Source organism: Halichoerus grypus, chromosome 1 (genome assembly GCF_964656455.1).
Source record: "Halichoerus grypus chromosome 1, mHalGry1.hap1.1, whole genome shotgun sequence".
Classification (NCBI taxonomy): Eukaryota; Metazoa; Chordata; class Mammalia; order Carnivora; family Phocidae; genus Halichoerus; species Halichoerus grypus.
The window spans coordinates 63,738,747-63,795,430 of NC_135712.1; the positions used below are offsets into that span (position 1 = coordinate 63,738,747).

Sequence of the window (56,684 nt, forward strand, 5' to 3'; positions counted from 1 at the left end):
AATCTTTCCTTTTTAACTGAACCATTTAGGACAAGGGTAGGCAAACTATGGACCACCTGGTTTTAAATGGCCCACAAGGTTAGAAAGAATTTACCCTTTTAAAGTGGTTGAAGAGGAAGGAGGAGGAGGAGAAGGAAGGAGAAGAGAAATAAGTGCAAGGGGGAGGGGGACTCATCAACAGCAACAGATAGTTTGTGTCCTGCAAGGCCTAAAATGTGTACTATCCAGCTCTTTTCAGAAAAAGTTTGCCAACCCCTGGTTTAGACGATTAACATTTAACCTAATTATCAATATGGTTGAATTTAGAGCTCTCATTTTATTATTTTTCTTTTTGTCTCTTTCATTCTTCTGTTCGTCTTTTATCGCCTTCTGTTGGATTATTTGAATAATTTCAGTATTCTACTTTAATTTGTGTATTGGCTTTTAGCTGTACCTCTTATTATTTTTTAGTGATTGCTCTAGGGATTGCAATATATATTCCTAGCTTTCCACAGTATAAAATTAATACTTGTATCACTGCACATGAAAAGGAAACTTTATAATCATATAGGGTCCTTTACTCCCATCTGTTCTTTTCTGTTAAACTTGTCGTATCTATCACTTTCTACATAAGTGAAAACCCCCACAAGACAATAATTTTGGCTTTAAATAATCATATGTATTTTAAGGAACTTACAAGAAAAAAGTCGTCTTTTACATTTATCCAGATAGTTTCTGTTTCTAATGTTCTTCCTTCCTTAGTGAATTTTCATGTTTCTCTCTGAAGTTATTTCCTTTCAACCTGAAAAACTTTCTCCAGCATTTTTTGTATTGCAGCACTGCTGGCAAAGAAGACTCTTGGTTTTCTTTTACCTGAAAATCTCTGACACATTCCTTCTCATAGAACATTTTTGCTGGCTAGAGAATTCTGAATTGACTTGTCCAGCTCTTAAAAATGTAGTTTCACTCATTCCTGGCCTTCATAGTTTTGGATGAGAAATCCGTAGCCTTCCAAATTGTTGTTCCCCTGTACGTACTGGGCCATTTGTCTCTGACTGCCTTCATCATCTTCTCATTTTCTTTAGTTTCCAGAGGTTTTACCATGATGTTCATTGGAATTTATGATTTTGGGGGTTAGCTGAGCTGCTTAAATCTTATAAATTTTTACCTTTCACCAAATTTTGGAAGTTGTCTGCCAGTTTCTTCAGATATTTTCCTGCCTCATTCTTTCTCTCTCCCTCTTTTCTTTTTGATACTCAAATTAACCTTATATTAGACCTTTTAGTATTATCCCACAGATGCCCTAAAGTTCTCTTCATTTCTTTCAAGTTTTCTTGCTCTCCAGGTCAAATAACTCCTTGGCTCTATTTTCAAGCTCACTGATTCTTTCTTCTGTCATCTATATTCTCTATTAAGCCCATCCAGTGATTTTTTTTTTTTTTCAGTTCTGAAATTTCTGTTTGGTCCTTTTCTTTATTTCTATTTATCTTCTGGGATATTTTATATTTTCTTTGATTTCCAGTATATTTTCCTTTACTTCATTGAGCATAGGTACAATAACTACATTAAAATGCTTATCTGATAATCTCAACATTGGATCATCTTGGAGTTGGCTTCTGTTGATTGTCTTTTCCATTTATTTTTAAAATTTTATTATGGTAAGAGCATTTTACATGAGATCTACCCTCTTAACAAATTATTAAGTGTATCTTACATTATTACTGACTATGGGTACAATGTCATATAGTAGATCTCTAGAGCTTATTCATCTTGCTTACCTAAGACTTTGTCCATTAATTAGTAACTCTCCATTTCCCCCTCTCCCTAACCATTGGCAACCATCCTTCCATTCTTTGATTCTGTGAATTTGCACTTTAGATACCCCATGTAAGTGAGATGCAGTATTTGTCTTTCTGTGACTGGGCTATTTTACTTAGCATAATGTCCTTATTCATCCATATTGTCACATATTGCGGACCTTTGTTCTTTTTTGAGACTGAATAGTATTTTATTATGTGTGTATAACACATTGTCTTTTTCCATTTATCTGTTGACTGACATTTAGATTGTTTCCACATCTTGGCTACTCCGAATTGTGCTGCAATGAACATATCTCTTCAAGATCCTGATTTCAATTATTTTGGATAAATACAGCAATCCCAGAAGTGGAATTGTTGGATCATATGTAGTTCTATTTTTAATTTTTTGAGGATTCTCCATACTGTTTTCCATAGTGGCTACACTATTTTTGCATTCCCACCAATAGTGGGCAAAGGTTCCAATTTCTCCACATCCTTGCCTACATGTATTGTCTTTGTTGTTTTATAATAGTTATCCCAACTGGTGTGAGATAATGTCTGGTGGTGGGTTTTGATTTGCATTTCCATCATGATTAGTGACACTGAACATTTTTTCATATACCTGTTGGTTATTTGTATGTCTTCTTTGAAGAAATGTCTATTCGAATCCTCAGCCCATTTTTAAATTAAGTTATTAGTTTTTTTACTATTGAGTTGTAGGTATTACAATATATATTTTGGAGATTAACCCTTTATCAAATATATGGCCTGCAAATATTTTCTCCCATTCTGTGGGTGACCTGTTCACTCTGTTGATTGTTTCTGTTGCTATGTGGAAGATTTTTAGTTTGGTGTAGTCCCACTTATTTATTTTTGTTGCATGTGCTTTGGGTGTCATATCCGTGAAATAATTGCCAAGACAGTGCCGTGAAGCTTTCCCTCTACATTATTTTCTAGGAATTTTACAGTTTCAGGCCTTATGTTTAAGTATTTAATCCGTTTTGATTATTTTTATTAAGGGTCCAATTTCATTCTTTTGTGCGTGAACAGCACCATTTGTTGAAAAGAGTTTCCTTTCCCTCTGTGTATCTTTGGGACCCTGTTGAAGATCTGTTGACTGTGTATGTATGGATTTATTTCTGGGCTCTCTATTCTGTTCTATTGGTCTGTATATCTGTCATTATACTGGTACCATATTGTTTTTATTACTGTAGCCTTGTAATATATTTTAGAATAAAGAAGTGTGATGCCTCCATCTTTGTTCTTCTTTCTCCAGCTTAATTTGGCTATTCAAGGTCTTTTGTGGTTCTATAAGAATTTTAGAATTTTTTTTTCTATTTCAACATTCACTGGAGGAATATGACAGAACTCAGTCTACATAACATACTACTCACAATATTCATACTATGATCTAAAATTATGCTACTTACAAAAAAACCTAGGAGATGCAATCCATTTTAAGTGGAAAAGATGATTTTACATCTTCCTTTTTGGTTTGGATACCTTTTATTTCTTTTCCTTGCCTAATTGCTCTGGCTAGAACTTCTAGTACTATGTTCAAGTGGCAAGAGTGGGTATTTTTGTCTTGTTCCTGAACTTAGAGAAAGAGCTTTCAGGTTTTCACCACTGAGTATGATGACAGCTGTAGGCTTTTCATAGATGGCCTTTATTATGTTGAGGTAACTTCCTTCTATTCCTTCTTTTTTGAGAGATCTTATCATGAGAGGGTGGTAAATTTTGTCAAATTTTTTTTGATCTATTAAGACAATCGTGTGATTTTTATTCTTCATTTTACAAATGTGGTGTATCACATCAAATGATTTTTGTTCATAGTATACAGGTGTTATTTGCAGGCTTCATTTTGTAAGTGCTTATTCTTGCGTATAGGAAGCAGCTCTTACTTTTTTGTATAAAACATATGCATTTAAGGTTTTATCACATAAGTCTAACTATGTGGTATTTTCACTTATTTAGTTCAAAATCGTTTCTAATTTTCATTATGTTTCTTTTACAACTCATGGGTTTAGGGACATTATTTATATAAATTACCAAATACTGGATTTTATAATTGCCCTTTGGTTAATGATTTTTAAGTCAACTGCACTTTATTTATAAAACAAGATTTCAAATATTTGAAATGTGTTGACTTGCTTTATGATGCAACATATGGTTAACTGTGAATGAACTAATTGGGGTTGAAAAAGTGTAACTGCAATTATTAGAATATATCCATTAGATCAAGTGTTCTAAATATATCCATTAGATCAAGTTTGCAAATTATATTGTTCAAGTCTTCCAATATGATTGTGAATTTGCCTGTCTCCTTTAGTTCTGTTAATTTATGCTGTGTGTATGTAGTTAAGATTATGTTATTAGGCACGTATGAATTAGAATTCTTATCTTTTTCTGGTGACTTGAACTTTTTTATCATTTAGAGGTATATCATGAATCCTAATGACTCTATTCAGTATTGTTATAGCTACATCGGATTTATTGTAGTCAATGTTTAAATGATATAATATCCTTATTACTTTTAACTTTAAGTTTTAAATGCCTTTCTTATAAATAGCATATAATTTTTATCATTATTCAAATCTGACAAGTTTTTAATTTTAACCCATTTATATTTGATGTTATTAAAGATTATTTGGGTTTACATCTAAAGTCCAACTATATGCTATTTTTTCTACCTGTTCTGTTTCTTTTTCTACTTTTTACCTCCTTTTATCACTCCATTTTTCTATTAGTTTAGAAGTTATGCACTCTGAATTTTTTTTGTTGGTTTCCCATTAGGGTAATTTCAAAAAATTGATAGGCTTTCTATTTTTAGAGTAGTCTTTAGGTTTACAGAAGAACTAAGCAGAAAGTACAGTGAGTTCTCATGTACTCCCTTCTCCTTTCCCCATTTTCTACCCCTAGTTTCCCCTGTTATTGACACCTTGAATTGGTGTGGCACATTTCTTACAGTGATAAGCCAATATTGATATATTATTATTAACTGAAGTCCATGGTTTACGTTAGGATTCTGTCTGTGTTGTGAATTCTATAGGTTTTGGCAAATGTATATGATATGTATCTGTAATTACAGTATCACACAGAATAGAGTCACTGCTCTAATAATTACTTTTAATATTTTTAATGGGGGTGCCTGGTGGCACAGTTGGTTAAGCATATGACTCTTGGTTTTAGCTCAGGTCATGACCTCAGGATTGCCCAAGATTGAGCCTTGGGTGGGGCTCCACACTCAGCACAGAGTCTGCTTGACACTCTCTCTCCCTCTGCCCTTCCCCCCGGCTCTCTCTGTCTCTGTCTCTCTCTCAAATAAGTAAACATATCTTTAAAATATATATATTTTTTAATGGTTCCCCTGCAATTACAACAGGTATTCTTGACTTATCAAAGTCTGAATTATTTGTACTAGGTCAGTACAAGGACTTTTGTATTTTAAATTTCTATATATTTTAACCCCTCAAGTTATGGTAATTCCAAGTTGACCAAAATTGCAAGTGGAAAAAAATTCTTTTTCATTCTCTTCAGGTACAGGAAATGATAGAAAGCAGAGACAAAAGTGAAACCTACAAAGAATGAATTTCTCCTCAACATTGCTTACAACCCTCAGTATCAACACTATGTTCTGTCTCTCACTCCGAAAAATGATTTTTGAATGGTCATTGGTAGTGACTCTGCCTAAATATGTTCTTAATTTTTAAGTAAAACTCTATAGGGTATCTACTTCAAGAATTCACATGATAGTTACAGATATCTCTGACTAATCATACAAAATATATACATGTTTTACTTATCCATGCATTGGTATTTCAGTACTCATTCCTCCAAAGCACTGCACAATAGTCAGTTTACAAATCTCAAGGAGGATCAAGAAAAGAATATGAACAATTTATACACAGGTCTCATAAAGCATACAAATCTATCATATCTCCAAGCTGTTTATAAAATTTTCAATCAGAAAATATGTGGAAAATAATTTTTAACAGCCCTTTTTTCCCCTCTCTTAATGGAAGGTGATTGTCGTAATCTCTTTTTTCTTGTCTTTTAATACCTCCAACGTATTTTTACTATTTTCCTCTTTGATCCTGCCTGTTATATTCTGCTATTAGTAGAGGGGATTTAATCTAATCCTAGGGATAGCAATCTTCTGATTTTTAACCTACAGCAAAATTCAAACACATTATACTGCTGTGTACACACCTGTGGGAGAGGCAGAATCACACTTCCTCATTACCTTTATCCCCTGAGGAGTATCGACATTGTATGGACTCTGTAACCAGTGGAACTGGTATTTAAAAGCAAAAAGCCTTAACATGGTCTGTCTGGTATGAGAGTATCTGCCCAGCAATCATAACTGAGATGATCAGCTAATACTATTTTTGGAAGCTGAACCTGTTGTTTAATTTCTATTTGAACATTAAAGCAGACTTGATTTTTTATACTGGTGACTTGGTGTGATTATGTGCCTGCATCACAATGAATTAAGTTTCTATTTGAACGGTCAAGCACAAATCCTACTTTTTTTATACCTGAACTTCATTTCTAATAATTATACCAAAAAATCTCCTGCTGACAACTTCAGAGTTTATTTAGTTCCTTCAGTTGTCCACAAAATGTGCATGTGCTCAGACTCAATAAATGTTCTCTGCTCGGGTAGGCAGCTTGTCTGTTGATTGTGGGCTAGCAAAACCAAGTGAAAGCTGGATAACTTATGGGAAAAGTTTGAGTGACATGACTAAGGTTATAGTCAGTTGGTTGAACAAAATAACCCAAAGATTATTAGTGTTTGAAAACTTGGATGTTATTAGTAACATCTGAAATTAAGTATTAAATTTAGTTCACTGATTTTCAGCCCTAACGCCAGACAGCTTTAATATACTTCTCAAAGCAGAACACTTCAGACCAGACCTCCCCAGTCATTTCAGCCCTTCTCATTGGCGTTCTGTGATACATTTCACAACTGTCATTTTGACCTTTTGCCAATGAGGCAGTGGACCAGAGGGGATGAGCTTAATGTGGCCCCATAACCCTATATGAACACATGTGACTGAAAGGAGAAGGAAGATGGGAGATCAAGGCTCACTTTCAGTGACTCAGGCTGTCTACTAAAAGAGCTGTCTAGAAGTAGAAGATCAATCAGCTAAAAGTATATTCAGTTCTTAGTCCCTAAGTGGTAAGAAGTAATCCCAGGCCCAGAGTAAACACTAAAGGTGAGAATCTAGGCGGAACGAGCTGTCGGCTAACAGGGGAAGTGGAGTCTCAGAGAAGGCCTTTTGCAAGTAGAGCTGACAGAGGACACAGATGGCCATGTGGAAGAAAATGTCATGGGGAGTAAAAGTTACAGTGTCAGAACAACCAGAGATCAAAAGATGTGATCCACCTTGAGGGAATTCAAGGATTCTTCTGAAGAAGGAGTTACTCCTACAGCTATGAGGTGTGAGTGTTCCAAGTGTTAAATGAGATAACATGTAAAAGCACTTAGAACACTGCCTGGCACTGTTAGCTCTTATTATTTTAGTGCTATTCTTATCCACAATATTAACATTCCATTTTACTTGAGCAATCGCAATGACCTTCCCTCACTGCATTCCCCACCAGCCCAATCCCACTGAAACAGAAAGGAAAGCTCCTAGACCAGTTTTCCTGGACCTCTCCCCTCCCCTCTTCCATTTAAAGAATAAATGTGAGACATCATTTATCATTAGGGAAATGGAAGTCAAAACCAAGATGAGCTACCACTTCACACCCACTAAGATGGCTGTAATCAAAAAGACTAACCATAACAAGTGTTGACAAGGATGTGGAAAAATTAGAATACTATACCCTGTCAGTGGGAACGTAAAATGATACAGCCACTTTGGGAAACAGTCTGGCAATCCTTCAAAAAGTTAAATGTCATATTATCATATGACTTAGCAATTCCACACCTAGGTATATACCCAAGACAACTGAAAATATATGGCCTTACAAACCTTGTACACGCATGTTCCCAACAGCATGTGTAATAACCAAAAAGTGGAAACAATGCAGGTGTCCAGCAAGTGATGAATGGATTTTAAAAATGTGATAATCGCCAGATGAATGGAGAAACAAAATATCATAAATACATACGAAGGAATAGTATTCAGCCTTATAAAGGAAGGAAATTCTGTCACAGGCTACAATATGGGTGAACCTTGAGGGAATTATGCTAAGTGAAATAAACCAGCCACAAAATGACAAACAGTGTATGATTCCACTTATGTAAGGTATCTAAAGTAGGTCAGATTCATAGAAACAAAGTAGGCTATCAGGGACTGGGGGGAGGGAAAATAGGGAATTGTTTAGCAGGCATAGAGTTTCAGTTTTGCGAGATGGAAAAGTTCAGGAGGTTTGCTGCACAGCAGTGTGAATGTACTTAATACCACTGAGCTGTATATTTAAAAATGGTTATGATAGTCAATATCATGTGATATGTTTTTATCACAATTTTAAGAAACGAAAAATGAAAAAAATGTGATATATGTATACAGAATATTACTTAGTTATAAAAAGGAATGAAGTACTGATACACAACTATGACTTGGATGAACCTTGAAAACATTCTGCTAAGTGAAAGAAGCCAGACACAAAGGCCACACATTATATGATCCCATGTATGTGACATGTCAAGCATAGGCAGATCCATAGAGATAGAAAGTAGATTCGTGGATGTCAGAGGCAAAGGAGGGAGGGTAATGGGGAATGAACGCAACAAGGATGAGGTTTCTTTTGGGGGTGATGATAATGTGCTGGAATCAGATAGTGCTCTAAAAACCTTGAATTATGCACATCAAAAGGGTGGATTTTATGGTATATGAATTATATATCAATAAAGCTGTTATTTAAAAAAGAATAAGTGTGGACGTTAATATTTTTAAGTCCACTTTATGACAGAGGAGAGTGAAGGAGAAACTCAGAATCAGAAACAGGAATATCTGAGCCTTCCAGGAGAATTATCCTATATCCTCCATTCTTTACAAATTCCCTTCTTTTACTCTTTGGTCTCTTGCATATGCTTTATTTTTTTGAATTAGCCTCCTATTACTTCATACACATGCACCTGTGTGTCCAGCTTTCTTGAGATCTAATGGACATATAACATTGTGTGAGGTGTACAATGTAATGATTATAAATACATGTATATAGTGTGAAATGATTTCCACAATAAATCCTATTATTTCTTGACTAACTTACTCTGTTTTACTCACCCAGTCTCCTCCACTTACCTTCTTTTTTTTCTTATGTAATCAATGTGAATATATATATAAGTATATTAGTGCAATTATGTCTGTTTTTGTGCTCGTGTGTCTAGATATATTTTTGTTGACAGAGGTGTGACCAAGTGTGTTTCCAGGGATCTGTGTATCTATGCTGGAATCTTCGTGTCAGTTGTTTGGGAATAATGTAAGACTAAAACTCAGAATTGTGGTTTTTTATGTGTGGCAAACAATACTAGTGCGCCAGTGCCTTATTAGGCTCTCAAAAGGCTATTTTTTTTCTTGTAGCATTGGCAGAATTTGCAGTACACTAACATCAGAGAGAGAGTGGTAGTTTGGCCTGTTGTTATGAATGGAGGGGATTCGCATAGACAGAGTTAAGTTGTCTGCCTAATTCTGTGTTGTAATTTTGTTTAAAAAAGAAAAAGCAGTTATTCTCAAACTCCATTAAAATTACAGTAAAGATTTACAAAAAGAAGGAAATCCATCTTGATACTCAAAGCAGGAGAGACAGAAACCAGATATTTTTGTGATTTCTGAAAACAGAAAGCAGATGGGACAGATAGAGCAGGGCCGAAGTTCCACCTCAAAACCCACAAAGGAGGGAGATGTTTTTCCAGGCAGAGCTTCAGAGGCCCCAAATGCAGTGTGGGCAGACGTGGGGGAAAGGAGTGAGCTGTGAGTAACAAAGGACTCCTCCTTTCTCGTGACCTTCACACTCAGTTTTAGTCACCTACCCCCAGAGCCACATCGTGTGATCACCAAAACTGCTCCAAAGTGAAATCACTCATAGAGTCAAATGACACATCCAGAAAGGACACAGAACCTGGAGAATTTATAGGGAAGATCTGTGTCAAATTTTTATATTGAGAAAAAAGTGGGGATAATTTTCCAACCTCAAAAATGTCCAACCCCAGATTGATCAAATAAATTATGACACATCTATGTAATGAGATTCTATGCACCCAATTAATGTTGCTGGACTAACTGTTTAATTATGTAGACGAGTATAGTTGGATCTACTCCATACCACATAGCATACATACGCATACATAACTGTATACATATACACCTAAAGAGTTAAGTAGAGAAAGACAGACTGAAAGAAATAAAAGAATTGGGAAATACAAAATCTTGAGTTGGAAAGCCCTTTTTAAGCATAATGCCAAAGGTAAAAATCATTAAGGGAAATATTTATAAAATTGACATGAAAAATTAAAATATGAAAGAAAGTTAGCAAAAATGCAAATGATTAATCAAGAGTAATAGTTGTGGTGAACGTGGCAGGTCAATATCCTAAAGATATGACAAGTTTCCACAAATCAATTTTTAAAACCGTAAATGCTCCCAGTCAAAAAAGAAGGCCAAGAACATGAATGGAACATTTATTGAAGGAAACATGTAAATAGCCAAAGAAATATAAATTTAAAAAAAATTAGATATCAATTAAATATTATTTTAGAAAAAAAAGTTTTTTTAAGATTTTATTTAGTTATTTGACAGAGAGAGACACAGTGAGAGAGGGAACAGAGGCAGGGGGAATGGGAGAGGGAGAAGCAGGCTTCCCGTGGAGCAGGGAGCCCGATGCAGGGCTCCATCCCAGGTCCCTGAGATCATGACCTGAGCCGAAGGCAGACGCTTAGCCAACTGAGCCACCCAGGCCCCCCGACAAAAAATTTTTTAAAGATGGCACCTAACCTGGCTAAAAGTGCAGATAAATGGGCCTTTTCTTACACTGTTGTGGAGTATATACATTTTATAACCTTTCTGGAATTCAGTTGGATCACATAATTCCAAACATCCTCTTTAGTCAGAAGTTCTAATTCTAGGAATTTATACTAAGGAAATAACAAAATGTGTTTAAAATTTTATGTATAAGAATATTCACAACATTATTTTATAATACTGAAAAATTGCAAATCTAAATTTTCAACCTTTGGGATTCAGTTAAATACATAATAGCATATTCATATGGCAGGATATAATGTGTCCATTAAAATTATGTTGTAGAATAATCCCAGAGGGAAATGTCTGCACCATATTATAAGTGAAAATAACTGGTTTAGAAGACTTTAAATAAGTTATGATCCCAATTACGTGGGGGAAATGCAAAGAAGAAAGATCAGAAGTGCCATAAGGGCAGGGATTGCGTCTGTTTAATGCCTGCTAGAACTGTGCCTGACACATAATAGTACCTCAAATAGTTCCTGAATGAATGATTCTGCACCAAAATATGTATTGTATTTATCACTGGATAAGGAAGTATAGTGATTTTTATTTTCTGCATAGCACATGCATTCATTTTGTTATCAGAATAGAATAATGAATATTTTAAAAGCAGAGAATAATTTAGAGCAATACATAAAGAAATGCAGATCCCTTCATAAAACTGGCACTTTGGTCACGCACTTTTGGCTCTTCTCAAGCATTATTTAATGCAATGGATTTTTTTTTTTTTTCCACCAGGACAAATTCACCCTAAACCTTCCAAATCAGAAACTCATTCATTCATTTTAAACTATTCTAGTTTCAGTGAGGCAGCGAAGGCAGAGGAAGAAAAACAACAAATAAATAAACAAGGTAATGCCAGCCTGATTATTTTTACGAAGGAAATAAACCATGTTTATATGAGCGAGAGTAACTGGAGTGGAGAGGGCAGGCCACTCTAGGAAGGGCCATCAGGAAAGGCTTGTCAGAGGAAGTGAGGGTAGAGTGGCACCTGAAGGAGGACAAGGAGGCAGCCCAGAAGCGCCAGGGAAACGGATTACCACTCACGGGAATGGCAAGTGTGAAAGCCATGTGTTTGGAGCACACATAGGATGAAAGTCGTGCCCAGTGAAGTTGGTGAATACATGAGCCACTTATAAGCCACAGTGAGGAGCTTGGATCCTACTCTTGAGCACAAAAAGAAGACACTGAACCGTTTTCAGGAGGGGAACCACAAAGTCTGATTTACATTCTTAAACGTTCTCAGGACACTTCTGATTAAGAGTATAGCTTTACACCGCATCACAGAATTTTCTGCCCCCAATATCTAATAAAATAAACAAAAACTTTACAAAATCAGAGGCATATATTCTTACTAAATATCAAATTAAGAGAGGCCACAGACTAATTCACTATTCTTCAAGAGCTGGTGGCCAAGGAGAGAAAAAGAAGGTTCCAGGAGAAAAGCAGAGAAACACACCTGTACTTGTAAGAAGACAAAGATCTGGAATTCTTATTATTGTCCTTAAATCTAGACAGTGTTGCTTTATCCTGTTGAACCCTCTAACCAGGAAGTAGTGGGAATGAGTGAAAGGTGAGGAGGGAGGGGCTGAGTCCTAATGGCGGTACAGTTTCAGAGCCAGATTCAGAATTGAGAGCTGGACCCAGTTCTGGAGTTTTCTAACGCAACTGGTCAGGCCCAAGAGGAGACAGCAAAGGGGACTGGGAGGGAGCAAGCAGAGAACTTGGTGAAGCATGAAAGAATATGGTATCATGGAAGCCAGAAGAAGAGAGTAGTATGAGAAGAATGGAGTCATCAGCTATACGAGTTGCTTCTGAGTGACCAAGTAAAATGAAGACAAAGAAGTGTCTCCTGGCATTGGCAAAATAGAGATTATTTGTAACTTGACAAGCAGTTTCAATGGAAGAATGATAAGAATGGAGGCGAGATTGAATTTGATTGAAGATTTGTAGTGTTCAGTAGTTAAAAATAGTTTAAAAATAGTTAAAAAAAAGAAACTAGTTGATTAGGAAAAATATAATCATCCCAAATGCTGAGACCAAAGGGAATATTTAGAACCTCTTAGACCCAACATGGGTGATTGTGTACAACATCCTCAACAATATCTCTGCAGTAAACACAACAAGTTTCATAGACTTGCCCCTTAATACTGGCTATCAGAGATGTTACAGAGGCATTTCTTCATTGGGTGAAAAATTGGGCTAACTGGTTATTTTACTGGAAAATAGTTATTCCCTATAATCATTCCATATAATAACCATAAGTGGTTATTGAAATGGGCTAATGTCCTGTCCAATTATAAGAGTCTATTAATAATGGCACATCCCTTTCCTGGGAGAGGGCTAGGTTTGCTTTAAGAAGTCATCTTGTGGTGGCCATAATCTAAAATATGAAAAAAATAAAAAATAAAAATAAAATAAAATATGAACTAAGTTAAGCATTTATCATCTACAGGAACTGAAGAGAATATGAGAATGTCAATTAATGTTGAGCAAGAGGAGGGCTGAGTCAGAGAGAGGACCCATTAAAGGTCAAAAAGCCTGAATGTACATATTTCAGTAAAGTTTGCAAAGAGAGTCAAGACCTATTGGAGAAAAAGCAGTCTTCAGAGGCGCTAGAGAATTGGCAGATCTGGGCACTTCGGGCACATAGTCTGCAAGTTTGGTTCAGTTATTTCTAATACAGAAGCTGAGCTCTGATTGGTGACCTTCACTCCCCAAGGAGTGGAAGGGCTTTGGTGCACTTACTTGTGAGCCAGTTTTATAGACCATGGCTTCTCACATATCCCAGGAACAACATTCTACTCTCTATTCACCTTATTAACTAGTTAATAGAAAAAAATCACATTAACAATTTAAGATTTTAATGTCATTTTCAAAGTTACACCAACTGTCTAACTCTACTCACATATTATAGCCTAGTAGTTAAGAGTGCAGTCTATGAGGACAGACTGAGGGGGGTCTTCATCCCTCAATGGCTCTGGAACCCTGGGCAAGTTAACCTCCTCGATCCCCGCTTCCCTCGTCTATAAAATGGAGAGTCGTAATAGTATATACTTCACAGGGCCACTGGGAAGGGTAAATCTTACAGTGCCTGGGAGTTTTAGAAGAACTGAAAATATGGCAGACAAAATCATGGTTTGAGACTTTTCCCCTGAAACTGGGGACAAGAGCAAAGGCTGTTAGGTAACTTGCATTCCTAACTCAGAACTTCCAGGTGGGGCCAGTTGCTTTCCCATCCAGTTGACACTGCAACTCCCTCCCTCTCCCATAACAAAGTGGATTTGAAGGGAGAGCAGTGATTGTGAAGAGAACTATTCCAGCGGGTCCCTGTCCCAATGATGAAAGAGAGAAGCCCCATGAGGGTTGGAAAGTTTGAGGGAGTGTAGAGGACCAACGTCCTATAGCTCAGGAGACATGGCATTAGTCACCAGGTTTGTTAACTTACCTTGGAACTACCACAGAAAAGGAAAAGGCATTGGAGGGTGATAGTGCAATGGGATGGCCGGGCGGAGAGGGGTGTGCATACTCCTCTTTACTTCCAGATGCCGGATGAGTGGCGATTATTGTCTGGAAAGTCATCTTCCTTTTCCTAGCTGGTCTTTTGTTTCTTGTTATGGGCTTTTGTGTTCACATTATCTATTTTGAAAAGATTCCTGTTTGTTCTCTCCCCACATAATCCTAGTAATAGAACATAAAATGCCTAGGATATGAATGGGAACATATGTGCTTGTTTGCTTCCTTGCTGCTTTATCACAAAGATTTCCAAAAGAGCACACTTTTAATAATTTACATGTTTCTCTCTCTATAATTGTAATAGAGATCCTTTGTACGCATAGAAACTATGAAAAAAAAAGAAAGGGGCGCCTGGGTGGCTCAGTCGTTAAGTGTCTGCCTTCCGCTCAGGTCATGATCCCAGGGTTCTGGGATCGAGTCCCATATCAGGCTCCTTGTTCAGCGGGGAGCCTGCTTCCCCCCTCACACTCCCCTTGCTTGTGTTCCCTCTCTCGCTGTCTCTCTCTCTGTCAAATAAATAAATAAATAAAATCTTTAAAAAAAAAAAAATGGGCGCCTGGGTGGCTCAGTCGTTAAGCGTCTGCCTTCAGCTCAGGTCATGATCCCAGGGTCCTGGGATCCAGCCCCGCATCGGGCTCCCTGCTCAGCGGGAAGCCTGCTTCTCCCTCTCCCACTCCCCCTGCTTGTGTTCCCTCTCTCGCTGTGTCTCTCTCTGTCAAATAAATAAATAAAATCTTTAAAAATAAATAAATAAATAAATAAAAGCCATCCATATCACATCATCCAGATATAACCCTGTTGATATTTATTTTGTTCCTAACTTTTTAATTCATATATATGAATATGTGTATATATATATGTGTGCATATCCACATATGCACACATATACATGTCAAATTGTACAAACTATTTATAACCTGCTCTTTTTATTGTTAGCACTTAGAAGAGTGCCTGGCACATCGTTAGTTCTCAATAATTATTTGTTGAATAAATGAGTGAACATCTTTCCACATCATTAAAATTTTTTCTATGGCATCATTTTTCACAGCTGCATAGAATTGCATTGTGTGAATTATCATGCCTTATCTAACCAGGCCCTGGAGAGCTGAGGCGGGATAAGGCGTGTGATGGACGCACAGATGCCCCGTGCAGGCCCCCTCGACAAGGGGGAGTGCGCTGCCCAGTTGCTGGGAGTAGTGGCAAGCCCAGCCTCCACTGTTAGCCCCGCTCAGGGATAGCTTCAGCTACTGCAAGCCACCTTCCCAGGGCGACCTATACCTAAGGACTGATCACAGAGGGGCCCAATGCAGAACAACTGGGGCAGGCCATTTTCTTCTGGTGCTTCCTGGCTGGAGGGAGGGGGGGTGCCTGCGGCTTCCCACCTGCTTGACAGCTTGTCTTCTCTGTCTGCCCAATCCTATTTCTTCCCTCTCCTTCCAAGGGCGTTAATCGCAAGGGCTTTCCCTAATAAATATATTGCACACTAAACTTCGTCTCAGAGTCTGCTTCCTGAAGAACCTAACCTGTTAGAGGGATGATCCAGACCCAGGAGAACTCCTGAGTCTATTGATGAAAGCATTCAACAAATTCTAACATTACTGCCATCACCCATTCCTAACTGCAGGCTAAATAAACTACCGTATGCCTAGACCATGACCTGTTACGCAGACATTAACAGAAATGTTGTTGGTGCTGGGTATGACACACAGTGGCTCCAGGGGAAGGGTAGGGAAGGGAAGAGAAGGGGAGGGGAGGGGAGGGGGAGAAGGGGGAGGGAGAGGGAGGAGGGGGAGGGGAGGAAGGGGAGAGAAGGGGCAACATTAGTCTTACAGTGTTTGGCCCACCTACGGTATGAGTGTTGATTGGGCGATCACTCTCCCCCTAAATGTAGCATATGCAAGTTATAAAAACTGAAACTAGACATGACCTTGGACAGACAGACATGCACCAGCATGACTATGAGCAGTCAGGACAATAGATAGGCCTTTAAAGGCACAAAAGCAGAAATAAGGATCAAATAGTTTAAAAAAAAAAATCAAATCAAAACAGGAAAGCCCAGACCTAGGAGAAATCCAGAGGAGTGATGAGCTAAGCCCTGTCAAGGTGCTCCCTTCTGTCAGAATCACACATTCCAAAGTGGCAGAAATCTACTGTCCAAAAACGTCCGGTTACTTCCGGCCTCAGCGAGGCAAGCTCAGGCAGCACCAGGCTCAGCCCATGTGAGATGCCTCCTCCCAATCACAGGCCACTGTTCCCTGGTCCAGGAGCTTCAAAGAATTGGTGCTGGGCAGAAAAGCACCTCAGGCCAGAGCAGCTTGCAGAGTGGGCCGGCACAGCACGAGAAGGAGGAGAGGGCAAGGTGAGTAGACTGATCTCCCTCTGCAAGGAAGACAACTGCATTCTCAATGGCTAGGCTGCTTTCCTGGGAGGCCAGCTGGGGTCTGAAAGGGCAAAGGGGAGAAGATCATTTCCTTGGGAATAGATCCGTCGTTTTCTGTAACTTAGAATATTATAACAATTTTGTTCTCTTTTACTTTAAATGGTACAAATTGCTTTCTTAAACCATTTGATATTGCCCAATTCTCAGAACCGAGGTTACAATTCTGGGAGTATTATTCACCCACCCTGATTCCAACCTCCAGTTTCCTGACAGAAAGACCAAGAAAAATCCAAGTACCTTGGGAAAACCTTTATCTCCTGATTAAAATTTCAGACAGACCCTGTGGACCCCAATTTCCTGGTGAAGTCAGAGAAGCAAAAAGAAAATTTAAGGAAACGGGCCATGTTCTTTCTTAATAATGTAGTAGGGAGCAAGTTCCCTGGTTGTCTTGTCAGAAATCATTTGATCCTGCCTACTCGTAATGGGATTTGTGAGGCAATTTACTCATGTTTCTTCTCTGCAAACAGTTCTGTTTAATAAATGTGTCAGTCGAAATTAAGTCAACAAATTAGCTTTATCTATGCAATGTTATTTTTACATAATTTATTTTTACTCTTCACCAATTAGTTGATCTACAGGATCCCCAGGTCCTAAATATATTTTTCATTCTAACAACATTTCTACACATAATATGAATTAAGTTTCAAATAATGCTAGTATTATTCTGTGTAAGTTTAAAACCCCACTTATAACTAATTTCAAAGATTTTGAACACATTTTGAATTTCATTAATTTCAATGTCTTTTTTAAATTAAAGACAATGTTGGTTGACCGTTTCTCGATATATATACATATTTTTACATACTTAAATAGTTTTCAAATCTTGTAAAGAAATGGTTTTCCTTTTGATTAGCTCTTCTCAACGAGGAGAAAATTTTCTTATTTTGCTTTCTGCTGCAACAGACTTTTTTTCTTTTCTGCTACAATAGGCTTAAAAATCAACTCACCTACTTTTTTTTATTATTATTACCTGGAAAGAATATAGACTTGTAAATCCAAAGGGGAATTTACACACCATTTAGTCAAGAAAAACAAATGAAATCTCAGAATTTCTTTTTGACCTCTCCTGCTTACATTCTTACCAAGAGCAAACATTGATCAGCCCATGCAGGCTGCCCACACCCCTGATGTTCCCTAACTGGGGCAAAGACCAAATTCATGAAGAGGTGCCCTAATCTTACCTCTCCCAAGGAGTCTCCGTAGCATTCGTGCCTCGGCGCCAGGCTTCCTGCCGGCATTACCCACACCTGAGGTGCTCACTTGGCTGAGAAAGCCCGAGCCATTGCTTCTATCTTCGTCCTGACTTCAGGTGGGTGACTGACTCTGAGGTCAGCATGGCAAGCATCAGGAGTCTAGAACTCTCTGTGATGATGGAAATGTTCTATACAGTAGCCACTAACTACCTATCTGTGGCTATTGAGCACTTAAAATAGGGTTAGTGTTACTAAAGAACTGAATTTTAAATTTTATGTAATTGAACTAGTTGGAATGAAAATACCTACATGCAGCTACTAGTTACCATATTAGAGAGAGCAGGTTTAAAGCTTTAAAGCAAGAAAAACCAATGGAGGCTGTGAGCCCTGGGCGTCATGACCATTGGAACAAGCACCATTTTTCATCATTCCCAGGGACTCATCCTACCCTAAACTTAAGCAGACAGCAATTGTTCTGATCCAAAAATCCTCACACCCATCTTTCTTCTCGCCTCTAAGTCATACAACTGTCTACTCTTGTTCTGGGTTTCAAGGTCAGGGCTAAGGCAACAGCATGGTGTGTTTCTTTTTCTTCCTCTTATTTCTCTATTTTTTTTTTCTTTTGTTAATCCAAATTTCTCTAGCGTGAGCTAGAGTTTGAGGTGTGGTTTGCATGTTCTCTGGTCCAACAAATTTGAGTGAGGAAAAGAGGTAATGAATTTGAAAATATGATCTCATGCTTGGTGGGAGAGTCTCACTTCTTTTTCTTCTGCATTGAAAGTGGTTTCTTTAGTGAGCAATGGTTTTTAGACCTATTCAATGTGTCTGGAAACATCAACACTGTGGATATGAGTAATTTTGATAAGAAAACAAACTGAATGAGGGCACAAGAAAAAAAAAAGAAATGAAACTCTAGCTTTTTGAAATGTTTCATTCCTCAGAGCAAAGGAGCTCCTGGGATGTTGAGCAATTTGAGTATATCATCATGGTGCCAGGCCACTGGGCAGTTTTCCACAGGGTGGGGCTCACAGAGGCTATTCTTGAATGTGGAAAACATTTTGAGGCAAGCTGCATACTTTCAGTCAGGGGTGATAACATTTCTGCAGTGGACAGCCACTACTCGGCTCTCTGCCCTCTACCAATCCCACCTTTTAAAATTCACCTCACCCCATTTGCTTCTTTGCTATCCCTGCCAAGTTTAAGAAGAAATCTAATACCTATGAGGGTAGTGCTACTTTGGAATAACACAGGAAAGTTTCCACAGACCCCATATTTGAAATAGCTGATACATACTGGAGGCTACAAGGGAAGGTAGGAGGGGAAGACACATCATATTGTCAGGACTCAGTCTCTATCCACGGAATACAGACCCAAGACTCCAGATCATGCATTAGGTTAGTCCACTGAGGCTCTACACTCCTTGGGTCTCTTTCTCGCTCATGCGTCTTTCCTTTCCCTTTGGAAATACAAGGAAGGGATTTGATAAAAATCATTCACAATGAGGCATTGACATTGATGACTCATAAGACTCACTGTGCCTCTTTTATATGGTTGTGCATTCTGATCAGGAGCAAAAGAGTAATTCTCTTGTGGGATTTCAGAAATTAGGGTAAAGAGGGAGGAAGACTGAATGGAGGGCAAAGACAGAAGGTTCTCTCTTTGCCAGCTTTGTTTATGTGACTCCCTTCATGGCTTAACCTGTAAGAGAAAAGAGCAGGGCAGGGCATGGGACTTTCTCTCAACTTTAAAGAAACATAAAGGGAGGTGATTAGTGACAAACTCAATAAAAGGCCGTGAAGAGTCAGGAGAGCTGGACTTGAATCTTGACTCTGCAAACAACACATCCGTCATCTTGAACAAGTCACTTTGCCTCTGGGAGCCTCAGTTTCCTCATTTGCACAATGAAAGGACTGACTACAAAGCCTCTACCTCTTCAGCCAAATAAAGAGAAATTAGTTTTACAGAAGTGGTTCCCGTGGCTGTAGGGGCTCACAAGCCCGAAATCTGGAGGGCAGCTGCAAATTCAGGAAAGAAGTTGATGCTGCAATCTTGAGTCTGAAATCTGCAGATGAGCTTTCTGTTTTGCAGTTTGGGGGCAGAATGGCTTCTTCCTTGGGAAATCTGTCTTTGCTCTTAAGGCCCTCAACTGATTGGAAGAGGCCCATCCATGTTGTGGAGAGTAATCTGCTTTCTTCCAAGTCTATTGATTTAAATGTCAATCACATCTGTAAAAATGTCTTCCAGCCATAGCTAGACTGGTATTTGACCAAACAACTGGGCACCGTATCCTAGTCAAGGCCCTAGAGAACACCACAGTTTATAGTCTGTATGGAGAGTGGTACCATCTGTCCTTACCTTTTGTTCTTTCTCCAGGCCTGTCCTCTCCGGTAAGGGCAGTACATTCATAATGTCTTTTTTTTTTTAACAGCCATCAGTGTGAAAATTTGTCAAAGTTTTTCTTGTTTTAACTTAAATTAGTCTGTCCTGGTGCACAGGCATTCAGAGCCTTCAGAGAACTCTGAAAGATGAGCCAGGCCTGATGGTTTCCTTTCATGGAACTCATGTTGCCATCGCTCCAAGTTTGGCAAGAACCCCTTCCCGGACGCTCCTCCAGCTGTCTATTACGGAAGTCACCTGTTTTCCAGGGAACTTTCCTAGAAGTGTTCCACTCAACACAGGTCTCTTTGACACAGAGACTATGTAATATCAACGTTCACATTTTGACCAGGGTTTTCCAACTTCGCTCTTGAGTGTCTCCTAACTCCCTGGGAACTAACTTTCTAGCTCAGTACTTTTCCTACATCTTTCATTCCTCTTAGTTCTAGCAGAGTGGTTCGTAGCCACTCTGGGGCTCACCATGTGGCTCAGAAATTCAGAGTTGATGAGGGAAAGCTCTCCACTCTTGCTTCAGCCAAATTTTGATCTGGTTTTATATATTAGCATCCCATATTAAAATCTTATGTCCTTTGAAATGTGGCTCTGTGTTTTAAAACAAAATTAAATCACTAGTTTTAGGTGCTTTCACCATTCAAGTCTGTTGGCTTGGTCTATCTGCTTCAAGAAATTGAGGCAAAAGTAAAGAAAATGAATATTAGTTGAGGAACTAATATTGTGTTAGTATTCACCTATATTCTCACTGAATTTTCACAGTAACCTTTTGAGTTAGTTACTGTGATACCCATTTAGAGATAAAGCTCAACAAGATTAAGAAACTACCTGAGCTCATAAAACTGCTAAGCAGCAGGGACGCCTGGGTGGCTCAGTCGGTTAAGTGTCTGCCTTCAGCTCAGGTCATGATCCCAAGGTGCTGGGATCAAGTCCTGCATCGGGCTCCCTGCTCAGCGGGGAGCCTGCTTCTCCCTCTGCCTGCCACTCCCCCTGCTTGTGTGCTCTCTCTCTCTCTCTGACAGATAAATAAATAAAATCTTTAAAAAACAAAAACTGCTAAGTAGCAGAGCAGAGATTCAAACCCAGGTCTGTCCAAATCCCTTGCTCATCCCATTTCACTGTACTTTCTAACCCGTTCTGCAACAGAGGTCTCAGCGAACAAGTCACTCATATGTTCATTCATTCATTCATTCATTCAAATACACATTCTAAAATCTACTTTATCTGCCTTTTATTTAGCAAAATAATTTATTGAGTGCCTACCATGTGTCAAACACTGTGCCACCTTGGACCTAGAAAGACAAGTGAAACAGAGTCCCAGCACCTTCTCCTGCTTCAGAGACTCTTGCAATAATAGAGTGCAGGGAACCCTTTGTACATTGATACCAGAAGAAAAGAATGCACAAGGGGAGCGGAACAGAGTCCCCCCTAAGTAAATTCTGCAGCCCGTGCACAGAGGAAAATCTCAAGTGTCAGCTTGACATCACCTCACAGTCCGGAGCAGAAGCACTAGAGCTAGCCAAAGCCAGAGGGATGGAGCCCAGTGTCGGGGTGTTCTGTTCAGGAATGCGGATGGAATGCAGAGAGGGTCCCTCCCATACAGACGTGCTTCTTGGTACCTGACTCTGGCCACACCCCACACACAACTGGGAAGCTTTTTTCTTGTCCCAAAGAGATTATTCACCCCCACCCCCCATGAATCCTTCCATGGAAAATAAGAGGCAGCACACATGGGTAAGGCCTATAGATCCCTACAGCAGAGCACACCCTAGGCAAGGGACAGAGGGAAGGTGGAAGGGGCTGCTTCCCCTCAACCTGGAAGACGTTACCTCCTGGCTAGGCCCCGGGTGTCACTGGTGCATAAAGCCAAGCCACAGCCCAATTTTCTGCCCTTCCTAAATACGCCCCTGGTTATTAATCATGATTTCTTAGGTTTATAAACAAACAGTATTTGCCAACCTCTTCCCCATCTTTTTTCTCAGCGATCACAAAGGCCTCATCAAACACACTGTGTTTTACCCATTTTATAAAGGGGAAGCAGACAGTGAGTGGCATTGCCCAGGGGTACACAGAAAGGCTGGGCAAGACCAGGGTTTGAAGCTCGGCATTCTGACACCACGTCCAGTGGGCTCACAGTTAGACCACAGCCACTAGGCCACAGCGGGAGCCACGAGGAGCCTACACTTGGCTTCCTAACTGCCATCTCTCTTGACATTTGTGGCTGTTTGGCAGATGCAACAAATGTTTTAGGTTCTCTACACACCGACCTAGTCTAAAATACAGGTGACCAAGGAGAGGCCATGAAAAGTCGACTCTCACATTAACCTACACATGTGCACCTTTTCCTTCCAAGAATTTTGGTCCCAAGGAGTGGGTGAGAAAACTGCAGGTTTGGGATACATCTAAACAAATTTTCTGGGGAAACATGTGGGTGCAGCCCTGGGTCTGGGGAAAATGTGCAAATATGAGTGCAATGTCAAGGAGCCTAGGAGACAAGAACCTGGAGAAGTGAATGAAAAGAGGCCCAGTGATTCTGACCTTGGCAAAGGCAGATCATCTGAGCAGCAAAATGGACCTGTTCTCTCTGTTTGAGGGTTGGCAAGGAAGTGAGCCAGGTATTGCTTTTTAGATTAGCTCTGTGACAGGACTTTATACACTGCACGGTGTTAAGGAAATGATCCGAAACCAGACAGACCTGGGTTTGAATCTCAGCTTTTTATTTTAAGATTATTTATTTATTATTTATTTATTTTAGAGAAAGGGGAGAGAGAGAGAGCATGAATGGAGAGGGGGGCAGAGGCAGAGGGAGAAGCAGACTCCCTACTGAGCAGGGAGCCCAATGTGGGGCTCGATTCCAGGACCCTGGGATCATGGGATCATGACCTGAGCCAAAGGCAGATGCTTAACTTACTGAGCCACTGAGGCGCCCCTGAATCTGAGCTTTTGCATTTTCTGGCGATGTGGCCTTGGCAAAGTAAGCAATCTCTCAAGCCTCCCTTTCTTCATCTGCGAAATGGCAAGAAAACACATTCTCCCCTAGATGCTCCAGGAGGGGCAGCTCTGCTGACGCCTTGATTTTAACCCAGTGAGACTGCTTTCACACTTCGGACCTCCACTTCAGATGTTACATTTGTGTTGTTTAAAGCCACTAAGTTTCTGGTAACTTGTTACAGTAGCTGTAGGAAATTAATACAGATTTCGGTAAAACAAAAAACAAAAAAACAAAACACACAAACAAAAAAACCATCTCTTGGATCTGTTGAGAGATGAACATAAGTGCCTAACGTGCTGAGGACATCAGTGTTTAATAAATGAGAGCTCTCGTCATCGTTTTGTTATTTTGGAAGACGGGAGTGACTTCCTAAGTTATTATGCACCACTGATTCCAGAGGCCTGAAGGAGAGGAGAATGCACCGGGCAAACAGAGAAAAATCTAGTGATCAGCAACTGGAGCAGGTCTTGCCCATCACTATATGTCTGCCCTTCCATAAATCAGCCCGCAGTCAGGCTGCCTCCTCGGCACTTCCTACTGCATGCCTGGCTAGATTTCATCCCTTCACTCTTCTTTTTGCTCAAAGCAACCCCTCATCTGCCTCCTCCTTTTCTCCCCCTCTTGTCTGCAGGGTTCCCCCTTATCCTGATGGGCAACCTTCTCACTGAGTACTCAGTTGTCTCATCCCCACTTTATAAAACTGTGTGGCTGGAAAAGTGTGTTTAGGGGGTTGTTGAGTCACCCGGGACTAAATCCCATGTTCAGAGTCCCTTCAGCTCCTTTCTGGCCCAATAAAGCCCCTCTTTGGTGGCCTGCCCACCCTCTGCCTTAAATCCCTAGTCCTATCTCCCCCTTTATTTGACCACATACAGTCACTTTTGCTTGAATCCATGTTGCTATAATCACACTTTAAATTCCTTAGAAGAGCAAAGTGCTTTCTTTCTGTTCTTTAAACCTAACTAATCAACACAAGTAGGCTGCTACCCAGCAAATGGGTGCATAATCCATACTGGTGGAAATGGCACTGCCCTTGGCTTCTCCAGATTTTTGCCCTTTACTCTCTATACTTATGTTGTCTGAACTTCCGCCTTTCACTGTCTATTTATTTTTGTCTCTAGATGGTAACTCAACTGGTCAGGAGCAGTGTCTGCGCATACCAGTCATGAACTTTACAATGTGGCTGGTCCGGGCACAGGAGCAAAGATCTCCCTCAGTGGAGTTTGTGCATTAACTCCTTCAGGGCCCTCGGGCTCTACTCAGTCTGGTGTGTGACAATTACTGGAACAATTGCAGGAAAGAATGAATGTCACTTCTTTTTTTTTTTAATTTTATTATGTTATGTTAGTCACCATACAATACATCATTAGATTTTGATGTGGTGATCCACGATCCACTGTTTTCATATAACACCCAGTGCTCCATGCAGTATGTGCCCTCCTTAACACCCATCACCAGGCTAACCCATCCCCCCACCCCCCCCCAGAACCCTGTTTATTTCTCAGAGTCCATAGTCTCTCATGGTTCATCTCTCCCTCCAATTCCTCCCCCCTCATTTTTCCCTTCCTTCTCCTAATGTCCTCCATTCTATTCCTTATGTTCCACAAATAAGTGAAACCATATGATAATTGACTTTCTCTGCTTGACTTATTTCACTTAGCATCATCTCCTCCAGTCCCATCCATGTTGATGTAAAAGTTGGGTATTCATCCTTTCTGATGGCTGAGTAATATTCCATTGTATATATGGACCACATCTTCTTTATCCATTCATCTGTTGAAGGGTATCTTGGCTCTTTCCACAGTTTGGCTATTGCGGACATTGCTGCTATGAACATTGGGGTGCATATGGCCCTTCTTTTCACTACATCTGTGTCTTTGGGGTAAATACCCAAGAGTGCAATTGCTGGGTCATAGGGTAGCTCTATTTTTAATTTTTTGAGGAACCTCCACATTGTTTTCCAAAGTGGCTGTACCAACTTGCATTCCCACCAACAGTGTAAGAGGGTTCCCCTTTCTCCACAACCTCTCCAACATTTGTTTCTTTCTCTGTCCATTTTTGCCATTCTAACTGGTGTAAGGTGGTATCTCAGTGTAGTTTTGATTTGAATTTCCCTGATGGCTAATGATGATGAACATTTTTTCATGTGTCTGTTAGCCATTTGTATGTCTTCTTCAGAGAAGTGTCTGTTCATCTCTTCTGCCCACTTTTTGACTTGATTATTTGTTTTTTGGGTGTTGAGTTTGAGAAGTTCTTTATAGATCTTGGATACCAGCCCTTTATCTGTAGTGTCATTTGCAAATATCTTCTCCCATTCTGTGGGTGCCTCTTTGTTTTGTTGACTGTTTCCTTTGCTGTGCAGAAGCTTTTTATCTTGATGAAGTCCCAAAAGTTCATTTTTGCTTTTGTTTCACTAGCTTTTGGAGATGTATCTTGAAAGAAGTTGCTGTGGCCGATGTCAAAGAGGTTACTGCCTATGTTCTCCTCTAGGGTTTTGATGGATTCCTGTCTCACATTGAGGTCTTTCATCCACTTTGAGTTTATCTTTGTGAATGGTGTTAGAGAATGGTCGAGTTTCATTCTTCTGCATGTGGCTGTCCAATTTTCCCAGCACCATTTATTGAAGAGACTGTCTTTTTTCCATTGCATGTTTTTTCCTGCTTTGTCAAAGATTATTTGACCATAGAGTTGAGGGTCCATTTCTGGGTTCTCTATTCTGTTCCATTGGTCTGTATGTCTGTTTTTGTGCCAGTACCATGCTGTCTTGGTGATCACAGCTTTGTAATATAGCTTGAAATCGGGCAACGTGATGCCCCCAGCTTTGTTTTTCTTTTTCAACATTTCCTTGGCGATTCGGGGTCTTTTCTGATTCCATACAAATTTTAGGATTGTCTGTTCCAGCACTTTGAAAAATGTCTTGGAATTTTGATCGGGATGGCAATGAAGGTATAGATTGCTCTGGGTAGCATAGACATTTTAACAATGTTTATTCTTCCAACCCATGAGCATGGAATATTTTTCCATCTTTTTGTGTCTTCTTCAATTTCTTTCAGGAGTGTTCTGTAGTTCCTAGAGTATAGATCATTTACCCCTTTGGTTAGGTTTATTCCGAGGTATCTTATGGTTTTTGGTGCTATTATAAATGGAATTGTTTCTCTAATTTCTCTTTCTACAGTTGCGTTGTTAGTGTATAAGAAAGCAACTGATTTCTGTGCATTGATTTTGTATCCTGCCACGTTACTGAATTGCTGTATGAGTTCTAGTAATTTGGGGGTGGAGTCTTTTGGGTTTTCCACATAAAGTATCATGTCGTCTGCGAAAAGAGAGAGTTTGACTTCTTCTTTGCCAATTTGAATACCTTTTAGTTCTTTTTGTTGTCTGATTGCTGTTGCTAGGACTTCTAATACTATGTTGAACAATAGTGGCAAGAGTGGGCATCCTTGACGTGTTCCTGATCTTAAGGGAAAGGCTCTCAGCTTTTCCCCATTGAGGATGATATTCGCTGTGGGTTTTTCATAGATGGATTTTATGAACTTGAGGAATGTTCCCTCTATCCCTATACTCTGAAAAGTTTTAATCAGGAAAGGATGTTGTATTTTGTCAAATGCTTTTTCTGCATCAATTGAGAGGGCCATATGGTTCTTCTCGCTCCTCTTATTAATGTGTTCTATCACATTGATTGATTTGCGAATGTTGAACCACCCTTGCATCCCGGGGATAAATCCCATTTGGTCGTGGTGGATGATCCTTTTAATGTATTGTTGGATCCTATTAGCTAGGATTTTGTTGAGGATTTTGGAATCCATATTCATCAGGGATATCAGTCTGAAATTCTCCTTTTTGATGGGGTCTTTGCCTGGTTTGGGGATTAAGGTAATGCTGGCCTCATAGAATGAGTTTGGAAGTTTTCCTTCTGTTTCTATTTTTTGAAACAGCTTCAGTAGAATAGGTATTATTTCTTCTTTGAATGTTTGGTAGAATTCCCCAGGGAATCCATCAGGCCCTGGACTCTTGTTTTTTGGGAGGTTTTTGATCACTGCTTCAATCTCGTTACTGGTTATTGGCCTATTCAGGTTGTCGATTTCTTCCTGTTTCAGTCTTGGCAGCTTATAGGTTTCCAGGAAGGCCTCCATTTCATCCAGATTGCTCAGTTTATTGGCATATAGTTGTTGATAATAATTTCTAATAATTGTTTCTATTTCCTTGGTGTTAGTCGTGATCTCTCCCTTTTCATTCATAATTTTATTAATTTGGGTCCTTTCTCTTTTCTTTTGGATAAGTCTGGCCAGTGGTTTATCGATCTTATTCTTTCAAAGAACCAACTTCTAGTTTCGTTGATCTGATCTACTGTGTTTCTGGTTTCTAATTCATTGATTTCTGCTCTAATTTTAATTATTTCTCTTCTAATGCGTGGCTTAGGCATTGTTTGTTGCTTTTTCTCTAGTTCTTTAAGGTGTAGAGTTCATTGGTGAATTCGGGGTTTTTCTATTTTTTTGAGTGAGGCTTGGATGGCTATGTATTTCCCCCTTAGGACCGCCTTTGCAGTATCCCATAGGTTTTGGACCGATGTGTTTTCGTTCTCATTGATTTCCATGAATTGTTTAAGTTCTTCTTTGATTTCCTTGTTGACCCAAACATTCTTGAACTGAGTGGTCTTTAGCTTCCAAGTGTTTGAATTTCTGCCAAATTTTTTCTTGTGATTGAGTTCCAGTTTTAAAGCATTGTGGTCTGAGAATATTCAGGGAATAAGCTCAATCTTTTGGTATCGGTTGACACCTGATTTGTGACCCAGTATGTGGTCTATTCTGGAGAAAGTTCCATGTGTGCTCGAGAAGAATGAGTATTCTGTTGTTTTAGGGTGGAATGTTCTGTAAATATCTATGAGGTCCATCTGGTCCAATGTATCATTCAAAGCTCTTGTTTCCTTGTTGATTTTCTGCTTAGATGATCTGTCCATTGCTGAGTGTGGAGTATTGAGGTCTCCTACAATTAACGTATTGTTATCAATATGACTCTTTATTTTAGTTAACAGTTGGCTTATGTAGATGGCTGCTCCCATGTTGGGGGCATAGATATTTACAATTATTAGATCTTCTTGTTGGAGAGACCCTTTAAGAATGATATAGTGTCCTTCTGTGTCTCTTATTACAGACTTTAGTTTAAAATCTAATTTGTCTGATATAAGAATTGCTACCCCAGCTTTCTTTTGAGGTCCCCTGGCATGGAAGATGGATCTTCATCCCTTCACTTTCAGTCTGGATGTATCTTTAGGTTCAAAATGAGTCTCTTGTAGGAGCATATGGATGGGCCCTGTCTTTTTATCCAATCTGCAACCCTGTGCCGCTTTATGGGAGCATTTAGGCCATTCATGTTGAAAGTGGTTATTAAAAGATATGAATTAATTGTCATCATGTTGCCTGTGAAGATGTTGTTTTTATAGATTGTCCCTGTAAATTTCTGTTGTAGATCACTCTTGGGGTCTTTCTCCTTTTATAGAACCCCCCTTAATATTTCTTGCAGGGCCGGCTTAGTGGTCACATATTCTTTCAGTTTCTGCCAGTCATGGAAGCTCTGCATCTCTCCATCCATTCTAAATGAAAGCCTTGCTGGATAAAGTATTCTTGGCTGCATGTTCTTCTCATTTAGTACCCTGAATATGTCTTGCCAGGCCTTTCTGGCTTGCCAGGTCTCTGTGGATAGGTCTGACGTTATTCTGATGTTCCTCCCTCTGTACGTAAGGAATCTCTTCCCCCTAACTGCCCTTAAGATGGTTTCCTTGGTTCTAAGATTTGCAAGTTTTACTATTACATGCCAGGGTGTTGGCCTGTTTTCCTTGATCTTGGGAGGGGTCTTCTCAGCCTCTAGGACACGAATGTTTGTTTCATTCCCCAGATTAGGGAAGTTCTCAGCTACGATTTGCTCAAATACATCTTCTAGTCCTCTCTCTCTCTCTCCACTCCCTCCAGGATTCCAATTATTCTGACATTGGAACACTTCATGGTGTCACATATTTCTCTGATTCTGTTTTCATGGATTCTGAGTTGTTTTTCCCTGGCCTCCTCTTTTCCCTTTTTATCTATTATATTGTCTTCCAGGTCGCTTATTCACTCTTCTGCCTCACTTACCCTAGCTGTTAGATTATCTAGATTGGATTGAATCTCACTGATAGCATTTTTAAGTTCTGCCAATTCACCTTTCATTTCTGCCCTTAGAGACTCTATGTTGCCATTAATTGATTTCTCCATCCTAGCCATTGTCTTCACAATTGCTAGCCTGAATTCCATCTCCGACATCTTGGTTATATCTGCATCCATTTGTAAATCTGCAGCATAAGTCATAGTCTCTGAGTCTTTTCTATTTTGGGGGCTCCTCCTCCTAGTCATTCTGTTGATGGGTGTTTGAGGGAATGTATAGAGTCCAAATTATTGACCAGAACCCAAGCACGATGCACCTGTTTTCCTGGGACCTTAGGGTTGCTGGCCTCTTGTTTTCCCAGCCTGTCTTCTGCGGGAGGGGCCTGCCGCGCTGTTACTCAGGCAACCCTGTTTGGGCGGAGTTGCCCTGCCCCCCTGTGGCGGGGGATGGGCTCAGCGGGAATCAGTTTTGGGGGCTTTTGTTCTCTGGCGCCTTTCCCTGGCGGCTTTCCGCATCTCTTCCGCGAGTCAGAGCAGAAGAGACCGTTTCCAACCCTCTGCCTCAGAGCAGAGAGACCTCAGTCTGTTCTTCAGTGAGCTCTCCAGGCCACACTGTCTCCGTTTCTGTCCGTGCTGCTATAAACTGCAGCGTCCTGGGTTGTGCGCCCCTCCGCAGCGCTCCCAGTCCTGCCTCCAGGTCGGGGCACATCTCTGCCCTTTGTGCTTCTAAAACGGCCAGCCGCCCCCAGTTGGCGCGCGCACGACCCCACCGCTCCGGGTTTCCGCCCCGGCGGCTGCCCTAAAGTCCTTTCCCTGCCGCTACCGGTCTGCAAGTCTGTGCCCCGTCCCCAGCGTGCAAGGCTGTCGCTCACCGAGGTGTAGGATCCCCACGTCCAGGCACCCTCCCGCCGCCGTTTATCCTCCGATATCTGCCCGCAGAATCACGGCTCTCCGCTTCATACCTCAAAACCAACCGCCTGCGATATTCTGTTTGTAGAGATCCAGATCTTCTTACATCTCAGGCTGGTTTCGTGGGTGCTCAGAGTGGTCTGATAGATACCCAGCTCAATTCCGGGGGCCAGTTGAAATAGGGTCCCCTACTCCTCCACCATCTTTCCCCCCTCTGAATGTCACTTCTAAGCAGAAACTACACATAAAGATCTTGTAACAATGGCCTGGTTTCTTCTATTCACTCAGCAAACACTGATGGAGGACCCCGATGCACCCAATTCTGGGCCCAAAACACTTATGGATTTTAACTCCTTCAATTCCCACAGCTGTCCAGGCAAACGAGTAAGGGAAAATAGAGAAGTTGAGGTTATGTGGAAGGTTGTTAATGCTTACAGTGTAACAATGAAGTTAAATTTTAACAAGGTCTGAGTCAAGCAGAAAACTTGCGTCCCTTTAATCCCCTATACAAACTGGGATTTTAGCCGAACTGCCTCAGTTGCTATCTCATGGTCACCTTGCTCTTCTGGATCTCTGCTCCCTGATTTTTCCTTTCCCTGGAATGTCAGCGACCCCCACCTTCCTCCCACATCGCCCTATATCTCTAGTCTACTTACCAAAACCATACACATTCTGCAAGGCTTACATCTTCCCTACTCAGAACTCCCGCAGCACTCAGGGTCTTACTAGACGTATTAAAATACGCTACTTAGGAACTATCTTAGCTTCCCTACTAGAGCATAAAATCCTAGACTACAGCAGTCTCCCTTATTATCTTTGTATACCTCAAAACTCAAGTTGTATCATTTAATACATTTTGATTTAGAGCATGAATGCAGAAGTGATTAGTCACTTAAATCAATACCACAGTAAGAGATCTGGATGGCTTTTCTGAAGGTATTTTAAAGTACAAAAGCTAAAGGAATTGACCCATACACTTACCCTCATGTTCCTTCCAGAGACTCCTCAGAAGGCAGAGGCCCACTTATTTTTAGTGCCATACAAAGCACTAAACCTCGTAAATAATTCCTGGGAGCCAGTGTGGGCTGGAGGATGAGCTTGGGCTCCCGAGTCACACAGACCAAGGTCTCCAGCCTGGTTCTCCCGCTTACTGGTTGCATGACCCCGCAGATCTTAATTACCTAAATTAAAGCTCTAGTTTCCGCATCGGCAGGATGAGGCTCCTCACCTTTTTTTGTTTTCTACCTAATCTTGGGCTATGAGAATGAGATGTGTGTGTGAGAAGCACCGAGGAGAGCCGCGCATGGAAGGAACTATAGGTCAGCCCCTCTTCTCCCACTCCCTGCCTTGTGCAACAGGGTACTTTTTAATTTTTATTTATTTATTTTTCCACGTTTTTATTTAAATTCAAGTTAGTTAACATATAGTGTAGTATTGGTTTCAGGAGTAGAATTTAATGATTCATCAGTTGCATATAACACCTGGTGCTCACCACATCACATGCACTCCTTAATGCCCATCACCCAGTTACCCCATCCCTCCACTCCCCTCCCCTCCAGCAACCCGCAGTTTGTTCCCTATAGTTAAGAGTCTCTTATGGTTTGCCTCCCTCTCTGTTTTTATCTTATTTTATTTTCCCTTCCCTTCTCCTATGTTCATCAGTTTTGTTTCTTTAATTCCACATATCAGTGAAATCATATGATAATTGTCTCTCTGATTGATTGACTTATTTCGCTTAGCATAATACCCTCTAGGTCCATCCATGTCATTACAAATGGCAAGATTTCATTTCTTATTGATGGCTGAGTAATATTCTGTTTTATATATATATATATATATACCTCGGTGAGCGACCCTATTTATATATATATATATATATATATATATATATATATATATATATATCTCACATCTTGTTTATCTACTCATCAGTCAGTGGACACTTGGGCTCTTTCCATAGTTTGGCTATTGTTGATAATGTTGCTGTAAACATCGGGGTGCAGGTCCCTGTTCGAATCTGTATCTTTGTATCCTTTGGGTAAATAAGCAGGGTACTTTTTAAATTGCCAATTATTTTTGAAGGTAACAAAATATTCTGATAATAATGGTTTTTAACAGCTGCCTGTAGCCCATATGGGCCCTATCTGCCAACTTTGGCCATGGGTTTACCTTTTGGGTTTTGGTTCACCGCAACCAAGGGCAGGAAGAGCCATGCCAGGACCCCTGCCCAGTCCTCAGCACCCCATGTCTGCACTTGTCGACGTGCAGGACCTCAGTTCATCACACAGTTGTGTGCAGTCTGCATATTCCACACCTTAAAGGACCACTGAAAGTCACTGATCAGACTCCAGCAAGCTTCCCTTTTTCTTCTTCTTCTTCTTCATAAAATTATGGTAAAAAAAAAAATTATAGTGATTCCTGAGCTTAGTAACCAAATTCTCACCCTTGCTAAATGATTGCCTGAATTTGGTTTGGATGCCTTGGAATGCAAGAAGGTGATCCGCGATGGTGTGAGGTAGTCATGTCATGGAACATGGAGCAGCATTTGTCACCTGGTCCTATTCAGTTGTACTGTTCTCCACTGTGTCTCCAGCTTGTGCCAAATCCTGAAGATGGCCAAAGATGACTCGACCATTCGTTGCTTCCAGGGCCTGCTGATTTTTGGAAATGTGATTGTTGGTGTAAGTAACGAGTATTTTTCAGGAAATTCTGTTCCTTCTGTAATCACAGTCTTTGGATTAATCAAAAGTGAGAGTTTAAAGGAAAATAATGATATAATTACTGGCTTCCTCTCTCTTTTCTTCATTCCAGGAAATGTGTTAGTAAAATATGTTAGCTAGAACTTATATAAATAATCATATATAACTATGCAATATGTTGAAAGACCATGGTTTAAAAAAAAAAAAAAAAAAAAGGATATTTCCCTCCCAACTTTAAAACACAAAAATCTGAAAGAAGCCATGTCCACCATGGTCAATGTCCAAACATTCCCACCACACACACACTTTGGTGTTTCTTTCCTATTTCACCTTGGTTTGAGCTCCATGGAACTGTTCTGTTAAGGCTGCTGGGGACTGATGTTTGCGTTTACATGTCCTTATCACACGGAGGCCAGTGCCGGGAAAGTCAGAGTGGCTTGGAGTCCAGGCTGTGTGGGCTCAGTGTGCTGACAGAGCACTCGAGGTCAGGATCGCTGGCTCTAGGCTCAGCCCCACCACCAACTGTACTCTGGACAAGTCATCGGCTTTCAAGGCCAAGAGCCCTCGTCTATAAAATGCAGAGTGTGGGAAAGATAACCACCAAGGTTCCTTGGTTCTCTGGCACTGATGAGTATGATCAGGACAAGTTCAAATATTATAATCCAGGAATTTGGGCAGAGGGCAGTGGAAGTGGGGCTGGAAGGTTATCTCCCTACAAGAAGATATTGTTGAGTGGTTCATGACCCAACGACTCTAGATGGTCTAAAATTGCCTGGGTCTTTTCCCAAATAGCAATAAGACAGAGTGACGTGCGGGAGGAAGCATACAACTTATTAATAGAATGGAAGGAGCTGTTTGATTTCCTGGTAATGAGTTTAAGTCCATGGCTTTGAGCCTATGCAGGGACGGAGTGAGTCTCTCTCCTAACCCCCTCCCCACTGTTCTGCATCCCTTTCCCAATGCTGCTCTCCTGACCACCGGCCTGATAGAACGCCCTCTCCCCCAGATGTGTGGCGTCGCCCTGACCGCAGAGTGCATCTTCTTCGTATCCGACCAGCACAGCCTCTACGCGCTGCTTGAAGCCACTGACAATGATGACATCTATGGGGCAGCCTGGATTGGAATGTTTGTCGGCATCTGCCTCTTCTGCCTGTCCATTCTAGGCATTGTAGGCATCATGAAATCCAACAGGAAAATTCTTCTGGCGGTGAGACCTTAAAACTCTCCATAGTTGCCTCCTGGATCAATTTCGATGGTCTGTTTCTTCCTCCCTGAGCACAGTGATTTGGCTTGTAGTGGGGTAGGTGGGAGCAGAGAGCCAGGGGAGGAGTGACAAGGAGGCTGAGACTCTCCCTGCAGTGAAGCTTGTCCATGTGGGGGCAAGGATGTCCTCCACTATTGCAAGTCCAGAAGATTCCAGTATAGAGAACCCACAGGGGAGAAACCTGGGGGTGACCCTGGAGCACTCTCCAGCTCTGTGCTTCTCTACCTGGTGTCTGCACACCTCCAGCAGGTTCAACCAGGAGCTACACAGGCCAAAGAAGAGACAGAGTGAGAACATGATCATTAGATTTTGTTCTCTTGACAATAAGTAGTCTAAAGCATTATCTTAATATTAATCAGTCGTTGACATTTGAGGATATAAAATACAAAATATGCACGAATTTTTAAGAGAAAACATATCTTTTTCTGACATTTTTGAGCTCAAGGCCGATGATTTTGTATAAAGACCTGCATTTCCCATATTTTGCATTCATTCTACTCTTCAGGGACCCTAGAAAACCTTGATGCACAGCACTAGAGAGGATAGAGGACAGCTTCAGCTCCCACGTGCCTGTGGATCTTGAACACCATGCACGCACAGAGAGGCTTCTGTCCTGAGCCACAGACCGCAAGGTCACGCCCTGCCTTTGTAGATGGAAGCAGACTTGCAACCAGCAGAGCTAAGAACCCTTGGTATTGGACCTAGACCTCTATTCTCTGCCCCCATGCTTAGGACAATTGTTTCTCACACGGTGATGGCGTCCCACCCCCACTCCCCACCCTAAAATAACTCTCCTACCCAAATGCTGCAGGACCTGAGTTACATCTTTATGGAACAAGCCCAGCAACTTAAGATGCTTGTTGGTTTACTTTTCCTGCGATCTAAACATTGTCCCGGCACCCAGAGAATGCAGAACATTTACATTCTCTGATTCCTTTAGCATGAGTTGGTTCCAGGGCAAAAGCACCCACTTCTTCAGGTGGAGAAAAGAATGCAGGGAAAGGGAGAGGAGGGGCAGGTGTCCCCAGAGACAAGTTTCACCTGCATCCTGGTCTCATTTTGGGCCAGCCACGTGTGCCTGACGCAGCCAGGAGGGAACATTCTTCACCATGTCCTGCAAAGGGAAGGAGCAAGGCACCTTCTCAGGGGCTGATGGAGAAAACCCCTGTACCCCAGGCCTCCTTTCTGGAGTGTCTTTAAGGGGTTTCCGAGCCCCTTTAAGAAGAACCATCAACGCTCTTTTTTTTTCTTTCCTTTTAAGGATTTTATTTTTAAGTAATTTCTACACCCAATGTGGGGCTCGAACTCACAACCCCGAGATCAAGAGTCGCATGCTCTATGGACTGAGCCAGCCAGGTGCCCCCAACCACCAAAGCTCTTGACAAAAAACAAGGCAGCAAATTTTATGAGGCCTCTGACGGTGCTCCTGCTACTGACTCCCCAGCCAAAGCCCTTCTGTGAGCAGTAGCTGAGTCGTTAGGGCAGCCCAGGGTCCTGCTCAGAGAGCCGACCCTGCCCAGGGAGAGAGCACAGTTTTCCTTGCCTTCCCCCACCTACACTGACTGCAGCGCCCCTTCCCTAGAAGAATGCAGGGACCCAAAGCAAACATGCAAGACTGAGGAAAGCGAAGACAGACCCTCGCAAATAGTTCCCATCCCAGATTCAGAGGCAACTTGCTGTTCAGATATTTCTCAGTCATAAATAGAGGCAGTGTGGTGGGGAGGCATCGTGCGAAAGTGTGTGTGCCCATGTGCGAGCGTGAACACACAGACACACAAGGGTAACACACAGTGAGGTGTGTTCCGCTCGCCTGACCCATACCTGCAGGGCTGGGGGCTGAGAGAAGAGTGCCGGCGAAGGGCTGTGTACCTGGAGGCTGCCCGCTCCTTTCTGGTGAGACTGGACCCTTGTCAGGACGGACGATGGATGTTAAACACAATCCGGTTCATCTTCTTCTGACCTCTGTAATTCTAAAGTTTCAATAACCCATAAAGAAAATTTCTCTCACCGAGAGGGGATTTATAAAGCTCTATACAGTGTCTGATCCCCCAAGACTCTCTCTCCAGCCATTGAATGAATAAACACATGCACAGACACGCGTGCACACGCATGCACACGCATGCATGCACACATCAGTTCATTCTCTTGTGTTTGTTTTGCTCAGTTAAAATAGAAATGTAGGGTACTGGGCTGAGAAAGCTCTGTATTCAGTAGTCATTTGTTCTCTGGGGCTAAGGAGGGAATTGAGCTGATTAGCACCTAGCACCAAGTCTTGCTCTAAACAGCTGATCAATGAGGGTTTGTTGAATAACTTCATTAATGATTAGATGGTTTTACTTAGATGAATATGCTGAAAGAATATGACAATTATTTTTTTAATTCTCTCTTTTTTGGAGATAAATGTAATTCCTTTTTTCCCCATTTGTTTCCCTTCCAGTATTTCATTCTGATGTTTATAGTATATGGCTTTGAAGTGGCATCTTGTATCACGGCAGCAACACAACGAGACTTTGTGAGTACAATCACAAAAAGCACAGAGCGAAAATGACCATAGGAGTCTTCATTATCATCGTAACAATACAATAGCTGACATGTATTAAGCCCTTACTCTGTACGAGGCACTCCAATATGTGCATTAATATTAAATACACAAGTTTACTTAATCCTCATAACTTTATATGTATTATCACAATGGTCACTTTATAGATAAAGAAATGAGATTTAAAAAGGTGAAGTAACTTGTCCAAGTTTACACAGCTGGTAAGTGAAAGAGGAGAATCCTGAGTCCAGGCCGAGCAACTCCTGGGGCCCAAGCTAATACTGCTATGCTCTTCACACTAGGCCGTGGCCACCGGCCCTCCCGTAGGCTGATCAATAATCCACCACATCTAAGATTTCCTCTCAATTCAGCATCCTGCTTTCTCTCCTTTTCTCCACTTCCTAGCCTAAGCCACCCTAAAATGCCTGCCCACCTGGTCTCACTGCGATTTCTTTGAAGATGGGGGTGGGGGGTGTCTTCTCCCTTCATGGGGACTTCAGCCATCCAGCCTCACACCCACCCCACCCCTTCTCGTGGCCTCTGCAAAGTTTTACTCCAGGAGACGATGTTGAGTGCCCCTAGCAAATTTGCTGAGCAAATCATTTTGCTTCCTTGGGGATGAGCATGCTAACTCTCCTTTTGTTGTCTCCTCCCACCGTAGCTCACACCCAACCTCTTCCTGAAGCAGATGCTGGAGAGGTACCAAAACAATAGCCCTCCAAACAATGATGACCAATGGAAAAATAATGGAGTCACCAAGACCTGGGACAGACTCATGCTCCAGGTAATGCCTGCAGTTTTGGCATTCTGTGCCTAAACCAGTATCCAGGAGTGAAGGTATGGATGGGACTGAAGTCAAAGAGTGGGGACCATGGCCTCTAGGATGGTTTCATTCAAAAAGAGACTGGACTGGGATGCCCGGGTGGGTTAGTTGGTTAGCTGTCTGACTCTTGATTTCAGCTCAGGTCATGATCTCAAGGTCGTGAGATAGAGCCCTGCAGCGGGCTGGGCATGGAGCCTGCTTAAAATTCTCTCTCTCCCTCTCCCTCTGCCCCACGCCTGCTCACAGAGGCTTTCTCTCTCTCTCTCTCAAAAAAAAAAAAAGGAAAAAAGAAAAGAAAAAGAGACTGGACATAGGCAAGTTCATTTATTCTTCTTATCTATTCCTCTTGTGTGCACATCACTCAATGGAACCCGTAAATCTATATTTTATTTCTGAGCCATGACGTTGATTAATTTCCATTGAGGGATAATGACATTGGTAAGAAATTGAGATCAATCACACACACTGACTCTTAGAACTCAAGCATCACTTACACTGAAAGAACATGTTTGCTTCCTCCACATCGCAGTGAACTCAAGTGGCAAATATTGCCTATTTTGCTTATTTAGTACCGACGGGCTAGTCCTGCCAAGGACCATGGGCTATGACCTGACTTGATTGCCCACTTGTCTGTAACTGGCCATCATACCTTATATGCAAGTTTACCTTAAATATCATCAAAAATCCAAGTCTTTCAGAATATCCACTATTACCCCTACATTGCCTTGTGTATGTGAAAGTCTATCCCTACGTAAGCCCTAATCTGACCCAACTCTCACACTACCCCCTGCCTCCCTCCCCCTCCACTTGCTCACAGTGCATCATCAGCCAACTCCCTTAGCCTCGGCCCCCTTCTTGATGTCTCTTTACCCTCTATCCTCTAGCACTTCCTTCATTTATCTAAATATTCCCATTCCAACCATTCTTTTTACCCCATTAGGACCTCCAATTCACTGGCCACTTTTTTACTTTCTGTCACTCTTCTGACTATAGGTCATGTTTTTTTCCACTTTTTCCACTCTCTTAGCAAGAACTAAGCTCTTCAGATGAAAATGCAAATGGCCACACATCTGAAAAATCTTCTTACCAACTTTTAAAAACCCAGTCTGAACTTAACCATTTTCCCCCAAAAAGGCTCAGATCAAAATATAGGATAATTATTTTCCTTCACAAGGTATTTTCCATAATCCAGTGACAAAATAGGATATGCTTTAAAGACAGCTAATTTGGGGCGCCTGGGTGGCTCAGTCAGTTAAGCACCTGCCTTCAGCTCAGGTCATGATCCCAGGGTCCTGGGATCGAGCCCCGTGTTGGGCTCCCTCCACGGCAGGGAATCTGCTTCTCCCTCTGCCCCTCACCCTGCTTGTGCTCTCTCTCCTTCTCTCTCTCTCAAATAAAAGACAGCTGATTTACCATCAAGTTTGTTTGAAAGTAATTCATTCTGAAAGTTGAGGGGGGTCTATAGTATTATTTATTTTATTTTTATTTTTTTTAAGATTTTATTTATTTGCGAGAGAGAGAATGAGAGACAGAGAGCATGAGAGGGAGAAGGGTCAGAGGGAGAAGCATACTCCCTGCTGAGCAGGGAGCCCGATGCGGGACTTGATCCCGGGACTCCAGGATCATGACCTGAGCCGAAGGCAGTCGCTTAACCAACTGAGCCACCCAGGCGCCTGGGTCTATAGTTTTAATTTCTTCCCTTGAAACATTTTAGCAGAATTTCTACAAAGGAAGGAAAGCGATATGAAATATGTTTTATCCTCTATCCTCTACTCTATCCAGAGTGTGAGGATATTAGCTATGTGTTCCTTGATCTTCCTCTCTTATGTAGGGGCAGAGCTGTGTGCCACTAGGTTTGGGTTATTTTTTTCCAGTTTACTCTAGAAAATGTTAAAAGTACAGAAATGTAAAATAAGAAGAATTACTCATCACTTCGTCACTACTAAAAATTTTAATTTTCTGACTCTCAATTTGCTCATATGTCATAGGAGAATAATCATACCTCCCTCACATTGCTGTATCAAGATATTAGTATTAATAATAATTAAGGGTTTACCGGGGCACCTGGGTGGCTCAGTCGGTTAATCGTCTGCCTTCGGCTCAGGTCATGATCCCAGGATCCTGGGATCGAGCCCCACATCGGACTCCCTGTTCAGCGGGGAGTCTGCTTCTCCCTCTGCCCCTCACCCCGCTCATGTTCTCTCTCTCTCTCTCACTTTCTCTCACTCTCTCTCTCAAATAAATAAAGTCTTTAAAAAATAATAATAATAATTAAGGGTTTACTATGGGCGAGGCAGCGCACTAGACAGGTTGGGCACATTAGCTCGTTTAATCCTCACGGGAACTCTGAGGACCATGGACGGCGTGAAGGAAACAAGGCCATATTTTACAGTGAAGGAAAATGAGGCATAGTAGGGAGTTGAACTCATCAGAGGCTACAGAGCTCATTAGTGGCTAATAGAGTAACAAATGCTGAAGTATTTTGTAAGCTCTAAAATGTAGGTTATCGATACCCTCAGCTCTCATTTGGGGAATTCTGGTAAACGTAAGATACGGTATACTTTCCATATCTTCTTTCTCCACAAAATCTCAGTTGCTACATTCATGGCTCTAGCAAGGAGCATGGAAGAGAATTTTGTATCTCTCCTCTGCTGGCAGGACCATTGCTGTGGTGTAAATGGTCCATCAGACTGGCAGAAATATACGTCTGCCTTCCGGACTGAGAATAATGATGCCGACTATCCCTGGCCTCGCCAGTGCTGTGTGGTGAACAATCTTAAAGAACCTCTCAACCTAGAGGCCTGCAAACTAGGAGTGCCTGGTTACTATCACAAGCAGGTGAGTCCTCTCTGTCCAATACCTGCTCTTTATGAGGGAAATACTGATTAGGTAATAATCTCTCATGAAGAATTCTGCATCCTTTTTCCCTAAACCTTATGTCAACTATTTCCTTCTCTGTCAGTAAAATGCAGATGCTAATCTAGGGCTGTTCTGGGGAAATCTACCTTTTAATAAAATCAACAGAACATGAGAATTGCAATAGCAAAGTCCAACTTTGCTTAAATGCAAACTATTTGTACAATATAATATAGGCTTGGTATTTCAAAAACTATTTCCATTAAACAAAGATTTATTCTGTTTTTGCAAACTGTAAATTGGAAGGGGTATGTACAAAAAGGGTGTTTTGCTAGTGCCAAAGCAGTGGCAAGTGCTGACAGTAAATGCAGCAATTATATAACCACCTTCATTATTCAGTGGTAATATAGGATGGTCTTAATAGAATATTAAGTTGATGATTTGGGTAGAAGGCAGTTTACATACAGATGGTTTTTGAGAAAGTGTTTCCAGCCTGATTAGAATGATATAATGATCCTGAAAACTAGCATTTATTGAGTACTTACTAAAGCCAGATACCGTTCCAAGTGCCATACATATATTAACTCATTTAGGGCTCAAAGGTAGGTGCCAGTATGATTCTTATCTTATGGACGAGGAACTGAGACATAGAGGTGTAAGAAGTACCTTGTTCAAGGTCCCTCAGCTAGTAATTGGTTGAGTCAGGATTCAAACCCAAGCAACCTGGCTCCAGAGCCCAGACTGTAAGCCAAGAAAGAACTTGGAAATATTCCCAAAAAGCCTGAGGAGAATTCTCCTATACTTGTAGTCAGCCTCCGAAATGCTTCTACCGCTTTGTGAGTTACCACTTTGAGGGAAGCTGGTTGTGTGCCAGTTCATTAAATATTGAGAAATGTCAGACTCCTTTAGTCTGGGAGTAAATAATACAAAGCGCTCTTTCAAAATGAAGGACACCAAACAGCTGATCATCATGCCATACCTGGAAGGGTGCCTGGACTAGGATCGGTTGCATTCATCCAGAAAAGGGCATGGGAGTGATGCAGATTATTTTTCAGAGTCCTTCAAAGCAACCCTTATTTAGCTTTTTGGCAATGTTGTTTTGGTGTCATTTTAACCAGTTACTTTCAGACTGCTCTAAAAATTAAATGTATTCCTTATAATCACAATATGCAGTATAATGATCACTCTCAGGAATAATAAATGCTTTCAGCATTTCAACCCTGGCACGGGCCCACACAAACGTATCTTGATTGGATTGGATTGTGTATAAACTGTATCATCTCTGTAAAAGGGACAGAAAAAGGTATTTGCCCTGAGATAATCAGCTGATCTCCCTAGGACATGTAATGTGTCTAGTAGCAAAGGACCTCCCCGTGAGTTCTGACAACCCTTCCCACCTCCTCCCTTGAGGTTCCTTGGCCTCACCTGTCCTTAACATTTCTACCTCCTCTACCCGCTGGCTACACCACAACTACAAACTTACCATCATGTAGCCCTACTCCCCTGCCAAAGTTCTTTCTACACCTGAAACTCCTCTCTCTGTCCCCAGCTCTCTGTGCTCCTACTCTCTCAATCTCACTCATTCTTCACCCTCGACACCTTTCCGCCTCTCCCTCTCCCAGTCCCCCAGATTCGCACACACCACCATTCTTTCTGAGTTACAGGTCCTGCTACTTCTCCGACAGCAATCCCTTTCTACCAAGTAAAATATGCCACCCAGTACTTCCTATACTTTACTTCTATTATTGCAGTTGCTGCCTTGAGTCATATTGTAAGTATTTGCTCACAAATCTATTTTTTTCTGAGTCTCCTCGAGGACCAGGCATTACTCAATTCTGCATCTTCAGTACTTCACATATTGCCTAGCTCAGAGCAGGCACTGAGAAATGGTTGGTGGGTGAGTGACTGAAGAGGGGAATGACTCTCTTTTTCATATCCATATTGCAGCTTTTCAAAATCTACATTGCATAAATGAAGGCTAACAAAATTAGGGATGTCCTCATAAATGTGGGGAAATAGAAGAAAACAGAATTTCACATAGCATGTCAGATGCAGATATATGTATTCTTACACGTGGTCCATCGGCCCCAGAAATGCTACGGGCAAATTCTGATCATTATACCTCAGGAACATTATCACAGAACTGAAGATCAAGGGAAGCACCACTACAATGAGAAAACAAAACAAAACAAAACAACACAAAACAAAAAAACCCCACCATGAGAAGGAACTAAATTAGAAGAGGTGGAAAAACTGGGGCTTTTGTCTGTGAGTTCCATGAGAACAATGCCCATGTCTGTCTTGTCACCGCTGAATGCCCAGCCCAGCGCCTGGCACCTGATGTAAGTGGGTTCTATGGGTACATATTAGGACAAACGACCCCCTCCCAAGATTGGCATGAGGATCCGTGAGTAAGGGATACAGGGGTGTTTGTGAGTTACTGTGTCATAGATGATACTGTTGTAATCATTACTTCGTATCGGGCTCCATTCATTCTATCAATGTTTATTAGGTGCCTATTTTGTGCCAGGCACTTGGGCTGGGTTGCAGAGATTCAGCAATGAGCACAATAAGATCCCTGCCCTCGTACTCGTATTGTAGTATGGGAGAGAGACACCAAACAAATACATGATAAATTCCAGGTAGTGATAAATGCCATGAACAGAAGTAAAGCAGGGTGAGTATATAGGGAATGACAGGGGAAAGAGTGTTTTTCTCTATGGTGGTCAAGGAAGGCTTCATTGGGATAATACTTGCACAGAGTTCTGAATTAAGTGAGGAAATGAGACACTCACTTAAAGAAGATTGGAGAAGAGAGTTCTAAGCAAAGGAAGCAGCAGGTGCAAAGGCCCTGAAGTGGGAGCATTCTTAGCTTTTTAGAGGAACATCAAGGACATCAGCATGGCAAGGCCAGAATGAGTGAAGGAAGAGTAGAAGGCAAGGATGATTTAGATTTCGTAGGGCTTGACTCTGCATGGAAGGATCCCCTCCTTAGGAAAAACGATTAAAAATATGCATACAAAATTAGGTACAGGGCCTTGAAATGGTCTTGTACATAAGCAGCCCCGAAGCTTAAGTTCATTAGCTTTACAGGGAAACAGCCTCTGGTAGAGGATGCTGGGCTCATAGAGAGAAGCAGAGCCACGTCAGACAGGGCCCCATAGGTCACTGGGAAGACTCCGAATTTCATTTTAAGGGTGGTAGAAAGCCATTTCTTTTGAGCAGGCATTTGAAGTGATCTGATTTATGTTTTACAAGCATCCCTCTGGCACTGTATAAAGATAAGTAGGGTGCCCACAGTGGACTCAGGCCCCAGGGAGACCAGTTAAGAGGTTGTTGTAGTAATTCTGGAGTGAGACCATAGTGGACCAAGATGGTAGCAGGAAGTAATAAGTGTTTGGATTTGAGATATATTTTTAAAGTAGACCCAAAAGGTTTTGTTTAAGTATTTGATGTTGGATAAGAGAAGAACAGTTAAAGATAATTTCAAAATTTTTTACTTGAGCACATAGGTGAATGGAGATGCCTATAACATAGATAGAGAAGAGTAAATGGGAGGGAAATAAAGGCTTAGCAAAGTCAGGGTGTGTAAGTGGGTTAACAAGGGCCTCGAGCAGGGTCAGAAAGATGAAACCTCTAGTGTTCACCTATAGCCACTGGGCAGGGTCTAAACTTCAAGGTCAGCCTTTTGAGGACATTTCCCTCTGGACCTCAGTGGTCCCTGGAACCACCTGGCTATTGCATTCCCTAGACTTCTCCCGGCGCTTTAGCACAGGACACTCAGAGGGCAGCTCTAACTCCATGCACTTTTCATGGTGACTGGAACAGAGTGTGCTGCATATAAAAACCCACTGGATTATGGCATGCATGAATGAATGATTTGATTAATAAAAAATGAAACGCTTGCACGCACACCATGGCTTCTCAAGGTGTCACTAGAATCCAATAAAGATATGTTAAAATATGATAGCGAATGAGAATTTAGACAGCATGAAATAGGGGTTCCTTTAATGGTTAAAAAATCCCTTTGATTTTTATAGATCAGAAGCACTTTTATTTAAGAACAAACGAATCAAAAGGTACCTCTGCCCTCAAAAAAAAAAAAAATCACCAAAAAAATCTCTAAGGAGAGAAAAAATACTCAAATTTTATTAAGACTACTTTATATTGTACTTTATACTACAACTAGAAAAAAAAGAATACACTGCCCATGTATTCAATACGAAAAAATGTTAGCCTAAAATAGCAGCACCTTTGTTAGACTGAGTGGTAAAGACACAAAATAATGTGATTTAGAATAGTTGTTGAACAGGACTATTTCTATTCCCTCAGCAAAGCCCCATTAATACCCAGCTCTCCAGGGGATGTGGAAATAACCTGGTTATGTTAACCTAGACTTTGAAATAGTATTGATCCAAGTGGAAATCCGCTATCCCGCCCATCCCTTACATCTTCTTTTCTGGTTCCTCTCACACCCACGTGGAATCACCTGCTCCTCCAGGGATGCTATGAGCTCATCTCTGGACCGATGAACCGACACGCCTGGGGGGTGGCCTGGTTTGGATTTGCCATTCTCTGCTGGACTGTGAGTATTTCCCTGCACTTGATAAGGAGAGAACTTGAGATTGCCCCTGGTTAACCCAACCACACTAGACAGTCTGGAAACAAAACCTCAGACCTGAGGGCTAGTCAGGAAGCTGCGGGCACCAGGCCAAGGACAGTGGATTCGGTTGGCAGGTGGGGCGTTTATATCCCCTCCAGGGGAAGGGATGTGCCCTACTAGCCGGTTCCCCTAGCTGATGGGGGAGCATTTGTCTGCTGCTCCAGCCCTCTGGATCTCATTAATTCATTATAGTTAGATACCAAAGAAATTTAAGTGGTTAGATACCACTTCCTGGGGAAGCTTGGAGAAAAAAAAATATGCCTGGGCCCTAACCTCTGAGATTCTGATTCAGTGGATCAGGGACCCAGGCATTAAAAAAAAAATTTTTTTCCATATGATTCTGATTTGCTGTCAGGATTAAGAGCCATTATATTGGGGAAGCAATTCTAAACTTTTGGTTTCAGAACCCCTTTACACTCTCAAAAATTATTGAGGACTCCAACAAGCTTTTATTTATGGCGGCTATATCCATTTATATTTACCCTATGGGAAATTAACCCAGAATTAAAAAAAAAAATACTTATTAATTCTTTTGAAATAACAATAATAAACTAATTACATGTTAGCATTAACAATATATTTTCGTGGAAAAAGTGACTATTTTCCAAAACAAAAAATAGAAAAGTAGCTTTGTTTTACATTTTTAAAAGTATCTTCAGTGTCTGGTTTTAACAGAAGACAGCTGGGTCCTCATATTTGCTTCTTCACTTAATCTGTTAGAGTATGTTGCTTAGGTTGAAGGATTTGAAGAAGATCCACCCTCACGCTGATAGGTAGCTGAAAAAAACCAGGAATGTTTTGATAGCCTTATCTAAAGATAATTGTGAATATTCTTCTTTGGTACTACACAGAACTTGACAACGAGCAGTTTCTTAAAGGTCAGTTGCAATGTGGAATCTAAAACTATGTCAACAAACTTTTCAGACTCTATTATATTAAAATACATTTACATCGGTTTGTCTTACAATTTGCATAAATCTTTTACCCATTCATGATTCTATGACATCATGCATTGGTCATTTGGGAAAATACTGGTTCACTGAGTTATGCTGATCTTCCACATGTTGGCTGAATTCTTTACTCAATACCAAGAAATCACATTCGTTGCTATTGCCACATTGGAAAGGACCTTTATTGTGGGGATGCTATCAACCCACCATGACAGAAACAAGTGGCCTGATTTTTGCTTGAGCACCCAAATTTATCACTGGCAACAATACTGCCAGTTGTTTTCCTCGAAGAGACAGGCTCACTTTGTAAATTTTTGAGAAAATGTCTGCCAAACATCCAATCTGAATAACTGTAGCTTGTCTATTAATCATTTTTTCAAGTAAAAATCATGTTTCATGAAAAAATGGCTAGTTCAGGGGCGCCTGGGTGGCTCACTCATTAAGCGGCTGCCTTCGGCTCAGGTCATGTTTCCAGGGTCCTGGGATCGAGCCCCGCATCGGTCTCCCTGCTCAGTGGGGAGTCTGCTTCTCCCTCTCCCACTGCTTCTAACCACAGCCCCCCCACCCCAGCTCGTGTTCTTACTCTCTCTCAAATAAATAAATAAAATCTTTTTAAAAAGTGGCTAGTTCAGTATACAATCAAACAATCACACAAGTGCTTTTCCTTAAGGCAACCATCAGATTTCAGTATGCAACAAAACTACTTTACGCATACTCTCTGTTGCAAGAATATTAAAAAGATGTATATTCAGGGGCGCCTGGGTGGCTCAGTTGGTTAAGTGCCCACTCTTGATCTCCGCTCAGGTCGTGTGATCTTAGGGTCTTGAGATCGAGCCCCCCATGTTGGGCTCCCCACCCCACTCCTGTGCAGGAGCGCACGTGAACTGTCTCTCAAATAAATAAATCTTTTTTAAAAAAAAATATTTTATTTCTTTCTTTGAGAGAAGAACAAAAGAACACAAGGGGGGAGAGGGGCAGAGGGAGAAGCAGACTCCCCTCTGAGCAGGGAGCCCGATGCGGGGCTCGATCCCAGGACCCCGGGAACAAGACCTGAGTCAAAGGTAGACGCTTAACCAACCGAGCCACCCAGATGCCTCAATAAATAAATCTTTCCAAAAAAAAAAAAAGATGTATATTCAAAGGCAAACATTTAATAAAACTAGCCATTCTTACTGTTTCATCAAAAACAATCTCAAAATTCTAAAACTCTAAATCTCTTAAAGTGCCTTTTTTTTTTTAATTGCAAGTACATAGCAGTGAAGAATACACTGACTCCTAACACAGTTCAATGCCTCTACCTCGAATCTTGCTAAGATGCCGGCATTTTTACCTTCTCCAGCTTTTGCACCATCAGTGCAAATGTGGAAAACAGCGAAAAGGGCAAATAAAGTCTTAATATTATTATGCAAATGGTCTTGACATCAGGCCCACCCACAAGGGTCCCTTGGGTGTTTGTGCACCACACTTTAGGCAATGCTGGGTTCAGGGTGAGAAGCTGAGTGAAGCAGGAAGGGAAAGTGAACTCCTCTGAGAGTTCACGCTCACCCACCCTCAGGAAGTCCCACGACACCCCACACACACCTCTGTCGTGTCACCGTCACTCCGCTACAATGTATTTGTCTCTGCCAAAAGCCTGGGAACCAGCTGCCCTCTGTATCCCCAGGGCCTAGCAGAGCACGTAGCAGGTGCTTGATAGTTTGTTGAATGAATGGAAAATGGTAACAGTGAAGTTTCTGTTCGTGCAATGCTAGCAGGAACTGTGGGATAATGTTAAAGGCTCCAAACGATCTTAGAACTCCAGACCAGTTGAAACTCTTGACATTTCCTCAAGCAACAAATGGACTCTGAATCTAGTAAGTCCCCCTGAAATTCAAAAGAGGGAAGTGAAAGGAACTAAATGTATTGAAGGCCTGCTATGGACAAGACATTATATCCAATACTTTTAGCATTAAATCCCCACAATAGTAGCTAGGTAGGGAGCCAGTCTCCTTGGGTAAGTACCTTACCTTCTCTGTGTCCTTGGTCTCTTCATAGAGTTCTGGAAGCATTCACTGGGGTTGTATGTGTAGCACTGAGAACAGTGTCTGATGTATAGTAAGTTGTCAATAAACACCAGACATTAGTGGTCATAGTATTTCTTTCTCATTCCATCATCTGACTCTGGGGTAGGTGAAGAATATTATCATTACCTTCCAGATGCAGGGAGGAGTGGTAGAGCTGCAACAGAACCAGAACCCAGAAATTCTCACCCCTCGCCCGAGTCAAAAACCTTGAGTTCTGTAGCATTCTTCAGGGGCAGCCGTTTCAGGTCACAGTTTCCCAGCATTTCTGGGAAAAGAGGGGGTTGGTGGGAGGAGAGATTCAATGCTAGAAAGCAAGAAACTTGTACCTCCAATTGGTACATACAAGAAATAGGAATCCACTGGAAGGTCATTAGCCCTGATGGGAAGAAGAAAGAATTTCCCCAGGGGGCTGCTTTAGCACAGACGTGAGAGGTGCAACCCCAGCGGACAGGGAAGTCTAGGTCAGACTGGTGCAGGAAAGGGGGAACGGAGACGCTATCGCTGAGTGGCAGGATAGTTAGCTCTGCCCCATGAGGTTTCTTAAGGCAAGATTACTCTTAAAAATTCAGCATCATCTAAGCCTGAGTGAACCTAACATCCTTTTTCCCCCCAAGTATGAGTTGTTTCTAAAACAATTCCTTATTTTTGTTTTCTTCCTTTGTATTCTAGTTTTGGGTTCTCCTGGGTACCATGTTCTACTGGAGCAGAATTGAATATTAAGAACAAAGTGTCACCACCACACCACCTTCCTCCAGTGACTCTGGACCCGGTGCTGCAAGCGAGCTCTCCTAGTAGAGCCCACATCTGCGCCCCGCGGGGGCCCTGTGCCTTCCTGCTCAGACTGCCAAGTCAGTTGCTGTGGTGTTTGCTGGGCTCTCAGCCTCTCAAAATTATTCTCACTAGTGTTTTCAGCCTGGTCTAGGGTTCTGCAACATTCTTACAGCCAGTAGGAAAGGGAGACTTAAGGAAGTCGATAACTACTTCCATCCCTGCTTATTTTTAGTTTGGGGGCATAAAGATTTCCGCAAGAACATGTTACCACAGCAAGCCAAGTCTGTATTTGGACAGCAAGGTTGCGTGTATTTCTCACTGCTTTCTAAAAGAGACTTGCAAAGGCTTTCCTTCTTCTCAGTCTTGCCCAGGTGAGAGAACTAAGGAAAAGGTTGCTGAGAGAGATCTTTGGCCCTTGTTCTATGGTGGCTCTCAATTACACAGACTCAAACGATTCCCTTAATGCCACCTTAGGACCCTTTTATTCTCCAGGACAATGCCCAAACTTGAGTTAATAGTGGTTGAAACTTCCTCTCAGACATGGCAGGGTGACATGCGTGTAGTAAGCTCAGTTCTCCCATTAATTTCTTTTACTGTCAAAATATTTCTCTTCTGAACTATGTTTCCATTTGTGGTCCTGAAAGAAATTCTTATAATTCAGTATTTGTCTAAGTCTCATAAATAAAGAGGGCTTTTAAATATGTTCATTTTCTTTTGTTTTTACCAGTGGCGTAACTGGTCACATACAAGTGTAACAAAATGAGTGTTCCAACAGAAGAGCCTTCTAGGCTCATGGGAATTACCGTTTAGGAGATGGAAAATGCAACTGGGCGAGGTTTCCTGCCGGATGCCCTGTAACCTTGCTGTACAGTTAGATGGTTGGACTTTCTAAATTTACTTTTACTTTTCACTCCTGCTGCACTTAACCAGTAGTGGTGATGGAGCTCTGGCTCCTCAATCCTTTTCCTCCTGCAATGGAAGCATCTCGAACTTCCAGCTGTGAACTATGTCCCCTATGAAGGAAATGTAGATTTTCTTCAGGGTCCTACTCACAGCCAATTCAGTCACAAGGAGTCACAAGGAGTGCCCCAATCCCACACCCTGGTGCCCTGGTGAGTTAGGCTGAGCCCCGGGGTTGGGAGGGACAAGGGAGGAGTGGGGTGGGGGCACACTTGCTGGTAAAGCTGGGACAGCAGCCTGATCCCTAATTCCCAGCACAGGGGGGCAAAGGCTCCTGTCCTGACTCCCAACCAGCTTGCCCCACCCGTGCCTCACCTTGTGTCTCCCGGAGAGTGCTTCGGGTGTCAGGATAAATGACACCTGCACTTAGCTAAGAAGGTTCTCTCCATGGTCTTTTAGAAGAAAGAAAGAGAGGGAAGCAGACTTTGAAATGCCTCCCATGTGTTCTGATGCCTTTTTCTCCCACTGCTAACCGGGTTTTCCAGTACCTCATGCTCTCTGCCGGCTGAGCTAAGTCTGCCCCAGATCCACTTCTGACTTCCCCTCTAGGGCTTTGTGCATGCCCCAAGACTCTGTCTACCCACAAAATTCCATTCTCCTTGTGATTTGATCTCAGCTAGGTTAAGGGAAAGGCTTTGTGCAGACTAATTCATACTAAGGGGTGAGGGACAACTAGTTTCCACTCTCTTAATCTTCCCTGTGGATTTTTCATTGATAACTAAATTGATCTCTGGTTAGTGGAATCCAAGGCAGCAGTGGGAGCAGGAAGCGCTATTGTGGGGCAAGATGGCCCTCCTGCTGCTCTCTAAATCTTACCTCCTGCCTTCCCTACCAAGAAGTACCTAGAAAGAACACAGGCCTTTAGTCAGTGCCCCTTGTTCCCTCTCCACCTAGATTCCTAGTGGAGCCTCAGCCTCATCTTCAGAGAAGGTGCAAATTCCACTATAAATATGGACAGGTTTTTGTTATCCCCAAAACCAAATAAAGCCCTGAACTCAGGTACCCATTATGTCCAGGCCACCAACACTTGAGGAGGACATACCTTTCAGCTGAGACAAACCCAGGCCTGAGGACTCCTCTGCAGAGAGTCAGGCCATTCAGAACCCCTGTGCTTTCTGCTCCAGAGCTCTTCAGTTTAACCTCAGAGCAATTCCCACTCTGCCTAGTTCCTGCTTCCATCCCTCTCCACCTTCCATGAAAGCCCAGCCGTCCCCCTTCTTCCTTCTGGCTTCTGGGACTGGAAGTGGGCCTCACAGTGGGACTCAAACCACCATTCAGGGTGCGGCCCAGGTCCAGCCTCACCAAAGCCACCTCCAGCCCCACTAGGCCAGGGAATGGAAGGAGAGCAGGGGCATCTGGCTCTTGGGAGCTGGCAGGTTGCTGGGCTCAAGATCCACCCAGACAAAACCATCCTGAGAAAATGCCACTTCTCCAACAGACCATGGGCCTGCTTATCAGGTGCACAAAGAACAATTACTACCTAACACCAAAAATGAGTCAGGCTAACTCTGGGGTAGGTTTTACTTGGTTGCAATGCCAGATGGGTCATCATGGTCTCTTGGTTGGCTGATTCCTCCCAGGTGGCCACTCAGGCTCCTGGTGGGCTGTGTACGGGGAATGTTAGAAAGCCTACTGCTCAGGGGCACCTGGGTGGCTCAGTTAGGCAACTGGCTCTTGGTTTCAGCTTGGGCGGTGATCTTGGGGTCCTGGGATTGAGGCCCCTCTGGGCTCAGTTGGGGAGGGGAGTCTGCTCGGGATTCTCTCTCTCCCTCTCCACCCCTAAAAATAAACACATAAATCTTGAAAGAAAGAAAGAAAAAGAGAGAGAGAGAGAGAAAGAAGAAAGAAGAAAGAAAAAAAGAAAGAAAGAGAAAAAAAGAAAGAAAGAAAGAAGGAAAGAAAGAAAGAAAGAAGAAAGAAAGAAAAGAAAAGAAAGAGAAAGAAAGAAGAAAGCCAGCTTAATACTCAGGTTTGTAAGCCCAAAACTTTTTTCCTACATGAGCTGGAATACACAGAAACTGCTCCAATTCTAAGCGGCCGATCAGGTACTTCCTGGCTACTGATAAAGAAGAGAAAGAACAAATAATGATTGATTTTGAAAATCCAATCGTCTCTCAAACCTCCACCCCACCCCCAGCCCCACCCAGCCCCGACAAGCCAGGTGGCAGCTGAGGATCTGGAAACTCAGCTGCTTTCTTATCTCTACTGACTGAACAAGTATTTTTCTCCTCCTGTATCTAATATTTCCTTCCCTTTGTCTTTTCTGCTTCACTACACCCAGATCCTTATCACCTTCACTGCATGAGGCTGAATCAAAAAAGAAACCCAGCGAAGGGTAGTTGTAAGGTACAGAGTTTGCTTTCATGTGTGACAGTTTTAGAAGGCTTGAGTAGCCCTGTCTAATGAGGACATGCACAAACATCTTGGGAAAAGGCAGCATTGCTGAGAAATGCACAGTTCCCAGACCCTCTTCCAAGCAACCTTCCCCCCAGTCCCCAGCCAACTCCCAATACACACACACACACACACACACACACACGCACGCACACACACACACACACACACACACTGAATTTTGACAGAAAAAAAAGCCAAATTCTGCGGTTACAGAGAAAGGGTGCCATCATGCCCTATTTTCTAGTGGCCTCCACCCTGAGTTCCTGCTAAAAAAGAAAACAGAGCAGCCCCCGACATTCAGAAACTAGGCTGCACTCACACCTAGGCTATTAGATGTAAACAATCTCACAGAATACCAAACTCAGATTAAGGTCACACAAAATGAGGCAAAGTCAGTCCACTTCCTAATTTTGTCCAAGCACAAATATAAGGTCACTGTGCCACCTGTGAAATACCAAACATACCCTCTTTTGGCTAAAATAAGTGACTGCTGTGAGTTTACCAATTACAGCTCTACTCTCCTGCTAGTCCAGATGAATAAAATGTATTCACACTCAGAATTGTCTCCACTTTCCGACAATGTCCAACGTAGAGCACACCCTGCTTGCTTAGGCCCTCCCCAAATGACCCAACAGAAACCCAAATGCCAGAATAGGTTCTAACTCCCTTTTCCTAAGACACCTCATGGTTCCCTATGGTGTGTTCTCTCTCATTGGGAGTCATAATCCCAACTTATTTAACTGCAGATGTGTTCCCGGGGGGGGGGGGGGGGGGGGGAGGGGGGCTTTGAAGGGCACAGCCCCTCTCCAAATAACTGCCCATCCCTATTTCCTCTCTTGGTGTATTTGTTGGCTGGTTAAGAACATGAGCTCTGGGGTGCCTGGGTGGCTCAGTCGTTAAGCGCCTGCCTTCGGCTCAGGTCACGATCCCGGGGTCCTGGGATCGAGCCCCGCATCGAGCTCCCTGCTCCGCGGGGAAGCCTGCTTCTCCCTCTCCCCCTGCTTGTGTTCCCTCTCTTGCTGTATCTCTCTCTGTCAAATAAATAAATAAATCTTAAAAAAAAGAAAAAAAAAAGAACATGAGCTCTGGAGTCAAATATCTGGTTCCAAATCCTAGCTCTGCAGGACTTTGGCAATTTATTTAGCTTCTTGGAACCTGCTTCAGGAAAACAGGTCTATCCTCACAGGGGACTGGGAGGGTTCAGTAAGATATATGTCAAGTGCATCAGAATGGAAAGAGGCTATGAGACACCAATAAGAAGTTATATACTGTAAATCTAGAGTGAAGGACTCTGCTTGGCCCATAATCTTTGGCAACATGCCAACTAATGTCATGTTGCTGCAATTTATTCCAGTAAGCTTGATGACCAAATATACTGGTCTAGATTGACTGGCCCGCAAACAATAACTGAGTGATAGCTTTTCAGCAAAACTTCTACTCCATAGAAGAATGTACTAGGGTCATCAAAATAAGACATTTTAATGGATACATCTCATGTTCTGTGTATTATTTCTAGAGTCCCCGCTACAAATGAGATCTCTGCCCTTGCTGGTCTCACAGAGAAATCTCATCATCTCCTGACGATGTGATATTCAGGGTGGGGGGACACAAGGTATTGGAGAGAGACTCAGTTCAAGACTTATCTCTTCCTTTTACCAACTTTGGTAAGTCACGTAACTTGAAACTGTTTTTTCTTTGTAGTATATACATACCTATAGGGTTATTGGAAAGTAAAAAAAACTCATACACACACAGGTAATTTGGCTAATGCAGAGCAAGCATTCAATTATTGTTATGACACACCCTTCACCAATCTCTCTTCTAAGGCCTGAAATCACACACACACACACACACACACACACACACACACACACACGGTTCAATTTTGAGTTTTCAACTTCAATAGCCATCAGTGGAACAAGGGAGCCTTTGCCTGTGCAGTCCTGTTCCCCGGGGGTGGGACTCTCAGCCACTCCTTTGTGAGTATCTCTGAGACCTATCGGACCCTCTCAGCAGGTGGAAGGTGGTCTTCAGTGTACTTAACCCCAGTGAGGGTGGCAACAGCTTAAATATCTAAGGTACGAAGGGATGGACTTAAAGTTTGGAATGTGATTGGCAAAAAAGTACTTATGAGATATATCTGAATATGCTCCATCTAGGAGGATGTGTTAATGGCTTTGCACAGGAACTGTATGTATGTATAAAACATGGAGAAAGTGGAGGTTTTGAGTCTAGCAGAAAATATCTTTCATCTCTCCCAAGAGCCCATCCACAGAGCATTTGGGGCCCTTGGGACACCTGTCCAATCGGGGCTTGAGTGAAAGTCAAGGGGCTAGGGGCAGAAACACCAGGGAAGGAGTCTGGAAAAAAGTTCCAAGACCAGATGAGAATGGAACATACCTTTTAGATCCCAGAAGATACCAAACTTCTCTAGGAGCTAGAACAGGGATATAGATTCAGGAAACCTACCTTTAAAAATCAAAGAAGCCCCCACCTCAAAAAAAAATTAAAAATTAAAAAATGAGAGAAGCGACGATGATGGCAAAATGATGTCATGGCCTTGAGGTCAGAAGACCCGAGTCTGTACCCTGACTCTGCCAGTTACCAGCTGTGAGATTTGTGGCAAGGCCCCCACTGTTCAAAACCTCTACTTCCTCATCTACCCTACTAAACTCGAGAGTCAACAGGACCAATAAAGTGTGTGTAAAAACATCACAAACCACACAGCTTGGTAAAACTGAGTGTCAGGGTGAGAAAAAATCAATAAAAACACGTAAAGTAGCACGCTGTTCACGTATTTGTGATGTCCAAATAGATCGCGCTCCTACAATCCTTAACAATTACAGGAGGCCTGTCTACAAAGCTCAAAAACCTTGGCCTCTTTGTAGCAGTTGACAATGAAAACACACAGGGCAGGAACACTTGGTTCCTTTGAGGCCAAACTCCTCTGCCCAGCCGAGAATGGAAGCAGGAGGGCGGGAGCAATAAGCAAAGGTCTTAAAAAATTCTCTTCCACCCTGGGAAGTTTCACGATGAGTCACTGAAACGACTTGTACGTTACCTTGGTTGAAAGAAAACCTGAAGAACAGTAATTGGCATAGAGCAGTGGTTTCTAAAACATTTCCCCCAAAATGCAGATGCCTGTTAGTAGCTGAAAACATGCGGGGAATTTCCACATGGTAGGAGCTGTATTTTGTTTCCATTTACTAAGAAACTGAATTCTCAAATATGGATCCTCAAATTCCTTGCACACAGTATTCTCTTCCTTGACCCTCCCAACCATGACCAGGGACCCACAGCTCCAAACTGGGGATCCCTGGCATGGGCTGTTGGCAATCACAACAGTCCAGTCTGTATAGGATTATAATTAAGAGAATTTGGGGCAGAATGCTCAAGATTCTGCAGAAAGAGAGAGAAGAGTGAGGCGGGAAAGCTGAAAACCATCATTATTTCTTTGCTAAATGAAAAACAACACAACAACAAAAAACAGCTTTTACTTGTCCCTACTGAGTTAAAGGTAAACCAGGCCAGCCCTAGGTAAACCTGTTCTGTCTATAAAATGTATTTTCCTTTCAAATTCTCCTTCCCTACTTGGGAGGTGACTGCCGCCTTTCTCGGGAGCCCCAAGCCCTCCCTCCCCTCCCTTGCCGTTTGGGAAGGACATTAATTACACTCATTGGCTGGCACTCATTCATGTTCAAGTGGAACAATTAAAGTGTCATATAGTAATGATGGCTTGGGAGAGCCTGGGGCAAAGTGCCACAATGCTTGCTGAAGAACGTCCACATCTGCATTATTTATGTGTCCATTCACCCATGCAAACACAGTATTATTTCTGTATCCAAGTATCCATCTCTGAATATTTCTGTGTTCCAGTATCCACCCCCTATTACCTTCCTGAGAATATCCTCCCACATCCCTGCCCCCCACCCCAGGAAGCTCAGCAGTACTGTTCTCTTCTCTCCCAAGTCACAGCCACCGGGGGCCCCATCTTCCTCCCAAATCAAAGGCTTCTGGGCCCTGGCCTCCACCCTTTCCTATCCTATACCCAACCAGGCGAGCCCCGGAGGCCAGCCCCACGGCAGCTGGTATTGATGGGGGGAAGGAGCAAGCACAAGAGGACGAAGAGAAGAGAAGCATGATGCGGCCCAGGAAATGAGATGCAGATGCACCTGCCACAGGCCTGGAGCTGGTTATTCAAAGGGGCTGCACACAGGAAGAACAGGAGAAAGGAACAGGAGGACCAAAAAGAGAGGGAGTGAGGGGGCTCAGTCCAATGTGTGTTTCCAAACCGCCGAGGATTAAGAATGCTGAAATGAACACATCCATAGGCCTCAAACAACAGTGAAAAACCAAGATGGAGCACCCAAAGCTTTT

General features: G+C 42.1%; 1 protein-coding gene across 1 annotated transcript; it reads left to right on the forward strand.

Annotated features, from left to right (window-relative positions):
- The first annotated feature begins 16,566 nt into the window (after positions 1-16,566).
- UPK1B (uroplakin 1B) lies at positions 16,567-49,627 on the forward strand. Its single transcript, XM_036066805.2, has 8 exons — positions 16,567-16,628; positions 32,916-33,003; positions 34,028-34,228; positions 36,723-36,797; positions 37,486-37,608; positions 40,306-40,485; positions 45,005-45,088; positions 48,849-49,627. The coding sequence occupies exons 2-8, from the start codon at positions 32,935-32,937 to the stop codon at positions 48,897-48,899; spliced, it is 783 nt and encodes a 260-aa protein (XP_035922698.1). The 5' UTR covers positions 16,567-16,628; positions 32,916-32,934; the 3' UTR covers positions 48,900-49,627.
- Positions 49,628-56,684: the final 7,057 nt, after the last annotated feature.

Coding starts and splice junctions, on each gene's coding strand:
- UPK1B (XM_036066805.2), top strand. CDS start 32,935: ATGGCCAAAGATGACTCGACCATTCGTTGCTTCCAGGGCCTGCTGATT. Junction 34,229..36,722: donor ACAGGAAAATTCTTCTGGCG/GTGAGACCTTAA, acceptor TTTCCCTTCCAG/TATTTCATTCTGATGTTTAT. Junction 37,609..40,305: donor GGGACAGACTCATGCTCCAG/GTAATGCCTGCA, acceptor CTCTGCTGGCAG/GACCATTGCTGTGGTGTAAA.